At 35.1% G+C, this 72,089-nt stretch overlaps 5 protein-coding genes and 1 long non-coding RNA gene across 7 annotated transcripts; 4 read left to right on the top strand and 2 right to left on the bottom strand.

The window, feature by feature from the left end:
- Positions 1–14,839: 14,839 nt before the first annotated feature.
- On the top strand, positions 14,840–15,562 carry LOC105765319 (uncharacterized). The gene has a single exon (XM_012584340.1). The coding sequence runs from the start codon at positions 14,840–14,842 to the stop codon at positions 15,560–15,562; it is 723 nt and encodes a 240-aa protein (XP_012439794.1).
- A 17,074-nt stretch (positions 15,563–32,636) lies between these two features.
- On the bottom strand, positions 32,637–35,695 carry LOC128036100 (uncharacterized). The gene is made up of 2 exons (XR_008192994.1): positions 35,537–35,695; positions 32,637–33,672 (listed from the first exon to the last, which is right to left on the bottom strand). It is a non-coding gene; the product is annotated as an uncharacterized LOC128036100 (long non-coding RNA).
- A 41-nt stretch (positions 35,696–35,736) lies between these two features.
- Positions 35,737–41,462, top strand: LOC105767360 (uncharacterized). 2 transcript variants are annotated; one of them, XM_052626960.1, is made up of 2 exons: positions 35,737–36,487; positions 41,444–41,462. In XM_052626960.1, exon 1 carries the CDS (start codon positions 35,752–35,754, stop codon positions 36,478–36,480), a length of 729 nt encoding a protein of 242 aa, XP_052482920.1. In that variant the 5' UTR covers positions 35,737–35,751; the 3' UTR covers positions 36,481–36,487; positions 41,444–41,462. The 2 variants fall into 2 exon arrangements, with proteins under 2 accessions (XP_052482920.1, XP_012442325.2); XM_012586871.2 differs by lacking the exon at positions 41,444–41,462 and adding an exon at positions 36,634–37,023.
- An 8,345-nt stretch (positions 41,463–49,807) lies between these two features.
- On the top strand, positions 49,808–50,950 carry LOC105765325 (uncharacterized). The gene is made up of 4 exons (XM_012584353.1): positions 49,808–49,991; positions 50,106–50,215; positions 50,384–50,591; positions 50,670–50,950. The coding sequence occupies exons 1-4, from the start codon at positions 49,808–49,810 to the stop codon at positions 50,948–50,950; spliced, it is 783 nt and encodes a 260-aa protein (XP_012439807.1).
- A 346-nt stretch (positions 50,951–51,296) lies between these two features.
- LOC105767371 (pentatricopeptide repeat-containing protein At2g37320) lies at positions 51,297–53,206 on the top strand. Its single transcript, XM_012586882.2, has one exon. The coding sequence runs from the start codon at positions 51,541–51,543 to the stop codon at positions 53,104–53,106; it is 1,566 nt and encodes a 521-aa protein (XP_012442336.1). The 5' UTR covers positions 51,297–51,540; the 3' UTR covers positions 53,107–53,206.
- Positions 53,207–53,859: 653 nt separating this feature from the next.
- Positions 53,860–56,057, bottom strand: LOC105767381 (uncharacterized). Its single transcript, XM_012586893.2, has 5 exons — positions 55,727–56,057; positions 55,455–55,590; positions 55,214–55,298; positions 55,091–55,138; positions 53,860–54,320 (listed from the first exon to the last, which is right to left on the bottom strand). The coding sequence occupies exons 1-5, from the start codon at positions 55,905–55,907 to the stop codon at positions 54,081–54,083; spliced, it is 690 nt and encodes a 229-aa protein (XP_012442347.1). The 5' UTR covers positions 55,908–56,057; the 3' UTR covers positions 53,860–54,080.
- Positions 56,058–72,089: the final 16,032 nt, after the last annotated feature.

The following is a 72,089-nucleotide window of genomic DNA, read 5'->3' as shown; positions in this document are numbered from 1 at the left end:
GAAAAGCATAAAACATCTGAAAATGATAAGCAGAAGAATGTTGTGGTAGAACCAGATCAGGTTTCCAACAAAATGCCACAAAAAAACAATATCAGCAACCTAAAGAATGACCGCCTCTACCTTCTACTCATTGATTCCATAAATATAAACAAGATGCTCAGTTTAAAAAATTTTTGGAGGTTTTGAAGCAACTCCGTATTAATATACCGCTAGTCAAAGCTTTGATGCAAATGCCCAATTACGTGAAATTCATGAAGGATATACTGTCAAAAAGGCGTAGATTGGGAGAACTTGAAACTGTTGCTCTCATTGAAGGGTGCACAGCAGTGTTGATGAATAAAATACCTCCAAAGTTGAAGGACCCATGGAGTTTCACTATCCCATGTTCAATTGGAAATCATTATGTAGGAAAAGAATTATGTGATCTAGGCGCAAGTATATATATAATGGCTATGTCTATTTTCAAGAAGCTAGGAATTGGGAAAGTGAGACCTACCACAGTAACGTTTCAATTGGCTGACGATCTTGCATCCATTCGGAAGGTAAAATTGAAGATGTATTGGTAAAGGTGCATAAATTTATCTTTCCTATAGATTTTCTTATTTTAGAATGTGAAACTGACCATGATATACCAATTATTCTTGGAAGACCGTTTCTTGCTACTGGCAGAACCCTAATTGATGTATAGAAAGGCGAGCTAACCTTTAGAGTGAATGATCAGTAGGTTACTTTTAATTTGTTTAATGCGTTAAAATGCGTGGATTAGGATGAGGAATGTCACACCATTGGCTTGATATACGCAGCAGTGGACGAATTCACAAAATTTTTCTACGATAATTTTGACAGTAAAGAAGGAAGTTGTCAAGAAGGAAATTATCAAATGGCTTGATGCTGGCATTATTTACCCAATTTTTGACAGCTTATGGGTAAGTCATGTGCAATGTGTACCCAAGAAAAGGGGTGTCACGGTAGTAAATAATGACAAGAATGAGCTCATATCGACACATACTGTTACGGGATGGAAAGTGTGTATGGACTTGTAAGATCATCGGTAAACCCTATGGCACAGCGAAAAAAATAAATTCGACAATCACATCCATAGATCCATGTGCAAGGAACAAATCAGGGTGAAAAGGGTTTGAACGATTACCTTTAATCGTCTAAAAAACCATAGAAACAAATTACGCTACTGTATGTCAATTCCAAGCCGCTATGAAAAGTTTCGGCCTCTACGTAATCCACCCGGTGTGACAATGAACGGTAAGCACTCTCTAAAACTTTTTCAGAGAGAAAAATCTCTTGATGGCTGTTAGACCTCACATACTTTATTTTTCGGGTATATAGGGTTTTTAAGAAAAACCCTATATACCCTAATTCGAGAATAATTGATATTTTTTATATGAATCAAATCATAATAATTAACCGAATATGATAATTATAATTACCATAAGTATAATAATTTTGACCAAAAAAATTACAATTACAGATAATTATAATAATATTTGATCCTAAATTATAATTACAATAATTATAACAAGGATTTCAATAAATATTTTTTAGTTAAATTTTATACGAATCAAATTCATATATTAATTTAACCATATTTTTCATTATGCGTACAACATACTTGTATATATAATTCCTTCGATATTTAATTTCCTAATTGAATTAATTCTATAATAAATTTAATTCATGTGACAGCTAAACTCTATACCAACTATGTTTGGATTCCGTTCGTTTCAACCATAGGGTGTGACCCTGTAGGTTCTTGTAACATTAGCAGTAATACTAGAACGATTATAATATTACAAACAATGAGTCACATCTAGCAATGCATCGTTGCTACCTAAGTTACAAGAAGTCATGATTCGACTTAACTTCTCTCTGATTAACCCTTGATATATTAAAGCCTTTTGTTCTTTATATTTAGAATGGACACAAGTCATGGAATAGTCACACTTGCATAGCCCATCAAATGTTTCTTGATATCTTGAGTAGAATATGAAAAATAAATAAGTATGATATCTCATATCAACTTATTCGAGCATGACCATGCATTTCTAGTCTCACTCAATCAAGTGGCCTAGGATATTGCTCCCATTATGTAGGGGGAAAATTCTATATTGATAAACCATATCCCACTACAGAGATTGTGGCATATCCAACACCAGCCTTTATAAAACAACCAGTTATGGTGGATGTTTGACTGTTTCAAAATATACGACTCAGAATGTTAGGATAATGATGATATCAAATCTGAGGATTGTATACATAGTAATCACTATGAGTAATGCTGTGACTATTGCATAATAATCCAAGACACAAACTCATAGTGGGTCAGTCCAATATGTTGTTCTCTAGCACACATACTCATGTATTGATTTTGACATCTAATGTCAATGACAACACTTTTTCATCAATCAGCTACACATCAGTCTTAATGCATTATTGTTGTCCAAGCCCACAATAATACTCGACTAAGGACCTTTTAAGAATAATCATATTATTTTTAGGACATTATTATAAAATAGTTTATTTATATACACAGAAAACAAACTAAAGTAATAGTGGCTATGCCGTATATTAATAAATGAGGTAAAATAAGTATGTTATTACAATCATCTCATGAGTGGTCTTTGGGCATACTTTAACAGGATTACTGCAGGCTTAAAAAGGCAACTAGGACCGATCATTTTTCTTTGCCATTCATCGATCAAATGCTGGGTAGATTGGCTAGTAAGGCTTTTTATTGCTTCATAGATGATTATTCAGGATATAATCAGATTGCAATAGCATCTGAATATCAAGAGAAGACAACTTTCACATGTCCATATGGCACTTTTGCATTTAGGCGGATCTCGTTCGGGTTATGCAATGCCTCGACAACTTTCCAATACTACATGAAGCCATATTTTCAGACATGGTGGAAAATTTCCTTGAAGTTTTTATGGATGACTTCTCTGTGTTTGGAAATTAGTTTGAAGATTGTTTAAGAAATTTGGAGATGGTTTTATGTCGTTGTGAAGAAATGAATCTAGTATTAAACTGGGAGAAATGTCATTTCATGGTCTGTGAAGGCATTGTCTTGGGACATAAGGTGTCACAGTAAGGGATTGAAGTGGATAGGGCAAAGATAGAAGGGATCAAAAAATTGCCACCACCAACTAGTGTTAAGGGTATTAGAATTTTTTTACGACACGTAGAATTTTACAAAAGATTGATCCAAGATTTTTCAAAAATCTCTAAACCCTTGTGTACTTTACTTGAATAGAATAAACCTTTTAATTTTGATGATCAATGTTTGTAGGCTTTTGAGGAGCTCAAGAATCAACTTGTAGCAGCATCGATTGTGGTTGCTCTAGAATGGACATTACCCTTTGAACTCATGTGCGAAGTTAGTGATTATGCTGTGGGAGCAGTTTTGGGTCAAAGGAGAAATAAGGTACTACATGCAATATATTGTGCTAGTAGGACATTGATAGAGATGCAACTAAATTATACCACTATGGAGAAGGAATATACCTATGAATAACAAATAATTTTTTTTACTGGCACATTAATCATCATTATATGTGACCGATTGCTCTAATCAAAGAACCCATTTCGATATCTGCACAAACAATAAAAATTTAATAACCAACTAAACAAAAAAAACCATTTAAAAATAATTTATCATAACTCGTATTTTTCAACTGAAATTTAAGTATCTTTATTAAAAATGTATATAAATATAAAAGTTATATCTAAAATTAATAATAATCTAAAATATAAACATATATATTTTATAAAAATATTATAAAAAATAAAAACATACCTTAAAATTATAACAATTTTCTCCTAAAACTCCAGCATAAACAAACTTCCTCCCAAAATTCCAACACTAAACACATTAAAAAAAATTAAAACAACTTTTTAACCTTCAATGCTACTGACGGGGTAGGGGAGGACCAAACTCCCTTTATATATTGATTGAAAAAAAAGAATCTGAAAAAAAGGTGTTTTGGAAAAATACATATCAGTGCCTCCTGTAACACCCCAAACCCGACCCAGTCGTTTATGGTCGAATTCGGAAAGGTACATTGGCCACCAGAATGGCCCAAAAAAAACTTGCTTGATTTCAAACATACTTTTTTTAAACCATTTGCACAATTCATTCAAGACTAGTAAAATCGAAAGTTCAACTTTATTTTCTATCTCATTCCAAAAGCCATTTGTCCACGGAAATGGTCAAAATAAACTTTCAGAATTTTGAAAAAAGTATTTTAAAACTATTGGCTTATCATTTCAAAACAATGAAATAAAGCATTTATTTTGATTTCATAAAAAACGTGCAAATTTAGTGAATCGAAATAAATAATATCTCAATTGTAAACATTCAATCATTTACTCAAAACTATTTCGGATTTTCGGTCATACTTCTAAATCAATTGTAATTTTATTCAAAATTGGAGAACTTGGTTATTCATCAATATTTGAAATAAAAACATATTAACTTCATAAATCAAATGTCTTTAGAAACTCATTTGTAAACATTAATAATTTTCAAAACTAGGTCTAATTTTATTAAAACTCATTTTTCGAAATGTAGTAGAAAAATGTGTTATTAGCGATTCTATTTTAGAAACCAAGTTTCAAGCGAAATCTTATCAAATACTAATTTATGCAGTTTTTAAAACTTAATGTAATGCAAGCAATTTATGTAAATCAAAATGAAAAATCCTCAAAATAAAGTCCCATAAAGATATTAAAACAGAACCAAATCAAAGTCCATAAAAATCCATATTTTATTATAAAGTTCACTTCCAATAGCATCATCGAAAATTCGCATCTGAATCCTAATTACGAGGATTATCTGAAACATACACATAAAATGTGTCAGCTTAAAAGCCCAGTGTGAGATCACAAATATAATCACATACATATCAAAGTATCAATATCAACATATCAATCATCATAATAACCACAAGTTCTAACACTGATACTTATACATGAACATGTTGATGCATATTTTAAAATGATGCACATTTTATAAAATTTCCTATTCATCTCCACTACACACCAATTTCGAGTTCCCCAGAACCTGTCCATCCAATAACACACCATTTGTGTAGAAGCCACTACATAATTGCCGATAAACGGCCACATAACACATTGTGGACAAGCCACCACATAATTCCCAATAACAACCACATAACTTCTACCTTTCACAAAACCCACCCCATACATATCATATGACCATTTTCAAATTTAACACATATAATCACTTTTCGCATTTCTCACGTAATCATGCTCATAGTCGCATATTTCTCGATTTTACACATTTGCATGTAAACATGCTCACATTTTCATATATCACATAATATTAACTTTTTATTCACTTTAGCATGTTTTAATATATTTTCATATTAAATCATGGATCTCATTACACACATATATAACACATATTTAGATCATCACTTATCAATAAAGCCATGTATCACATAACATAAAGATGAGATTTGCACACATATCATCGTCATATACATCAACACATCACAAATCATAGTTTCAATGAACTAATAATTTTAGGAACACTTACTTGGAATTTCCCTATGATTAGCTTTTCAACTCTACTTTAAGTACTTAGTGTACTCCCAAATAATTATTTAATAGCATTTTAATAAAAATAAAAGTATCATATTATAATCAAATCAAAGATTTAGATCTCACACCTTATATCAAATATTCAATTGCCACAATTCTATTAGAAGAGGTTTCGCTTAGATCTAAACTCATATTTTAGTTATAGATCTATCGAATGTGTATTATTACTTAAAGATTAATAATTCTCACCAATTACTTACCCTTAAATTGAGAATTAGATTCGATGCCTTCGTTATCACACTAAGGATCTCTTGGATTGGATTTATTTAGTCCTTCAAAGAATATAGGAAAAATGTTTACACATGAAAAAAAAATGTGTCTTAACACCATTCGGCTATGAGGAAAAATAATAGCGAGGAAAGAATGTTCCCAACACCCTTCATGCACTTACACTACTCAACATTACTACGAGATCGTTGATAAGTCTTAACGAAAGAGCGGAGAGGTTTAATGATCTACAAAAATATATGATCGATGAGTCTTGGTCACAAGATAAATAAAATAGGATGATTGAATCCTTAGAATAGATGGGACAGATCGAAAGTGAAAGAAAAAGGAGAAATCCAAAACCCGTTGAAAAAAATGGAGTCAGCGATGGTGATGGTGGTTCGATAGTGGTTCAATGAGGTGAGAAAAAATATAAAAAGAGTGGGAGGTTTCGGTCACAATATTGAGAGAAAAGAGAAAAGAAAAAGAGTGGTGGAGGAAGGTTTTTTCGTGATAGTTTGCGGCAACTCACGATGGCAGTGAAAGGAAATGATTGAAAGAAAAGAGCAAGAGAAGATAACATTGGACGGTGGTGTAGAGGTGGTAAAACTATAGTTCACGGTGGAGGAATTTTAGATGGTGGTTGAAGGTGGTGGCTGTTCGTCAAAAAGGAGAGAAAATGAAAAATGAAGAAATAGAGAAAATGAAAATATGGGAGCAAATGAGTGGTATGGATGACAAGGAGGTGAGGTAAGCTTGTCAACTATGACCAGGATCATTGAACCACAACAAAAGACAATGTATGAAGTTTTGGTAAGAGAGGGAGACATTGAATGAAAAGGTGATCATGTTACCCCAACATATGGTAAGTTTGACTCATAAAGCAGGAAAGAAATCCTCTTACACATGGTAACAATGGGGTGGACGACAAGCACATTATGCACATGGAAATTGTGTTAAAAATTAAATAAAAAAAATAAAAATAAAGGGATTTGAACTTAGGACCTCTAGGATAGGTAAGGAGCACTTAACCACTTGACCACTTCACTTCCTTATTTTAATTCCTATCATATTTATTTAAAAACATGGTGTGACCTTTGCTAAGGTTTGAGACAAAATTACACCACATAAAAAATAGTGTGAGGGAAAGGATTCGAACACAAGTCATCATGGACAGCTCTACCACTACTTAACCATTATGCCTGATATTTATTAATATCAAAAGATTATCTAAAATAAATAATAAATAAAATTCGGGTGACCACTCTCTCATTTTATTAACCCAATTTTTACTAACCCAATTTTTAGGATGTGGCAACGCCTGACATAGTGGCGACACCAATTTAAAAAAAAACACATCATTGAGCCATGATTGCCTAAAATTGGAGGGTGGCGCCACCGATGTGTAAGGCGGCACCGGTGATACTATTTAAAACAACCCATTTTCATAAATAATTTGTCCCCAACCCATTTTCATAATTAATTAATTTTGTATATTATTTATATAAATAACCTCAAATGACTAGAATAAAAATTTTACCAAATTAAAATACACAAAAGCTGACTCAATCCATCCAATTGACATGTCTTCTCGTTTGTCTTTGTTTATTTAAAGAAAGTTTATTTTTAAAAATGTAAGCTTTTCATGCATTCGTTCCTTAGAAGACTTAAGACATCTATAAATTGGTTCTGTTTATTGCAAATTGTATGAGTTGTGGAGAGCCCCTAAGAAGGGTTGAATGAAGGTTAACTCAGATGATATCATGAAGAATTCCACAGATATATAAATAATTAGAAGAGTACTAAAAGATTCTAAAGCTAAATGAAATATTGGTTATGCCTAGAGATTAAATGTTACTTCAATATTTCAAGTAGAAGTTCGTACACTACTGAAAGGTTTTCAAGTAGCTTGAAATATGGGTTTCTGTCAAGTGGAGGTTGAATGGTAATGCAGTTCTAATAAAAATCTTGAGGGACAGATATGGATATGCTAGCAACATGATTGAAATACGATAGACTCAAGCTCTTTGTAACAGAGGATGGTAAGTGTATTTCCTCATGTTCGGAGGAATAATAATGAACGTGCAGATGCCATGGCCAATATTGGAAGAATAGTAGGTTCAATGATATGTCTGTTTGAGCAACCCCTATCAGTTATTGAAGGACTTCTACATCAAGACAAGGGTCTAAGGAATACAAATATGGGGGCCACTAATGTTGGCCATAGTTAGATTCCTTTGAATCTTCTTCTATTTACCAAAAAAGAAACATTTTTAGGGTTTTTAATGCTAATTCCAACATTACCAATTTCATTATTTGAATTTGGTTTCTCTTCTTGTAACATATCGAGCCTGGTTCTAGAAGTTTTGTCCATAAAAGTGAGGGTTCGCTAGTGCTTCAGAAAGCTAGGGAGTTTTCCAAAAAAATATCAGTTAGTAGTTTGCTTGTGTTTCAACATCGCAGTATACGCCAAAATAAGCGGTAAGGGGGTTCGCTAGATTCACTGCAAGTTGGGTTTGCTAGTTTGTTTGGTGAACCGAGGGTTCGCTAGTTGAGTTGCAAACTGGTGTTCACTAGTCAAAGTCGAGTCAGGCTCAAATTAGGAAATAATGATATGGTGTATGTAGGAATACTTTTTGTGCAAGTAACACCTTTCCTAAGTCAATTAGGGTATCCTAAAACTTACAGAACACTTAGGCTTATAAATATGACACTTATTCCATGAGAATTCTCTCATTGATATTCTGTTTTCAAGTCTCTATTCCAAATTGAGTTCGTAACAACCAAGGTCAGCCTCTGTCCTATTAGGGTTGATTGTCCAGAAAGCTAGGTTCGCTTGTATTTGTGAATTCTATAAGGTTTGTCTATTTAAGTAATCAGTGTGTTTATGTATATTGACAACCAGCCAAACCATTTACCAGCAAGGACAAAGGAAAAGCCAAACTTGTTTAGTTTTTCAGTCAAATCAGTGAGTGGCTAAGAACTGTCATGTGTGTGCAAACTGTTATGTTTTTCTAAAACTTAAGGTTTTTAAATTAAGATCTAAGAACAAATTATGTTTCCAAAAACTCTATTTTTAAATTTTGACACTCTGTTTTGAAGATAAGTTTTCAAGCCATGTTTTTAAAGTTATGTTTTAAAGATAAGTTTTACGCGTGCTCCTATGTAAGCCTATGTTTCAAGATATTTTTTATATACGATTTTATAAGTTATGTTTTTACGCACTTAGGTGAAAGCTCTCTGAACAAGTTTTTTTCAAGGAAGGTCCTTCTGGAGCTCTATGTGATAAGTTTCTGTGCGAGCTCCTTTGCGAGCTTATATGTTGGATATATTGGTATACCAAAGGATTGTGAATACTCACCTTTAAGTTCTGTGATTTTTGCCGTTGAGGCCATGAGACATGTAGAGAGATAAGGGAATGTTGAGTTGTGCTCCATTCAACGAGACATGTTGGTGTACAAGAGAGTGCATTACTTTGCACTACACTTATAGGACATGTTAAGGACTCTTTGAGTCATTCTAAGGTGTTATAAGGAGATCCACATATCCAACAGATTCTAATAAGTGTTTTAAGTGCGAGAACATATCTTATGTTTCTCAGTCATTCTAATAAGACAAGTATGTAGGTATGTTTCATACTATACAAGTTCTTTGTTTTTAAGCATACTCTATTGGTTCCTGATTATTCACTGAGTTCTCAATGAACTCACCCATTCCTCTCTTACTTCATAGGTAAGTAGGTCACGGATGGAAGTGGTCAAGCTGAAACCTGATCAGATATCAACAAACTTGGGAAAATAGGCAATGAGGTTTTATTTATATTAGTCTAGACTTATTACGATTTAATTCAGTTAATGGAACAATTTCTTTAAATTATTTAAGTTTATTTTGCTTTTATGAACCATGCCTTAGATTATTTAATTATCTTTTTATTATGAATAAAGCTGATGATTTTTATGTATTAGTGTTACATTATGTTACCTTAACATTTATCAAATTATGTGAGTCAGATTTATTGCATAGTACTATTTTATGCGACCCTTGCATGTTTGTGACCCAAAAAATTACATGTGTACCCCTGTTAGCGATAGCTAGCGAACCAACATATTTATGCGACCCATATTATTGTATGAACACATGTTTTATACTAAACTGTGAACTCATATGTTATTCTGTTAGGCGAACTTATGTTGTTTGATGTATGTAAGCCTAAGTCATGGTGCGAACCTTAATAATAGCTTTCATGTACTTGTATTTATTTTTGAAAGTGCATACCCTAAATACCTTGTTTGTATCTTGCATGTGAACCCATAATTCTTTATATTAGTTGACATGCTAACCATACCTATGTATGTTTATTAGGTCGCATGTTTTATACTTTATGAATGAATTATTTCTGCTGATGTGCTATAACTTAGCATAACATACGTTGTAAATAAGTGGTGTATTGGAGGTTAGGTTGGGAGTTAACAGAGAGTCACTTCGGTGGCTAATGTAGCTCACCAAATTTGGGTCGAACCTACTAGACTAGGTTGTTATATTGGTTGGTATCAGAGCCAGGTTAGTAGGCTAGGTAGGTAGGTTCATCAAGCTGAATATCCGATAAGCAAGTTTGCAAAAAGTTGTTAAGGCAAGTTCGCCAAGTTTGTGTGTATTAGAAGTGCTATGTATACTTGTGTGCTTGTTTGTTGGGTAGGACTGGGAACAGCATCACCTTGGTTCCACTGTATCTTTTGCAGGATTACGCCTCAGATCATCCCTCTACTGTTTGCTATACAAGTAAGTAAGTTATGTTTTTGCGAACTATGTTTGTGTGTATGTCTACCATGTGCGAACTATGTTTGCAAGTATGTTTATAAGTTTGGATACCCAGTTACATGTGTTTGATGTCTTACCTAATTTAGTATCTTGTATACATTTAAAGTAAGAAAGAATGCCTCCCCGTAGAGTGAATGCGAACCATGTGAATGGAGTTGCCAACCACTTTGAAAGTGATCGGGCTTCAGCTATGCAAGAGCAACCTCACAGGGAAAACATATTGGAAGAAGGCATGGAGCCCTTAGGGCAAGCCATGATTGGGGCTTTTCAGCGAGCTACTGGTGCCAACACTGTACCTGCGAATCGAGGACTGCCACTAGAGCATCTGTAAGCTCTAGGTGGTAGGGAATTCGGTGGTGTTCGAGGAGCTTGTCCTACCAAAGCTGAGTATTCTCTTGAGGGTATTGAGAAAATCCTTGAGCAGATGTCATGTTCTAATGATGAGAAGCTAGGATGCACTGTATCCTTGCTCATTGGTGAAGCCCATCATTGGTGAAATATATAAATCAAGGGGCTGTTGCAAACTGCTTGACATGGTAATTCTTCTTACGAACCTTTAAGAAGAAGTTTATGAGCGAGCAGTACATGGAGGCTCGCAAGCGTGAGTTCATCAACCTTGTGCAAGGTGAGTTGTCAGTGGCTGAATATAAGGAAAAATTCGTGAGGCTAAGACAGTATGCAGCTGAGATGATTTCACAGGAAAGGATGATAGCATGAGGATGTGCATCGACTATAGATAGTTGAATAAGTTAACTATAAAAAACAAGCATCCTTTGCCAAGAATCGACAATTTGTTTAATTAAATGTGAATTACCACTGTGTTTTCGAAGATAGATTTGCGATCTGGTTACTACCAACTCAAGGTGAAAGATTCTGATGTGTTGAAAACAACATTCAGAATGAGGAATGGGCATTATGAGTTTCTGGTGATGCCCTTTAGATTACCAAACGCACCTGCTGCTTTCGTGGACCTTTAGATTGCCCTACAAACAAACAAGAAAATTCATCCATCCCTCCACTTCCTCATCTTCTCTTCCTTTAATTTTACCCCTCCCTTTTTTGCCTCTAATCCTTAACGACCTAAAAGTCAGTGGTACTGGAAAATCCAATTTTGAGACTTCATTTCTGTAAATCGATATCGTAAATATTTGTGTTAAATATTTGCAGAGTTACATTGTAGGTGAATTGAATTTCAGTTAGATAATTTTGTTGATTTAGTGCTCAATTTAAGTACAGGGACTAAATCGCGTAAGTGGTAAAAGTGTGATTGTTATTAAATTAAAATTTAAATAAAGATGGATACAAAATTAAGTGATTTTAATGTTAATAAGCAAGGTTAATTTAGTAATTTAATAATTAAGTTAAGTAAAATAACATAAACAAAAGGTATCATCTTTTTAGTTCATCTCTCCACTGAATATAGGCTTAGAAGACACCATTGAAGAATGCTTGAAGGTTCAGCTATGTTCAAGTGTTGCATGTAAGTGATTTTTGATCCCGTTTTAATGATTTCTATGTTTTCAAAGTCGTTGAAGCTTAATCTAGCTAACCCGGAGGTCAATTTGCAAAATTGTTAAAGATTTAGGGTATTTCCATGAATGTTCTTTCATGATTCTTGAATTTTAATGAAAGAGTATGAGTCCTTGTGGTTAAATAAACAAGTTTTGTAAAGTGATTTTTGATGAAAATATCATTTAAGGACTTCTTTGTAAAAGTAGTAAAATTCCATGGTAAATTTGTGAAATGCTGAATTGTATGGGTTGATATAGGTTCCTAGTGAATTTGGCTAGCATGAAATGATGATGAAAATGCTTAGATTTCAATTAACGAGCTTAACGACTAAATTGTAAAAGGTTAAAATGTTAGGGGCAAAATAGTCATTTTGAAAAAATAGGAATATGGAATAAATTGAATAATATAAGAATTAAATGCATTGAATTTGTCTATTTAGATCAAGATAGACCACATACGGATCTAGATCGAGGAAAAGCTAAAGCCTTGGATTAGTTGATCTCGTTTCCACGTGTTTGTCATCGAGGTAAGTTCGTATGATTAAATATCGTTTTAATGTTATAATGAGTTATATGTTAATGTGTTATACCACGTAACCAAATGATATATATCCAATGATGTCACGACGGTTATCGAGCCCTATTTGAACCTTAGGAATTCATAGGATACAAATAACATGTAATTAGGGTTTTCATGTTTTGGGTACTGGTCTTGAATGTCCTACCGATGGCTGAGGTCTTGTATTTTTTGTAGATACTCCATAGGTCGTGTGAGTAGCATCGTGTAGCTTACATTCTGACCCACAGCTCATCTAAGCATACCCATTTCACAGCTCGTGTGAGCAATGATGTGAAGGAAATGTTACGGTTATATGTTTAGCACACTTCGTGTGAACTTTCCCGAGTATCCGATGATATTCTAAATGTTTCAACGGGCATGAAAAGGAAAGGAATGGTAAGTGTTCAAATGAATTAAATGATGTATTATGAAAAGGATTGAAATGGTCATCTTTAATGGAAGTATACTTATGTTCATGAAAATGATGAGTTTAAATGAAATATGTTCATGTATAATGACTTACCTTTTGTTAATTCAAGTGAATTATGTTTGAATGCACAAACATGTGTTGTTAATGGTGCTTAGGCTTGTGCCAAGCTTATGGTTGGATTATGTATAGCTTAATTCTAATGTTATGTATTGCAATGGTAAGTTATTTTTCATGTTTTACGAATTTACTAAGCATTATGTGCTTACGTAGTTTGCTTTCTTATGTTTTATAGATAATCGGAAGCTCGATCGGTTCGAAAGCTCGTCAAAGATCTATCACACTATCCAGCGATTATATCGGTAGTTTTTTATGTTTTGGCCAAGGTTATAATGGCATGTATAGGTGGACTTGTGTTTGATGTTTAGTTGAATGCTTAGATGTTGATTTTGGTATATATATATATATATATAAGTTGGTTGTTTTGGTACCATTTTGATGATGGTTATTGTGTCAATTTGGTACATATGATGCATGAATGGTAAGGCTCAAATGATAAGTTTATGTTGAAGTGATATAGGTCAAGTTATGATATGTTTTTAGATGGAAATGAACTAGATGTTTATGAATGAAATGTGGTCAAGTATATGTATATGTTTAGGTAAATTTGTATGTTTACATTTGAGGTGCCTTGTATGGCATATTGGTTGAATGGATTTGAACTTTTGAATTGGTCATTTCATGCATGTTTTGGTAAGGTTTTAATGCTTTGGTCATGTGCACGAAATACTTTTGGGTACATGTTTGATTTGGTGATGGAAATGGCTTGATTTTGGCCAATTTCATGTCCATATGGCCTGAGACATGGGCATGTGACTCAGTCGTGTGTGACACACGGCCATGTGCCCCCTGTAAGTTTTAATGCATGCAAGTCAGGTTGTTTCACGACATAGCACACGACCTAGCACATGGGTGTTTGTGGCTATTTTGAGAGTTACACGACCTAGCACACGGGCGTGTGGCTTGACCGTGTGACCCAACTTAGAGAGTTACATGGGTGAGGACACGGGCTGGGACACGACCGTGTGTCCCTATTTCAAAATTTACACGGCCATATGACCCCTGGAGTCCAAATTTTCTAACTTTTACTTAAACTTCCAAATGTTTCCAATTTAGTCTCGAATTGTTTCTAAAGTATTTTTTAGAGCCTCGTGGGCTCGATTTAAGGACAATATGTACATGATTTAATGTTTTATATTATGTTATGTCAATGTATGAAATGTATGATTTAATGTTCAAATTGTTCAGTAATGCTCTATAACCTTAATTTGGCGATAGATACAGGTTAGGGGTGTTACATTAAGTGGTATCAGGGCTACGATTTAGTCAGTTCTCAGACTAAAAGTAGCATGTACGAGTCTAGAAATACATGTCATTATATAGCTTGTGATAATGTGATAAATCCTGACTCGATTTGAACTATGTCTTCATATAGATTAAATGTCATCCAACTGAGCTGATTTAGATGAAGTAGAAAGTTACGCGCAAGCCTCTGTTCACGGAGTAGCGTCTATTGGAAATAGGCTCGTATCTGATGGCTAGAGAGGAGAGGCTAAGGCAGCCTTATTCTAAATGATGAATGAATGGTTCACTGAGTTCATACGAACTAACCCAATGGCTCAACGACTTTCACCCCCACTTGTACCCCAACCGGTCCCCATAGTTCCTCAAGGTTTGGAACTAGTACGAGTAAGCAAGCCTTCAGTTGATCAAATTCGTAAGTATGGGGCTGAAGAGTTTCGATGTATATCTGCAGATGATCCTGAAATAGTTGAATTCTGGTTGGAAAATACAATCAGAGTTTTTAATGAATTACCGTGTACACCGATGGAATGCTTGAAATGTGTTGTATCATTGTTGAAAGATTCGGCTTATCAGTGGTGGAATACCTTAGCGGTTGTGTCGAGAGAACGGGTAGACTGGGAATTCTTTCAGACTGAATTTCGAAAGAAATATGTGAGCCAGAGATTTCTTGATAAGAAACGTAAAGAGTTTCTTGAGCTAAAACAAGGCCAGATGACAGTATCTAAGTACGAGAGGGAATTTGTTCGACTTAGTAAGTATGCCCGAGAATTTATACTAATAGAGGTTTCTATGTGCCCTCAGTTTGAAGACGGGTTAAACGAAGGTATCACACTGTTAGTTGAGATCCTTGAATTAAAAAAATTTGTAGTTTTGGTTGACAGAGCGCACAAAGCTGAGGAGCTGAGTAAAAAAAAGAGAAAAGCAGATTCAAGTAAGAGATCAGCGGGAAAGTCATATAAATCGCCATCGAAGAAATCAAAAGAATATCATGGTTGTTCATCTACTTTAGTGGGTTACTCTAGTAAAGACTAAGGAAAATAACATTCAAGCTCAAAACCTCAGGCTACGTCTGTAGTGAGCATAGGTAGTTTTAGAAACAACAAGCTTAAATGTCAGCAATGTAATAGACGACACTTTAGTGAATGCAAATTGAAAGACGAGTCATGTTTCAAATGTGTTTCGTATAAACACTATCTTAGAGATTTCCCAGAAAGGTCAAATAAAGAAAAGGCTCTATAACATCCTTAACCCGTATTCGTCGCCCAAATAGGGTTACAGAGCATTATCGGAGTTTACATTTCAAAACTATCAAAAATGTAAAACATGTAGTTCACAACATCAATCATAGCAAAATCAATTAATAACATACATATTGTCCCTTATACGAGCCCTCGAGGCCCTATAAACACATTAGAAATGAATTGGGACTAAATCAGAAACATATGAAGCTTTTAGGAAAAAAATGGAAATTTTCAAACTGCAGGGGTCACACGACCGTATGGCCAGGCCGTGTGACTCACACAGCTGAGACACACGCCCATGTCTCAGGCTGTGTGGACATTCGAAGTAGGGACACACGGCCGTGCCCTAGCCCATGTCTGTGCTCTTGTATCTTTCTAACTTGGGTAACACGGCCAAGCCACACGACCGTGTGGTAGGCCATGTACTAAGCTGTGTAACTGCCTAACTTACAACCCCTTGAAAGCTACAGGGGACACACAACCGTATCGCATGGCCTTGTGTCACACACGGCTGAGACACACGCCTGTGTCCCTAGCAATGTGGACAAAAAAATAGGTCATTTCCAAGCCATTTTTCTCACCCAATCATGCACACACTACAACCAATTTTCCACATGTAAACAAGCATTCAAAATGCACAAAATAATGTATCCATAACCTAAACCAATAAGGTATATGTGCATACAACCGATATGCCCAAAAGGCACCTCAATCACAACAATTAAACATGTATAACCATATGCATAGTTTAGCCAAAATTTCAATCAACTTATAACTAAGTTTATGCAAAAACTTACCATTTTATTTACCTATCAAATTCACACCAAATGTACAAATTGGCCATTTGATATTTAGCACCATTAGCCATATATGCCCTCTACATTCCATATACCAAAATGACCATATTCAACCATGTTAAAGAATATTCCATTACACACATTTTAAATGTCATTTCAACTTCCGTCATTTAAGCATCATAAAGACTATAAAATCAACCATCATAAGGTCACATATATATACCAACATAACAACCATTTCAGTCAATCAAAATACCATAATTATAAGCCAAAACATAACGCCTATAACATCAACCAAAACACCTATACATGTGCATATTTAACCAATTATCACTTAACTTGTTTTCATGCCAAAACATAACATAATTTATACATAAAAACAATACCGATTTTGGTCATTTCAAAACATACACCAATTTGACCATATTAACCACAACCAACAAGAAATAAATAGTACCTTCAGTACCTCAAATCCAAGGCAACATTTCATGCCATAATCATCAACCAAAATGACACATATATATACGAAACTCATCAATTAAACATTAGACATAGTCCACCTATACATCCATTATAGCCTTAACCAAAACATCAAAATTTACTGATATAATAGTTGGATAGTGTGATGGATCTTCGACTAGCTTTCAACTCAATCGAGCTTCTAATAATCTGAAAAGTAAAGGAAAAATAACTACGTAAGTAATGAATGCTTAGTAAGCTCGTATAAACTTTAGTCATATCAATCCATTTCAAATATGAAATTTATATATATCAAGAATAATCCTATACCAATACTGCAAGATTCATGAAACCATATTTAACAACTCACAAAGTGAATAAATCCACAGCATTACATTTACATAACATCCCTAGCATAGTAGGATTTTATAAAACGTAAACCCTTTCAAATTTTCTTGTATTCATTTGCATTTCATTACTTTCCATTGCATTTACTATCTTTAGCTTAAATAACAACATCAATTCAACTCATCATTTCCTTTTCATCATTTTACACTTCAAGTATGAACTTACTATTTCATTACATTTCCACACCCGTTTCATATGCTTAACACACAAAACATAAGAATATCATCAACTATAGCCACACGCTAGTGCATTTAAACATAACTATTTTGAAATTAACCACATGATAAACCATTTCATAAGAAATTACATAATTTAAATCTTACCATTCTTTCATGAACACAAGCATATTTCCATTTGAGCACTTACCATTTCAATGCATACCTTATAAGTAAACATAATACAAACCAACCAATAGCTTGGCACATGCCTAAGCATCCAACAACCACACATGTTAGCATACTTGAACACATTTCACATGAATTCAACATGGATAACCATTATACTTGATATGATTCAATTGGATATAATATCCTTCATAACATAACACGCTTACCATGTATCTCATCATTTCAATATATTTCATGTATACATGTGTTTGCTCATATTGAACATTTACGGTTTCCTTTCCAATTCATGCCTGTTAAACTGAATAGAATATCGTTAGATATCCAGGATAGCTCACACAAAGTGTGCTAACTCATATAACCATAATCTATCAATTCATGTACATATATGCTCACACGAGCTGTAAATAAGTGTGCTCACACGAGCTGTGGGTCAGAACGTAGCTACACGATGCTGCTCACACAAGCTGTGGAGTATCCACAACACATGTTGAACCTCAGCCATCGGTAGGACATTCAAGACCAGCACTTGAATCATGTAAACCCTAATGACCTATCATTTGTATGCTACGAATTCCTAAGGCTCAAACGGGGCTCGATAGTCGTCTTACATCGTTGAATTTCTATCGTTTCTTGACATAATAAATTGCATAATAACATATATATTAATTCATGTAAAATAGAATAGCACATTAAACAATTAATTTAACTCACATTTAAGTGTTTATATTTCATACGAACTTACCTGGCTAAATTGCAGAAATGTCAAAGTACAGGGGCATTTTGGTAATTTTTCATTCTCCTCGATTTTCCACCCGATCTTGACCTAAATTAATAATTCCATTCAATATATCAATTTAGACAGTAAAACAATGTATTTTATGCAATTTAGTCTTTTTTACTTTTTAGAAAATTATCCCTAAAGTTTTACTTTTATTCAATTTAGTCCTTAAGCCTAAAACATGCAAATTAACCATTTTTTCCAAATTTAAGATTATTCAAATGCTCATGGCACCAAAAAAAGCCCACAGTTGTATTAATTTCACATCAAATCCTTGTACTTTTACTATTTTAACAATTTAGTCCCTAATTAGAAATTTCATCAAAAATCACTTAACAAAATACTTTTAATTATCAATAAACATTCCAAATTCATAATTTAACATAAAAAATCATAAGATTCATCAATGGAAACATTCAAAATCTTTAACAATTTCAAAATCGAAGGTACGGGCTATCTGGACCTAATTGCAACGATCTCAAAAACATAAAAATTACTATAAACAAGGTTAAAATGGACTTACATGCATCCTATGAAGCTTGGCCGAAGCTTTAAGGTCTATCAATGGCTTTCTTCTTCAATTTTGGCAAAACGATAAAAGGAAAAATATTATATCTTTAACTTTATTTTATTACTTTTTAATTTATTTTATTTAATTAATAAAACATACATATTTTCATAATAAGAAAAGCCAACCACCCACTCATATATAATATGGTACATTTATTATATTAGTCCATATACTTTCATTCATTAAGTCATTTAATCACTCAAATCAAATAGCAATCAAATTTTTCATCTTTTATGATCTAGTCCTTTTAATTAATTAGCTATCGAAATGTTAAAATTTTTCAAAAAAATTTAATACCACCTTAATGACACTCCATAAATATTTATAAAAATATTTACGGCTCAATTTATAGAAACAAGGTCCCGATACATCATTTTCTAAAACTACTTGACTTTAGGGTCATACCACTTGAACTTTATAACTCACTTATATAACATAAATTATCAAAAGAAAAACCTTTTTAAAACAATACTTGACTCGTAAATATTAAATAATAATATTTACGAACTTACTCGTCGAATTTGGTGGCCCCGAAACTACTGTTTCCAACACCACTAAAAAACGGGCTGTTACAGGCTCAAACTAATCAACCGAGTAATACAGCTACGAGAGGGAGATGTTATCATTGGAAATGTAGGAAATAGCTACAATGGTACGAAAGAATCTGTTATGAGATCTGAGGCATGGGCGCTGGCTAGAGCTTATGCGATCTGTGCTTGAGAGGAAGCTTCATTGCTAAATGTTATCACTAGTACATTTTATATCTTTGATACTGATGTCCTACTTTGAGTGACCCGGGGTCAACACATTCATATGTATGTACGACTTTAGTGTCAGATAGAAAATTGCCCTTCGAGTCTACTGAGTTTGTGGTTAAAGTAACGTACCCCTAGGCCAGTATGTGTTAGTTGATAATGTTTGTAAAAATTGTCCTTTGATGATTCGGGGTTGTAACTTTCTGGCTGATTCGATGTTACTACCCTTCGATGAGTTTCATGTGATTTTGGGTATTGATTGGTTAACTCTGCATGATGCTGTTGTGAATTGTAGACAAAAGCATATAGTATTAAAGTGTCAAAATGGTGAAAAGCTTCGAATTGAATCAGATAGAGTAGATGGTGCATCTAATGTTTTTTTGGTTATGTCGGCACAGAAATATGTTAGAAAAGGTTGTGAAGCGTATCTTGCTTATATATTTGATTCTAGAGTCTCTGAATTGAAGCTAGAATCGGTTCCAGTGGTATGTGAGAATACGGATGTGTTTTCAGAAGAATTACTAGGGTTACCGCCGATTAGAGAGGTTTAGTTTGCTATTGAGTTAATGTCGGGAACATCTCCGATATTGATAGCTCCGTACAGAATGACACCTACTGTGTTAGAAGAGTTGAAAGCACAGTTGCAAAAGTTGACAGATAAGGGTTTTGCTGGACCCAATTTTTCTCCTTGGAGCGCTCCTGTGTTATTTGTTAAGAAAAAAGACGGATCCATGCGAATATGTATCGATTACCGATAGCTCAATAAAGTCATGATCAAGAATAAGTATCCATTGCCACGTACTGATGATCTGTTTGATCAGTTGAAAGGTGCGACAGTATTCGCAGAGATTAATCTTCGTTCTGGTTATTACCAGTTACGAATTAAAGAATCAGATGTGCCGAAAACTGCATTCAAAGCCAGGTATGAACATAATGAGTTTCTTATGATGCCATTTCGTTTGACTAATGTACGTGCTGTATTTATGGACTTGATGGATAGAATATTCAGACTGTATTTAGACAAATTTATTGTTGTGTTCATTTATGATATTCTAATCTATTCATGAGATGAGACAGAGCATGCCCAACATTTGAGATTTGTTTTGTAATTTGTTCGCTAAGTTCAGCAAATGTGAGTTCTAGCTTCGAGAATCCAGATTTTGGGACATGTTGTATCGGCCGATGGCATTAGAGTTGATCCGAGCAAAATTTCAGCTCTGGTAGATTGGAAACCTCTGAGAAATGTATCTGAAGTCAGAAGTTTTCTGGGTTTAGCCGAATATTATAGAAGATTCGTCAAGGGATTCTTGATGATTGCTACATTGTTGATGAAATTGTTTTAAAAAGATGTTAAATTCGAATGGTCTGAGAAATGTCAACAAAGTTTTAATCAATTGAAAGCTTTATTAACCAAGGCACCTACGTTGGTTCAGCCAGAGTCTGGTAAAGAATTTTTTATTTACAGCAATGTTTCATTGAATGGTTTGGGATGTGTTTTGATGCAAGAAGGCAAAGTGATAGTGTATGCTTCTAGATAGTTGAAACCGTACGAAAAGAATTATCCGACTCATGATTTAGAGCTTGCAGCGATTGTATTTCCCTTGAAGATTTGGCAACACCATTTGTACGGAGAAAAATGTCATATCTTCACGGATCATAAAAGTTTGAAGTATTTGATGTCGCAAAAAAATTTGAATTTGAGACAGCATAAATGGCTCGAGTTACTGAAAGATTACGACTTGATCATTGACTATCATTCGGGGAAGGCTAATGTTGTCGCGAATGCTTTGAGTAGAAAAACTCTAATTGCTTTGCAAGCTTTGAACACACAGTTAACAATGATTGATGATGGTTCGATTTTGGCTAAATTAAAAGCTAGACTAACATTTCTGCAACAAACTACCGATGCTCAAAAATGTGATGATGTTTTGATAGCTAAATGGAAATAGGTTGAGACAACATCCGATTTACATTTTAATGCTGGTTTCAATGACAATTTATACTTCAAAGGTAGAATATCTCATTCAGAAGATCTTACAGGAAGCTCAAAGTAGTAGTTTGTCTATTCATCCTGGTAGCAATAAAATGTACGGTGATTTAAAACAGATGTACTGGTGGTTACGTATGAAACAAGAGATCCCAGAGTTCGTATCGAGATGTTTGGTTTGTCAGCAGGTTAAAGCTGAGCATGAGGTACCTTCAGGGTTACTACAACCAGTGATGGTTCTAGAGTGGAAATGGGAGTGTGTCACGATGAATTTTGTATCAGGGTTACCTTTGTCATCGAGAAAGAAAGATGTTGTGTGGATCATTGTTGATCATTTGACGAAGTCTGCACATTTCATTCAGTGCATACAGATTTTCACACGAGATATTGGTAGAGTTGAATGTTGCTGAGATCATTAGATTGCACGGTGTGCCACTTTCTATTATTTCTGATAGAGATCCACGGTTTACGTCTCGATTTTAGAGCAAGTTACACGAAGATCTAGGTGATCGATTGTATTTTAGTGCCGCATTTCATCTTCAAACTGACAGCCAGTCTAAGCGAGTAATTCAAATACTTAAGGATATGCTTCGATGTTGTGTTTTAGAGTTTGAAGGTAATTAGGAGAGACTTCTACCATTGGTTGAATTTGCATACAACAACAGTTATCAAGCGAGCATTAATATGGCACCATACAAAGCTTTGTATGGTCGAAAGTGTCGAACTCTGATATACTAGACTGAGCTCAATGAGAAAAATTTGTTCGGTGTTGATTTGATATGAGAAACCGAAGAAAAGGATATGTAACATCCCGATTTTGGGCCTAGTCGGAACAGTGGTTTCGGGACCACAAATCTGATGAGGAAAAATTTATTTTCACTATATTTTTATGGCCTAAAATTTCACAGAATGATTTTGTGAAAATTTCGTTCAAAAATTTCGACGTTTGGGCACTCAATTTAGTCAAAAGAACTAAAATGTAAAAAGTGCAAAAGTTGAATTCTACATGTTAGAGGTGTCCAATTATTATGAAATTTTAAATTAGAGGTCTTTCTATGGTAATTAGACCATTGGTTAAGTTATGGACAAAAATGGACATGAGATAAGTGAAATAGGAAATTTTTAAATTAAGGGATTTTGGTAATTTGGTAATTAAAATGAATTAAAAGGGAAAAAGATGGCAAATTATGCTCATCTTCTTCATTTGGCCGAAATTAGCAAGGAGGAAGCCATAGTTAGGGTTTTCAAGATTCCAAGCTCCATAGTAAGTGATTCCAAGCCCCATTTTTAATGTTTTTTATGTTTTTGGAGTCCCGGTAACTTGATTTAGCTTATTCTAGCAATAATTTAACCTAGGGTTCATATTTGGAAAAAATACCCATAGGTGAAATGTGTTTATTTTGATGTTTTATGGTAGAATGTGAATCTTGGAATTATGTTAAACAACTTTTGCTAAGCGATTTTAAGTGAAAACGAGTAAAATGACATAATCGGTAAAAATACCTAATGTTCATAAGTAAGTGTTAGAGTGGAAATTTGATGTTGCCATAGAAGGGAAAAATGTTCAGCATGTCATAAAACATAAGAATAAGGGATGAAGTTTAATTTCTGAGCTTTGGGGCAAAAGTGTAAATATGTAAAAGTTTAGGGGCAAAATCATAATTTTGCCAAAGTTAGAGTCGATGGCTGTTTTGATAAATGTGAGTATTAAATAAACTAAATTTTCTATTATAGATCAAGAAGAACAAAATTCAAAGTTAGACCGGGGAAAGAAAAAGGTTGAAGACTAAAGTGCTAGATTTGATCATATTTTGTACCGCGGTAAGTTTACGGTAAATAAATGAAATATTTCAATAATTATTATTAATGCTGTTATTTTCCTGCAATTATGTAATTACTTCATGAAATTATTTAATGTTGACTCAAGTATGAGATGACAGCGAATTAGTGATACAAGCCTCGTTGAAACATTAGGATTGTATTGGATACAAATTTCATGACATTTGGGTAAAGAGATCCCATGTAAGACAATGTCTGGGACATGGCATTGGTGTCATTGAGATTATGAGAGGTCCTATGTAAGACCAGGTCTAGGACATGGCGTTGGCACCGAGATGAGAGGTCCCCCATAAGACCATGTCTGGGACATGGCATGGGCACCGATATGAGAACTCCCATGTAAGACCATATCTGGGATATGGCATTGGCAGTACAAGAAACATCCCATGTAAGACCATGTCTGGGACATGGCTTTGCCATGTTATTATCAGAAAAGAGACTCAAGTATCCTTATTATTCCAATGTGGCTCAACGGGCTAGTAAACAAATTATGTTCCATGAAAGTTCAGGTAAAAGCATAAATAGCAAATTCAAGTGAGTGATAAGAGTTAAGAACATATTATGTTATCAATTGAGAACCAACATTTCAGCAAGAGAAGAGTAAGTTATAATCATGAGTTATCTAAGTAAACAAGTAAGTGAACGAGTAAGAGAATAAGTAAAGAGGAAATTAGAGATCATGACACTTGAGTATATTTATTTGTGTTAAATGTTGTTATTTATTTGCTTGTAAACTTACTAAGCTTTATGCTTACTTCCTTTATTTTCCTTCTTTCATAGTATTACAAGCAAAGTCGGGAATATTAAAGACGTCAGAGACTGCTCACATTATCAACAACAACAGCTCGGTATTTTATGATGATCAATGTTTGAGCTATGGCATGTATAGGGACTTAGTCATTTTGAATGTATGTCCTTATGATATTGCTAAAGTATGATGTGTAAATATGTGATAATGTTTAGCTATTAAAATGGCTAAGTAAGAATATGTTTGGTATTATGAATGCCTAGGTGATAGTTTATATCTAGAAATTATGAAAGAGTAAAAATTTGCAATGAAACAGTTTTGGGACAGCAGCAGTGACGTGACTTTGAAAAATCACCAAGGATAGTATAAAATGAATTATAGAGTAAATGATATTTAAAATTAAATCTATTGAGTCTTTTTCATAGAAAAATAACGATGTGGGTAAAGGAATTTTATATTCTGAGATATATGAATTTTAGTGAGACAGTGTAAGAGTTGTTGTTGGAGTCCCCTATTTTGACTTTAGAAAATAATTAAAAATTGTAAAAAAAATAATTATGAGTTATAATTTATATTTCTAGATTCCTAGTGAGTCTATTTTCTGTAGAAACAAGTGAGAACACCATATGAAAATCATACGATGAGGAAATTTATTTTTAGTGAATAAAGGTCAGAACCATCAGGCAGTGAAATAGGGGAGAATTTCATGAATAAAATATACTAATTGGCTAAACCAAAATTTCTGAAAATTTTATGGTAAGATAATATATGAGTCTAGTTTTAGGGAAAATTTACGGATCTAAATTTCAAGTTTCGTAACTCAAGTTATAATTAAATTAGTGACTGCTGCGCAGGTACACAGTATTATGGTGAACAGTGAAATAAATTTTAAAAGCAAACTTTTATGCTCCGAACTAATAAGTTAAGTCAAGTAATGCCCCATGCTCAACTCCGGAAACGGTCTCGGGTAAGGGATGTTACAGGATAGGCATTGAATTCCAAGTCGATGACAAAGTGTTTCTAAAAGTATCACCCTGGAAGAAATTTTTTTGAGTTGTCCGGAAATAAAAGCTTAGTCCGCGGTTTATTGTGTCGTATGAGATCATAAAGTGAATCAGGCTTGTAGCTTACAGATTGGCCTATAGAAAAGATACACAACGTATTTCATGTATTGATGTTACGATGGTAGCGATCAGATCCTTCACACATGATTTCACCTGTTGATGTCGAGATACAATTAGATATGACTTATAGTGAAGAACCGATTAGAATTCTAGCTTGATAGGTTAAAGAATTGAGAAATAAAAGTATAGCTTTAGTGAAAGTTCTCTTGCAGTGTCATAGAATAGAAGAGGCTACCAAGGAACTGGAAGAAGCTATGAAAGTGCAATACCTGAACCTCTTTTCTGGTAAGATTTTCGAGGACGAAAATTCCATTAGGGGGAGAGTTTTAACAGCCCGTTTTTAGTTAAATCAAAATAGTGGTTTTGGGACCACAAATCTGAAGATTAAATTTATATTTTATTATTTTTTTAATGTCTATAGAATATTAGAAAGGTCACATAAAATTTTTGTTAATAAATTTTGACGTTTGCATGTTTAATTATGTGAAAAGGACTAAATCATAAAAGGTGCAAAAGGGGAGTTCTAGTAGCTAAAGGTGTTACATAGCTATGAAAATTTAACATGAAAGGACTTAGATGGTAATTACACCATTTATAGTGTTAGTGGACAAAGATGGACACAAAATTAAGTGATTTTAATGTTAATAAGCAAGGTTAATTTAGTAATTTAATAATTAAGTAAAATAACATAAAAAAAAGGTGTCATCTTTTTAGTTCTTCTCTCTACCGAAATAGGCTAAGAAAACACCATTGAAGAATGCTTGAAGGTTCGACCATGTCCAAGTGTTGCATGTAAGTGATTTTTAATCTCGTTTTTAATGATTTCTATGTTTTTGAAGTCGTTGAAGCTTAATCTAGCTAACCTGGAGGTCAATTTGCAAAATTGTTAAAGATTTAGGGTTTTTACATGAATGTTCTTGTATGATTCTTAAAGTTTAATGAAAGATTATGAGTCCTTGTGGTTAAATAAACAAGTTTTGTAAAGTGATTTTTGATGAACATGTCATTTAGGGATTTATTTGTAAAAGTAGTAAAATTCCATAGTAAATTTGTGAAATGCTAAATGGATTGATATAGCTCCCTAGTGAATTCGGCTAGCATAAAATGATGATGAAAATGCTTAGATTTCAATTTATGAGCTTAAGGACTAAATTATAAAAAGTTAAAACGTTAAGGGCAAAATAATAATTTTGAAAAATATGAAATATAGACTAAATTGAATAATAGAATAATTAAATGGATTGAATTTGTCTATTTAGATCAAGGCAGACCACGTACGGATCTAGATCAAGGAAAAGCTGAAGCCTCGGATTAGTTGATCTCGTTTCTACGTCTTTGTCATCGAGGTAAGTTCGTAAGATTAAACATCATTTTAATGTTATAATGAGTTATATATTAATGTGTTAATTGCCACTTAACCAAATGATGTATATCCAATGATGTCATGACAGTTATCGAGCCCAATTTGAACCTTAGGAATTTGTAGGATACAAATGACATGTTATTAGGGTTTTCATGTTTCGGGTGCTGGTCTTGAATGTCCTACCGATGGCTGAGGTCCTCCATTTGTTGTGGATACTCCATAGCTCGTATGAGCAGCATCGTGTAGCTTACATTCTGAACCACAGCTCGTCTAAGCATACCCATTTCACAGCTCGTGTTAGCAATGATGTGAAGGAAAGGTTACGGTTATATGTTTAGCACACTTCGTGTGAACTTTCCCGACTATCCGATTATATTCTAAATGTTTCAACGGGCATGAAAAGGAAAGGAACGGTAAGTGTTTAAATGAATTAAATGATGTATTATGAAAAGGATTGAAATGGTCATCTTTAATGGAAGTATACTTATGTTCATGAAAATGATGAGTTTAAATGAAATATGTTCATGTATAATGACTTACCTTTTGTTAATTCAAGTGAATTATGTTTGAATGCACAAACATGTGTTGTTGATGGTGCTTAGGCTTGTGCCAAGCTTATGGTTGGATTATGTATAGCTTAATTCTAATGTTATGTATTGAAATGGTAAGTTATGTTTCATGTTTTACGAACTTACTAAGCATTATGTGCTTACGTAGTTTTCTTTCGTATGTTTTATAAATAACTGGAAGCTCGATCGGTTTGGAAGCTCGTTGAAGATCTATCACACTATCCAGCGAATATAGCTATAGTTTTTGATGTTTTGGCCAAGGTTATAATGGCACGTATAGGTGGACTTGTGTTTGATGTTTAGTTGAATGCCTAAAGGTTGATTTTGGTATATATATGAGTTGGTTGTTTTGGTACCATTTTGATGATGGTTAAATTGTGTCAATTTGGTACATATGATGCATGAATGGTAAGACTCAAATGATAAGTTTATGTTAAAGTGATATAGGTCAAGTTATGATATGTTTTCAGATGGAAATGAACTAGATGTTTATGAATGAAATGTGATCAAATATATGTATATGTTTAGGTAAATTTGTATGTTTGCATTTGAAGTGTCTTATATGGCATATTGGTTGAATGGATTTGAACTTTTGAATTGGTCATTTCATGCATGTTTTGGTAAGGTTTTAATGCTTTGGTCATGTACACAAAATACTTTTTGGTACATGCTTGATTTGGTGATGGAAATGGATTGATTTTGGCCAATTTCATGTCCACATGGCCTAAGACACGAGCGTGTGACTCAGCCATGTGTGACACACGGATAGGCGACATGGTCATGTGTCCCCTGTAGGTTTTAATGCATGCAAGTCAGGTTGTTTCACGGCCTAGAACACAGCCTGGCACACGGACGTGTGGCTTGGCCATGTAACCCAACTCAGAAAGTTAGATGGGTGAGGACACGGGCTGGGACATGACCGTGTGTCCCTATTTCAAAAGTTACACGGCCTAAGACATGGGCATGTGTCTCAGGCGTGTGAGTCACACGGCCGTGTGACTTCTGCAGTCCAAATTTCTAACTTTTTCTTAAACTTTCCTAATGTTTCCAATTTAGTCCTAGATTGTTTCTAAAGTACTTTTTTAGGGGCTCAGGGGCTCGATTGCGGGACAATATGTAAATGAATGAATGTTTTATATTATATTATGTCAATGTATGAAATGTATGATTTAATGTTCAAATTGCACGATAATGCTCTGTAACCCTATTCTAGCGACGGATACGGATAGGTGAGCACCGCGTCTTGAAGGCGCATGTCCATGTTTAAGATATCATTTGGACAAACATATTTTGTCATACTTGGATGCCATCAGATTCGGAAGAAGGGCATTGATCCGGATGTTTAAGTTGAGGGCCAACTTAATATCCGACTTGGTTGAGTAGTGGTGCCCGGAGACCCGCACATTTCATTTGCCGTGTAGGTAATGCACCACTACCCTGAAAGATGTTGCATTGCAACTTGGGCTTCCAATTGACGGTGATGCGATCACGAGTTCAAGTAAAGTGTTCGAACCTGTGACACTCTATTATCAATTGCTTGGGTGCTCGCCCAGTGATGGTAAAGCTAGGTTTTCAAGTTTGAAGTTGTCATAGTTAAAGGAAAATTTTGAAATCTTATCGAGTAGTGCCACTGAGTGGGAGAAGATTTGCGTTACTTGGGCATATATACTATAGTTGATAGGGGGTACTTATGCCAAACGCAAATAATAATAAACCCCACATTATGTACTTACCTCTATTGTCTGATTTGCAAGTTGCCCGTTCGTACAATTGAGGCTTAACAGTATTAGCAATGTTGTATCATGAGCTTTGTCGGGCGACAAAGTATAATATACAAGATATAGGTAAGTGCCTAATACTATTACAGTCTTGGGCACTGTACAGGATGCCATTTCATCCTCCTCCCACAACGTCGAGCAATTTTTGCACTAATCGTTTGTTTCATATCATCGATTTTTACATTCTTATTAAACCTCATTCATATTTGCTAGTGAGATTCAAATATACAACCAACAACTGTTCGTAAAATTATCCCCTCGAAATGAACATATACTAAGAACTGATTATTCACCTTCAATATTAAATCAGAAATAAATTAAAAATATAAAATTAGATTTTATTCAAAAAAATTAAATCCTCTTGAAAAAATATAATTACATACAAAACAAACTAACCTTATAAACTTGAACTTTATTTTTGAAGTCTAAAACACAAATCTTTCCTTTTTTTTTTCTGTTTTCTCCCTTTCTACTAAACATATTTTTTTTCTTCTCTTCAATAAAAAGCGAAAACTTCAATTCAAACAAAAAAACTTAAACAAAAACACAAAATTTAACAGGAATAGATTTTTGGCTGAGGGTCAGGAATATATAATAGGTGGTGGCGCCTGACACATCGATAGCACCACTAATATTTTTTTCGGTTCCTGCTTTTTTCCTTGACAACCTTTGATTTCTTTTTAAAATGTACCGATGTCACCTGGCACACCGATGACACCCATTAAATTTTTTTTTGAAATTATCAGCAGTGTTGCCAACACACCGACGACACACATTAAAATAATTTTTTTTCGTCTCAGCTTTTTTCTTTTCTTTCTAACTACGATTTTTTTTTTAAATTTCACCAATGCCGCCTGGCATACCAACGACACAACGACATAATAGTGAAAAATATCAGCAGTGTTGCCAACACACCGACGACACACATTAAAAATTTTTATTTTTTTGTTTTTTTCACTATTATACCTATATTTTCACGGGTATTTTGGAAAAATACATACTAGTGCCGCTTGACACAATGGCGGCATCCAAAAAATTCTTCTTTTTTAAAGAAACACATGATTGAGCCATGATTGCGGCATCATCGACAAATATTGTTAAAAATAACTCATTTTTATAAATAATTTATCTCCAACTCATTCTTGTAAATAATTATTTTTTATATTAATTATATAAAAAAGTCTCATTTGGGTATGAAACTAGATTAGTTTGGTAGGGATTATTATAGATTTGGATTAGTTTGTTTTATAGTAAATTTAGAGTTTGATAGTTTGAAGTTACTTGTTTTGGTTCTTTTATAATTGAGTCATTTCAAGTTTGAGTTAATTTAGAATTTGATTTGATGTGAGTTTGAATTGGATGAGTCCAAATTATTAAATTTTTAATCTAAATTGAATTAAATCAAATTTAATTTTAAGTTAATCAAATCAATTTTTTAAGTCTACAATTTATATTTCTTCAAACTCCATCTATTTAAAGATGGACCCATAAAGCAAACTTCTAAATGAGTCGCAATGGGCCCCAATGGGCCCAAATTCAGCCCTTTCCCCCACTCTAAATAGGGTAAACTACACTTATGGTCACTTTTGTTTACCTTAGGTTACATTTCAGTCACTTATGTTTGAAATGTTACGTTTTAGTCACTTACGTTATCGTGTTGTAACATTTTAGTCTTTCGCCGTTAATTGTCGTTAATGGTGTAATGGTAGTGATGTGCACGTTAAATCATCATTTCAAACAAAAACTTTAGGTTAAATTATACAATTGGTTCCCATAATTTTTCGTTTTGAGCAATTTAATTCTTTTATGTTCTTTTAACTTTCTTTCTTTTTTTTTCTTTTTTTTCCATTCTCTTCTGCTTCTCCCTCTGTTTTTCTACATTATTTATTTCTTTTAACATACCAGGAAGTCGAATTGGTAGTGAAGAAAGAAGCATGGTATGGGTTTATGGGTTTTGGTTATAGGGTTTTGGTTATAGGCAAATGATGACAGTCGACTTCCTATTTCTTTTTTCATTGCCAATTCGACTTTCTAATATGTTAAAAGAAATGGGAAAGGTATGAAAACAGAGGGAGAAACAAAAGAGAATGGAAAAAAATGAAAGTTTAAAGAACATAAAAGAAAAAAATTAAATTACTTAAAACGAAAAAAATAGGGGGATCAATTGTATAATTTAACCTAAAATTTTGTTTGAAATGATGATTTAACGTGCCATGTCAGCTTACCGTTACACCATTAACAACGATTAATGGCTCAGTGACTAAAATGTTACAACATGATAACGTAAATGACTAAAACGTAACATTTCAAACATAAGTGACTAAAACGTAACCTAAGGTAAACAAAAGTGACCATGGGTGTAGTTTACCCCTCTAAATAACATAGATTGTTCAAAATGGCGTCGTCTTCCTCGCGCCGAATGTAACACATATAAACACGCTTCTTCGTCTTCCCTCCTTCCCCCTTCTCTTATCTTTTTCCAAAGGGCTCTCAAGGTTGCTTCAAATGAAACCCTGATTTTCCTTTTGTTTCTTGAGAAAATAGATTGAGGTAAAACTTTTCAACTGCTTTAACTTTGATCATTATTTTCAGTTCCTAATGACACTCACTACTTTTAAGAACTGTCCGAAATATGAACATATACATATATATTTCCCAATGCCTAAAAATAAACCAACTCTTGAAAACAAGAAAGGAAAATTGTTTATTCAAGATTCTTCTTCTCACTTAAATAATCTTTCTCATTTGTTTCTTCATTATAATATATTGGAAGCTTCATCTTATTATCAAGTTGTCTATAGTAACAATGGATTAAGATGTAGTTATGTAAAGCTAGATTTAAGAAAAGGGTATTCTTAGTTTTGTGTTGGATTTTATATTTGGTCTGTATTTCTTATTATTATCTTAGAAACTGAACAGATCATGTTATTTTTTCCAAAGGTGCAATTGTATCTTGTTTTTCATTTTGATATCCTTAATTCTCTTTTAGTGATTGTATACTGTTGGATATCTATGTTAGATGTTGATGATAGTAAAGAAAATGATCGAAGTTGATAGTAAATGAATCAGAAATGCTGGCCTTGAACACCAAAAAGCACAGAAAATAAGTTCCTTTGAGTGATTTGAAAGACATTGGATCAAAAGTAACATCAAAAAGAAAGTTGGGAGTTCAATCATCTTCTTTTCAAAGTATGAAGTACCCTGAAATAGATGGTTCGATGAGAGGGCTTTCTTATAAGGAAAATGTAGCTTAGTTTGGCAATTTTTCAAGGGCATCTAATTCTGGAACAATGGGCACAAGTACCGGCGAGGGTAGCGCTGAAATCACAGAACGAAGAAAGCTTATCCAGAGAGATATTGATGCAGCTATAATTCTGATACAGTTGTCAAATGATAAATTTTGTTTGCTTGAGACTAAGTTGCAATCACAATCAAGATATGGTGCCTGTCACAGTAAGGGAGACCAAGACGGAACGGAAGTCGGTGGTGATTCTACGAGGCCATCGTTGGAATCTATAAACTATGACGTTGTTGGCGAATTCGGGATGAACAGATCGAGCTTATTGAAGCTGAAAAAAGACGGCAGAACGAGCATACATGGGTAGGCAAGTTGAAGTTGATTACCATTGCATCAATGATGAAAAGGTGCTTGAATAAAATGAACTGCCCATTTCTTCTTTGAAGAGAAAGAAACTGTATAAATCTTCCTTGGAGAAATGTGGTTTAAAGAAAGTGAAACCTGAGCTTGGTTCCACTTCCGTATCTAAGGTTGCAAGCAGTACAGTTCAAGAAACGAAAAGTCTGACCTCTGAACCATTTCAGAAGCTGCAGTTCGGTTTGAATTGCCCTACTGCTCACCCAGGGTTCTCGTTCTCCATCATACATTTCCTTTCCGCCATTCTTACCGCAATGATTACACTGTATGCAAAAGTTGATCCTTCAGCATCAAGCAACAACCCTGCTGAAAGCAATCCTAAAAGAATTAGTGGATATCACTTTCTCACCATGTCTGAAATTGTGGAGCAAATCAGATCAAATCCCGGGGATCCTTGTACTCTCAAAGTGCAGGAGTCACTTCAAGAGTTGGTTCGAGATGCTCTTTTAATACTTTCTTTAACAACAGCACCTCTTGGATCAAAGGCATGGGAGGTTCTCACTATCTATTCCAAGTGTAACAAGAGTTGGGCCTGGATCGGACCGTCAGCTATTAAGCCACACAACTATACAAACGAAGCTGTATTGTTAGAAGCTTGGGGTCTTCCAAGGAGGAAAGTTCAAAAATTGGTCCATTGCTTTGTCGATTGGTTGAAAAAAGCTCAAGACAGTCTTCTGAAGATTGGAGACCTGCCTGCACCACCTTTGACATTGATGCATCAAACTGTCAATGTAAAGGAAAGATTATGAGAAACCTGACCTCGGAAAAACATAGCTACTATCAGTCTATGCCCTGAAGAGATAAGGGAATATTTCCGCTAGGAAGAAGCTGTTAGATACTTGGTTCCTGAGAGGGCCTTTTCGTACACAGCATTAGATGGCAAAAAATCCACAGTTGTTCCACTGAGTAGTAGCAAGCCATCATTGAAATGCAGAGAACATTTTATGCTTAAAGCTGATAGGCCACCAAATATCATAGTTCTCTCTCTCGTGAGGGATGCAGCTGCCCTATTGCGGGATCGTATGGGCATTGGAGCTGATTTTTGCGTCCTCATAAGAGACTCGCAGTACATCGTGGAAGAAATCCCCGATGAGCAACTCAATCAGATCATCAGCGGTGCCTTGGATTGATTACACTACCAACATGATCCATGTGTGTGATTCAATGCAGAGAAGAAGTTATGGTTCTATTTACATAGAGATAGAGAAGAAGATGATTTCAAGTATGATGCTCCTTTATCGACAAGGAAACGAAGGAGGCATCGGTGAGTCCCATGAATCTATGTTGCGTATTGTTTAAGCTTGTTCCACCTTAGATAGCCAGCTCCAATGAAGCTAAATACAATTCCTTTTGTAATCTAAATTATGATTTTGAATAGGCCAAGTTGACAAAGATGAACATCTAAAAACAAAGCGTTTGGGCGATACTGGTATTGGATTATGAATCCTATTTATATTTTCTTCAGTCAATGCAGTGATTTATTTAGAGATAATTCAACATTTACTTCTTTGAATTTCATGAATTTTTTTTTATCTTTATATATATATTGTGTATATTAGTTTTGGGATTTGATAACTCTTCTCAATATGGTCTCGGCTTGGATTCCATTAGGGCGTGATAATGTGATACTTATCTTAAATAAATTTATAAAGAACTTTTAAAATATTTTCAGGTGATAATGTGAAACTTTGTAATAACATGAGAAAAAAAATGTATTTATTAGATATGTATTACAATAGCTTGACATAAAATAAAGAACAATTATTGTAAATTTAAACTTGATAAGAGAATTGAGTGAAAGAATATGCAATCGGGTGAAACTTTGGGAGGAGAGTCCGGAGTGGCAAGGGCTACAAAGAAAGTACATCGGCGGGAGGATGATCCTCCGGATGTGGGTGATATGGAAGTAGATGAAGGGAGAGCAAAAGTGGTTTCTTTTAAAGATAAATTACTTGGTTGGGTATCGAATGATAATCAGGAGGAGGACTTTGATGAGGACAAGTTTGAACTAATAGAAGGGGATGTAATAACTGGGCTTGCGGATGGAATTCCAAATGTCAAATTCTCTGAGAGAGTGCACACGTGGAATCAAAGGAGTATGGCCAAAACAGTGATTATAAAACTTCTTGGGTGGAAAATCGGATTCAACAATTTGGTTTCCAAGCTTAATAGTATGTGGAAGCTGAATTGCTCATTTCAACTGATGGACTTAGAGAACGCTTACTACTTCATTAAATTTCAAGCAAAGAAGGATTATGACAAAGTGCTGATTGATTGTCCTTGGACGATCTATGGGCAGTATTTAACAGTACAACCATGGGCATCGTCTTTCAATACTTCTGCGAGTTATCCAAAACACTTAGTGGTTGGATTCGGCTCCTGGGTTTCTCGGGTTCTTATTACAAAAAATGTCTCTTGGAGGCGGTGGGAAGCTCGATAGGTCAAGTGATCAAGGTGGACAATCAAATGGAAAATAGAATGCGAGGCCAATTTGCTAGAATGGCGGTGAGGGTTGATCTAAATAGACCGTTAATTTCTAAAATTTGAGTGGAAGAGAGATTACAAAGGGTAGAGTTTGAAGGCTTACCAAATGTTTGTTTTGGTTGTGGCTACTACGGCCACCAAAAGAAGGTGTCTCCTAAACTGCGGAAGGAAAACCCACCGAAGGAGCAAGAGCATGAGGCTACTGTTCTTAAATCGCTAGCGACGATAGAGCTGAACCGTAGGGCGGAAACAGAGGAATTTGGGTCTTGGATGGTTGTTTCGCGTCAATCAAGGTGTCCTGGAAGAAGGAATGCCAAAATGGAGACTAATCAACAAAAAATGAATAATGGATCAAGATTTTCCTTGATTGCTGATTTGAATGAGGAATCAGGGGATGGTACAGCTGGAAATATGGATGGGAAGTCATCAAGTACAATAAATGCTATTATGCCCAGGTTAGGCTTTTCCTTGGGTGAAGCTAGTGGGCTATCTTTGAGTAGGTCCAAAAACAAAAGGAAAGAATTGCAAGGATCTGGGCTAAGGAAGAAAGGATTGAATGGGGTTAAGTTTGGATCTAGTGGGCCACAACATAAAAGTGATCAAGTTAAACAATCACGTGAGGAAACTAGTCTTCACAAAATTGGGACAATGGTCGCTTTTCAGGCATTAGGTGAAAACAAGAAAATTGCAGAAGAAAAGGGGAATCACAGGGTGGTTGTGGTGGAGGAGAATTGGGACCCAAATATTATGGTGGTTGAGGGTGAGAGCACGTCGAATAAGTCGAGTTTGAAGTTTTTGGAAGGTGGACCATCTTCCTCTGTCCCGCCGGAATCGTCTACTGTGAAATGGGCTAGGTTCAGGGACCAAAACCATCATGGGTTGCGAAACAAGAAGAAGGTTGATGCTATGATGCCGGTGGTGGATCTAGTGGAGAACATCTCTGAGCAGATTGGTTCTGCGATAAGGAATATTGAAGTGCCAAGAGAATATGGGATGGAGCTATTGGAAGTAGAAGACGCGGAGGGGAACTTCCAGGCTAAATGTTAAATTCGAGGTTGGATTTTCTTTTCTATCTAATTTACATGTTTATGCTTTCGAATTTCTTAGTCTGAAATTGTTAAGGATACGCACACCCTCGATTTAATCGTATTCTGAAAGAATATGTTTGTGAATTTGCTGTGGATGTGGTTGTACTGTTAGAAACCAGGATAAGTGGGGTTCGAGCAGATTCAATTATCTTGAATTTGGGTTTTAAACTCTCTCATAGAGTGGAGGCACGATGTTTTGCTGGTGGTATTTGGGTGTTATGGAATGAATCCGTTTCGATAGATATCTAGGTAAGCCATTACCAATTCATTCAAATGTCACTCTTTATGGTTCAAAAGGCCAAAACATTTAATTGGACAGTTGTATATGGGAGTCCAGATGTGAGGAAACATGAAATTTCATGGAATGCTCTAAGTAAGATAGCAAGGGTTATGAAGGAACCTTGGATGCTAGTGTAAAACCCCTAACTCGTATCTGTCGCCAGATTTGGGTTACGAGACATTACCGGGCAAAATACAATTCAGAACAGTTTCTCGTTTTAAATTTTGCACAAATTACATTGACTCAAAAGAAAAATAAACTAAGATAAATTTTAAACTCAAGCAATAAATAGCAACCCAATCATATAAATCACATTCGCCCGTATAGTTCACTTAACCAAATAAAATAATAATAATCATACTTTATTACTTACCACACATATTCAAACTTTACTTTAAAATTTCAGCCATATCAATATCATCTAAATGATTACATGTTCAAATAAACTACTGTACAACAAAGCTAAATTTCATGTAATTTATACCTATTAATATTCGCACCACATAAACCTAACTTTAGTGGCATTTGTATATTTAAGACATATCTCAGCATAATAAATTACATTTCATACATCGAAAAATATATCACTATATTTATTTCATAAGTTGAATATCAAGTATAACATTTCATACTTACGCACAAGCACCTAATAAAACCAATCGAACCATAATACAATAAAATGATGTAATCACATATGCAACTTTAGTAATATTAATGCATGACCGAATATACTAATAATGCATATATATATATGTATAATGCGCATAGGTATAAGAATACTAACATCAACTTGATATCTCTAACTATTCATTAAAAGCTAACCAACATGTCTAAACCATAACCTTCTTTTTACCATTTGAATTCTTACCAAAACAATCAACCAAAACAATTATGATACATGTCCATTTCTTACCATTTAACAACTGCACTTATACAACTAAACATCCAAGCATAATATATGTATATACTTATCACCACCAACCGAAACAAATTTAACCAAACCTCAAAAAAAATCATATCATATATATCACCACATCACAAGCATATAAACCATGAAATATACTTCTAATATAAACCTTAATCACGACCAAACCCACATGTATTAACATCTTGATCAAGCCATTTTCGCATGGCCTCATATATATACAACTCAAAATCAAACATAATATAACAAGCCTATACATGCCATATATTTAAGGTTTCACACTTATAAAATACCAAAATATCGATCGGTAGTGTGACAGATTTCCTTGACTACCCCCGAGCTTGTAACTAGCTTCCAAAATCTAAAAAACATCCATCGAACATAGATGCAGTAAGCTTGAATAGCTTAGTAATTCATAAGCAAAGAAATCATCAAATAAACATTAGAAATATAATTTCAACTTAGTCGAATATAACTATCTCATGTACACACAAATCACCCTTTTGTCAAGCATAATTATATCATCATCTCAATTACTATACTTACCTTATTTTCATGAACATTTAATTTCTCACATACCTGAACCATATATCTCAATTTCACATTCGATCTTGACTCGACATTGCCCGTTGAACTATTCAAAACTGATAAGGATACTTTGATTGTTTGGTAAGCTCGTACAATACCAACGTCCCAGACTAGGTCTTACATGTAATCAAATACCGATGCCACTGTCCCAGACAGGGTCTTACACGAAATCATATACGATACCAATGTCCCAGACATGGTCTTACGCTTAAATCTCAAATCGATATCAATGTCCCAGGCGTGGTCTTACACGAAATCACATATCAGAATCTTATAGTTCGTACAAGCTTTCAAATGTCATAATTCAATCGTATCAAACTCGTAAAGAATTCTCATATGCATAAAATAATTCGGCATTTACACATATATCCATTAAAATTCAATTCAGCATTTATAATACATATACATTTAATTTAACGACATTTATTTACTTATGAACTTACCTCGGATGAAGACGAACGAACTGGGACGGCTATTCGACAACTTTTGACTTCCCCCGATCCAAATTCGATTTTTTTCTCTCTTGATCTAAATTAATTTAACTTTGACTTGTTTAATGAAATATTCACTCAAATTCATTCAAAAATACATAATTTGGGCATTTTGCACTTTAGTCCCTAACATTTCTTATTTTCTCAATTTAGTCCCTACTTCAAAATATCACAAAATATTCAAAATTTCAACATCTTATAGTTAGGCCGAATTTTACTAAGGTTCATAGCAGCCCATTTCTTTCATTTATTTCACATTTAGACCCCTCAATTTACAAAATTCACAATTTAATCCCAAATAAGCATTTTTACTAAAAATCACTTAATTAAACATGATAATCTAACAACATATATTTATTTTCCATCATCAAACAACAAAAACAACAAGCTCTCTTCAATGGCACATCACAAAATACACAACCAATTCAAAAATTCAAGCATGGGCCAGCCAAAACACAAAGCAACCATCTCAAAAACGTAAAAATTATCAAAAACCGAACAAAGAACATACCTAATTTAAAGCTCCAAAGTGCCGAAGATAAAACTAAAAAAGGGGTTTCTTTTTCTCTTCAAGATTCAGCAAGAACAAAGCTAAAATGCATGGCCATTTTGTTTTTATTTTATTTAATACATAATAATACAACAATTGCCATTTTAACCTTAGCTAATTCATTTAAAACTCCACTACCATATGTCCATAAAAGCCCCCTCATACTTTCATTGGTATAATATCAACATAATGACCCCACATTAGAAAAGCCATAACAATAAAGCACTTTAACAAATAACTAGCCACTTTTGCATTTTACGCGATTAAGTCATTTTTCACAAATCGGCACACAAACAATAAAATTAATTCACGAAAATTTCACACATGTCAATTCACATACTATACGCACGAAAAATAATATTAAAATATTTTTCCGACTCAAATTTGTGTTCCCGAAACCACTGTCCGACTAGGGTCTAAACCGGGCTGTTACAACTCTCCTCCCGTAGGGATTTTCGTCTCCGAAAATCTTACCGTTAAACAAATTCAGATATTGTTGTCTCATAGCGTCTTCAGGCTCCCACGTAGCCTTTTCAACACTGTGTCAATGCCATAATACTTTTACTAACGGAATTTTCTTGTTTCGCAGTTCTTTAATCTCGCGATCTAAAATCTAAATCGGTTCTTCTTTATATGTCATATCGAACTGAATTTCTATCTCTGACGGAGAAATTACGTGCGAGGGATCAGATCTGTATTGTCTAAGCACCGATACGTGAAAAACGTTATGAATCTTTTCTAACTCAGATGGCAACATCAATCTGTAAGCAATTGGCCTAATACGCTTAATAATCTCATACGACCCAATAAATCTTAGACTCAATTTGCCTTTATGACCGAAACAGAGTATTTTCTTCCACAGTGATACTTTCAAAAACACTTTATCCCCGATCTGATACTCAATATCCTTCCATTTCAAGTCTGCATACGATTTTTGACGATCCGATGTTGCTTTTAGACTATCACGAATTACTTTCACTTTCTATTCAATCTCTTTGATCAAATCGACCCCGTGTATCTTATTTTCACTAAGCTCCGTCCAATACAAAGGTGTTCTACATTTGTGACTGTACAAAGCCTCGTAAGGTGCCATTTTGATACTCGATTGAAAGCTATTATTCTATGCAAATTCAATCAGTGGCAAGTATCATTCCCACGTACCTTCGAACTCAAGAATGCAACATCTCAACATATCCTCGAGTATCTGAATAATCTGCTCGGATTGACCATCCGTCTGAGGGTGAAAAGCATTGCTAAAGTGTAGCTTCGTATCTAACGCATCTTGCAGTTTCTTTTGAAATCGCGATGTGAGCCTCGGATCTCTCTCCGAAACAATAGAAATAGGTACTCCATGCAATCTAACAACCTGAGAGATGTACAACTCAGCAAGCTTATCAAGTGAAAAATCAATGTGTACCGGAATAAAATGGGCCGACTTTGTTAGTCTATCAACCACTACCCAGACTGCATCTTTCTTACTCGGTGACAAAGGCAAACCCGATACAAAATCTATCGTGATTCTGTCCCATTTCCACTCTGGAATCATAATCGGCTGTAGTAACCCGGATGGTACCTAATGTTCGGCTTTGACTTGCTGACAAATTAGATATTTTGAAACAAATTCTGAGATATCCCGTTTCATACCAGGCCACCAGTAAAGTTGTTCCAGATCGTTATACATTTTTGTACTTCTTGGATGTACTGATAGTCTACTACTGTGAGCTTCGTTCAAAATCATCTGAATCAACTCTGGATTTCTCGAAACACAAATCCGATTTCTGAACCTCAAACAACCCTCAACATCAATTTGAAACTCTAAATCAATATTCACATCACATTGAGCTCGTTTTGCTAATATCTCCTTATCAACCTTCTGAGCATCATAAATCTGCTGTAAGAATAAATGTCTCGTTTTCAATTTGGCTAGAACCGAACCATCATCAGACATAGACAACTGAACATTCATAACACATAACGTAAATAATGATTTCCGACTCAAAGCATCAGCAACAACATTTTTTTTCCTAGATGATAATCAATAACAAGCTCATAGTCTTTTAACAGTTCTAACCATCTTCCCTGTCGCAGGTTCAAATCTTTCTGAGTCATCAGGTATTTCAAGCTTTTGTGACCAGAATAGACATGAGATTTCTCACCGAACAGATAGTGGCGCCAAATCTTCAATGCAAATACAATAGCTGTCAATTCCAGATCGTGTGTCAGATAGTTCTTTTCGTGCGGCTTTAACTGTCTCGAGGCATAAGCTATCACTTTACCTTTTTGCATCAGAACACAGCCCAAACCATGTAAAGATGCATCACTAAATATTAGGAATTCTTTACCCGATTCTGGTTGAACTAATACCGAAGCTTCAGTCAACAAAGCTTTCAATTGATTAAAACTTTTCTGACACTTTTCTGACCACTGAAATTTAACATATTTCTGAAGTAGTCTAGCCATCGGGGTTGCAATCATAGAGAAACCTTTTACAAACCGTCTATAATAAACGGCAAGTCCCAAAAAACTTCAAACTTCGAAAATATTTCTCTGAGGCTTCCAATCTAAAATGGCCGAAATTTTACTCGGATCAACCTGAATACCCGACGCTGATACAACATGTCCTAGAAAACTGACTTCTCGTAACCAGAACTTGCATTTACTGAACTTTGCATATAACTGCTTGTCACGTAAAGTCTGTAACACTAGTCTCAGATGTTCGGCATGCTCAGATTCATTGCGAGAATATATCAAGATGTCATCTATAAACACAACCACAAATCGATCCAAATACTGTCTGAAGATCCGATTCATTAAATCCATAAAAGCAGCAAGTGCATTAGTAAGTCTGAAAGGCATAACTAAAAACTCATAATGTTCGTACCTTGTTTGGAAAGTAGTTTTCGGCACATCGGCGTCTCTAACTCGCAACTGATAGTAACCCGATCTTAGATCTATCTTCGAAAACACAGTAGCACCTTTCAACTGATCAAACAAATCGTCAATTCTAGGCAGAGGATATTTGTTCTTTATAGTCACTTTGTTCAACTAACGATAATCAATGCACATTCTCGTTGTACCATCTTTCTTTCTCACGAACAGAACCAGAGCACCCCAAGGTGAGAAACTAGGTCTAGCAAACCCTCTATCTGTTAATTCTTGCAACTGAGACTTTAATTCTTTCAATTCGGTCGGAGCCATTCTGTACGGAGCTATCGAAATCGGAGTTGTCCTAGGCACTAATTCAATACCAAATTCAACCTTTCAGATCGACGGTAAACCTAGTAACTCTTCAGGGAACTCACAAACAACAGGCACTGATTCTAATTTCTTATCTGTTACTTTCGAATCAATTTCATAGGCCAAGTAGGCTTCGCATCCCTTTTTCATATAATTCAGAGCTTTCATTGTAGATATCACAGCTGACAACCCGTTCAGATCACTGGACTCAATTCGGATTATCTTGTCATTCTTGCATCTCAAATCAATAGTTTTCCATTTGCAATTCACAATAGCATCGTGCAAAGTTAGCCAATCTAAACCCAGAATTATATCAAATTCATCGAATAGTAACAACATTAAATCAGCCGGAAAACATAAATCTTGAATCATCAATGGACAATTCTTACATACTTTATCAACCAAGACACACCGGCCTAAGGGGTTCGATACTTTAATCACAAACTCAGTAGACTCTACAGGCAAAGTCTTACTGGATACTAAAGTCTTACATACATAAGAATGAGTCAATCCAGGATCAATCAATGCAACAACAGTAGTATCATAAAAAATGAAAGTACCGGTAATGACATCTGGAGATGACGCTTCTTCGCGAGCGCGAATAGCGTATGCTCGAGCAGGTGCCTTGGCTTCGGACCTCACAGCTGTATCTTTGGTTGTTCTCTGGCTTCCACTCACCATCCAGGCATCTCTAGGTGGTCTCCCTTTAGCTACAATATTACTCGGTCTCATATTTTGTATTGTATTCTGTTTAGCCATCTCAGGACAATCACAGATAAAATGATCTAATGATCCACATCTAAAGTAAGATCGATCATTCAATCTACAACTTCTCAGATGTCTTTTACCATAATGCTTGCACTCAGGTCAATCGGAGTGAACATTTCCAACACTTGCAACTAAAGTAGCAGAGCTTTAAAGCTCAAATGTGATCTAGCACAATCTCTGTTCAAATGTCCCACATTAGCCTTTGAACGGCTATAATCATCTCAAAATTTCTTTGATGCAAACTGAAATGATTTACTCAAGGACCTCTTTCTTGCATCTCTAACTTTTGATTCAGTTTTTCTCTTCTCTTTACCGAGTTCTTTGGCTTTACATCTCGACCAACGAGCACAACAAACTCTTTGATCTCTAAAATCCCGACTAATAGACGGATATCTTCATTTAAACCATCTTCGAATCTTTTGCATATTATTTCTTCTGTGGATACACATTCTCGTGCATATCGGCTCAGTCGAACAAATTTTCGCTCGCATTTCGTTGCGGACATACAACCCTATTTAAGCTCGAGAAACTCTTTTCGCTTTTGATCAATAAATCTCTGACTGATGTATTTTTTCGGAATTCAAATTGAAAGAAATCCCAGGTAATTCGTTCTTTCAGAACAACAGAAATTAGAGTTTTCCACCATTGATAGGCTGTATCTCTCAGCAAAGAAACGACACATTTAACACATTCGTCGGGAGTACAAGAAATTTTATCGAATACTCTGATGGTATTCTCGAGCCAAAATTCAGCTCTCTCAGCATCATCATCATTGGTGGCCCTGAACTCTTTGGCCTCATATTTTCAGATTTTATCGACAGGAGGCTTATTTTTCGAAATCGGATTCATAACGAGAGGTACAATAGAAGTCTGAAGGGGATTAGGCGGGGGTGGAGATTGTTGAGCAGTCGGATTCGTTCGTACGAACTCTGTAAACCACTCGTTCATCATTTGGAAGAAGGCTTGCTTAGCCTCTCCCTCTTGGTTACTCGCAGAAGGTCTAGAATCAGACTGCAATGCCCCTTGAGTGGGAGCGGGTGCATTACTTTCCACATCATCTGCTATGGCTCTATTGGGATCCATTTACTATATGAAAACACATTGCAAATGTCAGAAATCATCATACTATCGCAGTATAATAATATGGCATGTATAGATAGACTCACACATGCTACGCTAGAACTAGAATCGACTAAATCGTAGCTCTGATACCAATCAAATGTAACACCCCTAACCCGTATCCAACACAAGATTTGGGTTACGATGCATTACCAGACAAAACACAATTCATAATAGTTTCTCGTTTTAAATTTTGCACAATTACATTAACTCAAAAGAAAAATAAACTAAGATAAATTTTAAACTCAAGCAGTAAATAGCAACCCAATCATATAAATCACATTTGCCCGTATAGTTCACTTAACCAAATAAAATAATAATAATCATGCTTTATTACTTACCACACATATTCAAACTTTACTTTAAAATTTCAGTCATATCAATATCATCTAAATGATTACATGTCCGAATAAACTAATGTACAACAAAGCTAAATTTCATGTAATTCATACAGATTAATATTCGCACCACATAAACCTAACTTTAGTGGCATTTGTATATTTAAGACATATCTCAAGATAATAAATTACATTTCATACATCGAAAAATATATCACTATATTTATTTCATAAGTTGAATATCAAGTATAACATTTCATACTTCGCACAAGCACCTAATAAAACCAATCGAACCATAATACAATAAAATGATGTAATCACATATGCAACTTTAGTAATATTAATGCATGATGAATATACTAATGATGCATATATATATGTATAATGCACATAGGTATAAGAATACTAACATCAACTTGATATTTCTAACTATTCATTAAAAGCTAACCAACATGTCTAAACCATAACCCTCTTTTACCTTTTGAATTCTTACCAAAACAATTAACCAAAACAATTATGATACATGTCCATTTCTTACCATTTAACAACCGCTTATACAACTAAACATCCATGCATAATATATGTATATACTTATCACCACCAACCGAAACAAATTTAACCAAACCTTAAAAAAAATCATACCATTACCGTATTATATATCACTACATCACAAGCATATAAACCATGAAATATACTTATAATACAAACCTTAATCACGACCAAACGCACACGTATTAACATCTTGATCAAGCCATTTTCGCATGGCCTCATAAATATACAACTCAAAATCAAACATAATATAACAAGCCTATACATGCCATATATTTAAGGTTTCACACTTATAAAATACCAAAATATTGATCGGTTGTGTGACAGATTTTCTTGACGACCCTCGAGCTCGTAACTAGCTTCCAAAATCTAAAAAACATCCATCGAACATAGATGCAGTAAGCTTAAATAGCTTAGTAAGTCATAAGCAACGAAATCATCAAATAAACATTAGCAATATAATTTCAACTTAGCCGAATATAACTATCTCATCATGTACACACAAATCTCCCTTTTGTCAAGCATAATTATATCATCATCTCAATTACTATACTTACCTTATTTTCATGAACATTTAATTTCTCACATACTTGAACCATTTATCTCAATATCACATTCGATCTTGACTCGGCATTGCCTGTTGAACTATTCAAAATTGATAAGGATACTCTGATTGTTTGATAAGCTCGTACAATGCCAACGTCCTAGACGAGGTCTTACATGTAATCAAATATCGATGCCAATATCCCAAACAGGGTCTTACACGAAATCATATACGATGCCAATGTCCCAGACATGGTCTTACACGTAAATCTCAAATCGATGCCAACATCCCAGACGTGGTCTTACACGGAATCACATATCAGAATCCTATAGCTCGTACAGGCTTTCAAATGTCATAATTCAATCGTATCAAACTCGTAAAAATTCTCATATGCATAAAATAATTTGACATTTGCACATATATCCATTAAAATTCAATTCAGCATTTATAATACATATACATTTAATTTAATGACATTTATTTACTTATGAACTTACCTCGGATGAAGACGAACGGACTAGAACGGCTATTCGACAACTTTTGACTTCCCCCGATCCAAATCCGATTTCTTTCTCTCTTGATCTAAATTAATTTAAATTTGACTTGTTTAATGACATATTCACTCAAATTCATTCAAAAATACATAATTTGGGCATTTTGCACTTTAGCCCCTAACATTTCTTATTTTCTCAATTTAGTCCCTATTTTAAAATATCACAAAATATTCAAAATTTCAACATCCTATAGTTAGGCCGAATTTTACTAAGGTTCATAGCAGCCCATTTCTTTCATTTATTTCACATTTAGACCCCTCAATTTACAAAATTCACAATTTAATCCCAAATAAGCATTTTTACTAAAAACCACTTAATTAAACATGATAATCTAATAACATATATTTATTTTCCATCATCAAACAACAAAAACAACAAGCTCTCTTCAATGGCACATCACAAAATACACAACCAATTCAAAAATTCAAGCATGGGCTAGCCAAAACACAAAGCAACGATATCAAAAACGTAAAAATTATCAAAAATCGAACAAAGAACATACCTAATTTAAAGCTCCAAAGTGCCGAACATAAAACTAAAAAAATGGCTTCTTTTTCTCTTCAAGATTCGGCAAGAACAAAGCTAAAATGCATGGCCATTTTGTTTTTATTTTATTTAATACAAATACAACAATTACCATTTTAACCTTAGCTAATTCATTTAAAACTCCACTACCATATGTCAATAAAAGCCCACTCATACTTTCATTCGTATAATATCAACATAAGGACCTCACATTAGAAAAGCCATAACAATAAAACACTTTAACAAATAACTAACCACTTTTGCATTTTACGCGATTAAGTTATTTTTCACAAATCGGCACACAAACGATAAAATTAATTCACGAAAATTTCGCACATGTCAATTCACATACTATAAGGACGGAAAATAATATAAAAATATTTTTCTGACTCAAATTTGTAGTCTCAAAATCACTATCCGACTAGGGTCTAAACCGGGCTGTTAGGGAGATTGGAATGCTATTTTGGAGACAAGGGTGCAGGAGATTCATAGCTTTTTTTTCTGATCACAATTTGATTTATTTAGGTTACTCTGGCCACAAATTCACTTGGAACAAGGGTACAACTTTTGAAAGCCTAGATCGTGGAATTGGAAATATGGAATGGGTTAATGAATTTCCAAATTATGCAATTCGGCATCTCCATAGATTAAAATCAGACCATCGACCTTTACTTATTACGTTTGATGGGATAGAAAAGAAAAAAGGTTTGCATCCGTTTCGTTTTTCTGATGGTTGTTTATCTCATAAAACATTTCCTGAATTGGTTAAAGGAAACTGGAATTTTAATGGGGATATTATGGAGACTGTCAATAATTTTGTGGGTGCAGCAAAGGAATGGAATATTAACACTTTTGGTAGTCTTTTCAAAGGAAGTAATGGCTAGGATTAAAGGGGTGCAATGTATATTGGAAGATAAACCAACGAGGAACTATTATAGAAGCAGAAGTCACGTTGTGATTGTCTAATTAGTGGGGATAGGATTACTAAATATTTTCATAGACGGACGCTAAATAGGAGGAGAAATAATAGGATTGAGGCTCTGAAACTAAGTAATCGGTCGTGGAGTTTTGACAATGATGTTCTGAAAGAAGAAGCTATTAATTTCTTAAAAAATCTCTATACTATAGAATGATCAATTAGCGGGAGATTGATGTGCACGAATTACTTTCCCCAACTAAATGATGGTGAAATACATAACCTTTGTATGGAAGTGACAGATTTGGAAGTAAAGGCAGCTTTGGATAGTATGGCACCATTGAAGGCACCAGGAATTGATGGGTTGCATGCAAAGTTTTTTCAAAGCCAATGGAATATTGTTGGCCCCTCAATGTGTCGTGTAGTAAAAGATGCGTTTGCGGGTCGACCTTTGAATCCAAGTCTGAATACAACCCTGCTACTGTTACTACCAAAGGTGAATAACCCGGAGGCTTTTTCTCAATTCAGACCAATCAGCCTCTGTTTAATGTTACATAAGATCATTTCGAAGACTTTAGTCAACAGGCTACAAATGATCATGATAAAGCTTACGTCTCCAAACCAAGTCAGTTTTGTGTCGGGTCGCTCAATTATGGACAACATTATAATCGCTCAGGAGGCTATATATACGATGCGCACTTCGAAAGATAGGACTGGTTGGATGGCAATCAAAATAAACTTAGAGAAAGCCTATGACCGAATCTGATGGGATTTCTTGAAGGATACTCTTGAGACTGTTGGGTTACCATCAATAATTTGTAATTTAGTTATGAATTGTGTAACGACATCTTCAATGCAGGTATTGTGGAATGGAGAGGTTGCTCCTGAATTCATACTAACTCGAGGGGTGCGACAAGGTGATCCAATATCTCCATACTTGTTCATTTTGTGCATGGAGAGACTGGGTCACTGTATTCAACAAGCAGTTGAAGAAGGATTATGAAAATCTATGCAGTTTTCTGTAGATGGACATGGGTTATCTAATTTGTTTTTTGCGGATGATCTTGTGCTCTTTTGTAAAGAAAAGCTTGAATAGGCTAGAATTGTCAAGGAAATACTAACGCAATTCAATTATTTCTCAGGGCATAAAGTCAATAATCAAAAGTCTCAAATTTATTTCTCAGCCATGGTGGATAATTCAGTAGCAAATGAGATAAGCAAATACTTAGGAGTGACAAGAACGGATGATCTCGGCAAGCATCTAGGCGTTTCTCTACTACACTCATGAGTTACGAAAGGTACTTATGCATTTTTGATTGAGAAACTGAGGAAGCGGCTTTTTTGATAGGAAGGGAAACTTCTGTCATTAGCAGGTAGGGTTACCTTAGCAAAATCAGTATTGCAATCAGTTCCCAATTATTTTATACAATCGGCTCTTATCCCATTGGGTGTTTGCGAGGAGGTTGAAAAGCTTATTCGTCAATTTATTTGAGGGTCGAGTAATATTTCTCGGAAAGCAGCACTAGTTGGTTGGGAAAAATGTTGTCTACCACTAGACCGAGGGGGATTGGGACTAAAGCGAATTCAGTATCAAAATAAGGCATTCCTTCTTAAACTTAGTTGCAATTTTCTGTTACAGAAAGATGCCTTGTGGGTCAGGATACTTAAGTTAAAATATAAAATTGATGAGGATTGTCCACAGAACATTGAAAGAAGATGTTGTAGTTTTACTTGGAAATCTATTTCGAGTGTTTGGGCTGATCTTCGGAGTAGCCTTTTTTGGCGTGTAGGAGATGGTAGGAGAGTAAGGTTTTGGATTGATCATTGGATGAAAGAGTTGGGACCTTTATCCAACTATTGCACTAATGCAAGACCTATTTTTAAGATTCCACAGTATATGCAATGGTAACATTAGAAAGGGAATGGAATTTGGAGTATTTTGAAAGGGATCTACCAAGGGAAGTTCTCTTGTATATTACAGGTATTCATCCCCCAAAAGATGATGCAGGGGAAGACCAAATAGCGTGGAGGTTAACGGATAATGGCAAATGCACAGTAGCTAGTGGATACAATGAATTCGCACATGGTGATTGGCCCGTACGAAATCGAAAATGGAAGTTAATATGGAAATTAAATGTTCTTCAGAGGGTTCGACGGTTCCTTTGGCTTCTATTACACAATCGATTCCTATCCAATTCAGAACAGTGTAGAAGGGGAATGGCTGATTGCCATTTTTGCGATTTATGTGGGAGTGGGGTTGAAACACCTTTGCATGCGGTGAGAGATTGCTTGGTAGCTCGAAATGTCTGGGTAAAATTTGTACCGTTAGACAAGTTGGATATTTTCTTTTCATTAAATTTGGAAGAATGGTTGATAACAAATCTTTTAGATTTTAATGAGGCTATTGTCCAAGGTGTCTGTTGGAATATTTTCTTTGGGATTATAACTTGGAGAATATGGAAATGACGAAACAACTAGCTTTTCAATGGAGAATTTGGTGAGGCTTCGATTGAGGTTGCTGGAATTATTGCCTTTGCGAAATCAGTCATGTTGACAAACAATAGGAGAAATCAGCAAAATGATCCAGCAATGTCTTTTGCTAGTTGGCAGCCGCCACCTAGCGACTGGTGCAAGTTGAATACGGATGGATCAAGGTACTTGATTACTAGTCAAGCCTCTGCTAGGGGTTTGTTTCGGGATCAATAAGGTAAATGGGTTACTAGTTATAGTAGGAATATAGGTGTTTGTTTTGTACTTGACGTAGAATTATGGGCAATCATGGATGGATTGGATATAGCTTGGAAAAGAGGCGTAAAGCAATTCTTGGTGGAAAGTGATTGTTTGATTGCGGTCAATATGCTTAATGGTCAGATAAAGGATACAGAAGGGAGTCTAGCACGAATCGTCAGAGAGCTGTTAGCAAGGAATTGGCATGTGAAGGTAATGTTTACTCCACGCACAACGAATATGGCTGCAGATTCCATGGCAGCATTAACAAGAAATGTTCCTCTTGGTTTGAGAATTTATGATGTTCCCCCAAGATGACCGAGATAGAGATTCTACAAGACAGTATTGGTATCAGATCTAATTCCTGTTATGGCTAAATGTATTTAGTTTCTTTATCTACCCAAAAAAAAAAACTTGATATTTAAAAAATAAAAACGGTTGTAAAAATAATATATTTTAAAATAAGCAAAATATTTTCCTCCACTTCTTCCAAAATAAACCATGTAAAAAACTAAAAATTAATTTATTCTAACTCAAAAAAAAAAAAAAAAAACTCCATAGCATAAATATGTTACTTTTATCCCTTATTTATTATCAAATAGAATTTAGATTTTCGATGGAATTTCCAAGATCGAAACTGAATTGTAAGGTTCAAACAAATACTAGATACAAGGCTCATCATCTCTCTGACCCTTAAAACTGACGTTTAAGTAACGCTGAAATCCATATTCTTCAACTTTCCATTAACCGTTATGTGGTTTATGGATGAGCATTCTTGGAGTAGTCGGTTCATAATATTGTCAGCTGAGTTAAAAATCCGCAAACTAATAATAAAACCACTAACGCCCCTGTCTTCTCCCCAGACGTGAGTTGTTGAAAAGTCCAAACGTTCATGGGCTCTTTTAGCCATGAATATACTTTTCTTCAAATCAATTATCCGAAGGAACTCTTGGTTCACTTTGAAGTCTGTCGTCTTCTTTCTTTCTCAATCCAGTCCATTCTCTTCTTACAAACTAAAACTGAATCCTCCAAGCAACAAACTAAACAGAGCATTGAGAATCAAGGACATTTTTATATCCTCGAAATCAACCCATTTCACTTCCCGCCAAAACCATCTTCGTCTCATCCAAGATTTTTTAGAAACTGACTCAGATCAATTTACTGCCCAAAATTGCTTCAACAATTTGGGTTTTTCAGATTCCTCAACAGAAAATCTCCCAGTTTTCTTCAATGATATTCTAGAGCCTCCTTGTACAAATAAAAAGAATTCCAAATTTAATCCAATTGTGTTGTCAAATGCTTTAAGTTCATGCGCGTCAAAACATAACCTTTGCGGTGGAATTCAGTATCATTGCTTAGCAATAAAAACTGGGGTTTTCAGCAACGTTTACGTAGGAAGTTCTTTGGTTGCTTTCTATGGAAAATCCGGGGAGTTGGAGAAGGCTTATAAGGCGTTCGAAGAAATGCCCGTGAAAAATGTAGTTTCATGGACTACAATTATTGCTGGATTCGCACAAGGATGGCAAATTGATATGTGCTTGGAGCTATATAATATGATGAAGAATTTGACTTTAAAACCAAATGATTTCACGTTGACAAGTCTTTTGAGTGCTTGTACGGGTAGTGGAGCTCTGGGGCAAGGGAGAAGTGCTCATTGTCAAGTCATTCAAATGGGTTTTGATTCCTATATTTATATTTGCAATGCTCTTATTTCTATGTATTGTAAATGTGGGAGTGTTGAAGATGCAATATTTTTATTCGAGAAGATGGCTGGTAATAAAGATATTGTGTCTTGGAATTCAATGATCGCAGGGTATGCCCAACATGGTTTTGCAATGGAAGCTGTTGAACTTTATGGAAAGATGAAAGATGAGAAAATAAAGCTGGATGCTATCACATTTCTTGGAGTGCTCTCTTCTTGCCGTCATGCCGGTCTTGTCGAACAAGGGTGTGCTTGTTTTGATTCAATGATTATACACGGTGTCAAGCCCGCAGAGGATCATTATTCATGTGTTGTGGATCTTCTCGGCCGAGCTGGATTATTACAAGAGGCTCTAGATTTTATTCTAAAGATGCCTATTCGTCCCAATGCTGTTGTATGGGGTTCTTTGCTTTCTTCTTGCAGGCTTCATGGGAACATTTGGATTGGGATAAAGGCCGCCGAGAGCAGGCTATTATTAGAACCCGAGTGTGCAGCAACCCATGTTCAGTTGGCAAGTTTATATGCTAGCGCAAAGTGGTGGGATGAGGCGGCTAGAGTGCGTAAAGTGATGAAAGATAGGGGACTCAAAACGAATCCTGGGTATAGCTGGATTGAAATTAAGAATGAACTTTATAGGTTTAGAGCAGAAGATAAATCGAATACTAATGCGAAGGGGATTCTTGGTGTTTTGAGTTGCTTGGTAGACCATATGAAAATGTTAGGTTACGTGCCAGAAATGCCCGAGGAAGATATTGATGATACTTTCTTTTGAAAGCTTTTTAAGTTCTTTATTGGAACCAGATACAGTTATAAAGATCATTCCATTATGGTCTTTCTGGCTTTTCACTACATAAGATTACCGTGTTATTTAATTTGTTTTTATTTAATTTGTTGCTATGGGATTACTCTATTTGATACAAAATATAATTAGCTCATTGTTGCCTAGCCTTTTGGAGATGTAAGAAAACATCGAGGTTGGCTAAGGTATGTGGATACAAGAAAATTCAAGGTCTTTCTCAAGTAAATCGAATTTAACCCAACTTAGTACCTAAAATCACCCCATCCGATCAAATGATGCAAATCCATAAAACCAAACTCGAGATGATCTAACTCAAAAAATTTTATTGAAAAGACCGAATAACCTAAAACTTGAAATAGCCTATTCTCAAAATGATACCAACTCGAAATTGATCTGAGCCTTAAATGACTCCAAATTTTTAAAACCCGAAATCCAATCAGAAACAAACCCAACCTGCCCAAATGATAAGTCTAAAATCTAGAGTTCACATCTAACTGAAATGAATAAATCACTGGCAGCCAGGATATATCCGAGCAACTGGAATGGTTTATCTGGCTACCACGGGTTCGAATCTTCCTCTCAAATTTACCACCAACCTAACAACCATCTTTGTGAGTAGGATATGGATAAAAATAGTTAACATGGCTATTACAATAAGGTGATGATATCATATGAAAGAATCCCCCATCAAGAAACAAGAAAGAAAGGTAGTAAGAATCACCAAAATGAGATAAGTGCAATCTTTCATTATATCCTACCAATATGATTTCGATAACCAACAAATAAAAGTCCAGCACTGAGAGTACTTATCCAAACAAATGAATAAACAAGTCCAATGCGTGCACAAAACACCAAACAGGCAAAAATTTCACATAGTTCAATTTGGACCAGGAAGCCTACTGTTGTGGTGGTCAATCTTTAGGCAATACCCTAAAAGACTGAAGTTTTTAATAAAGAACTCGGACAGAGATTTGATTATTGAGACAGATTTTTCTGTTTTTGCTAATGCATGCGTTCATTGCTTGGATATGAGAGGGGAATTGCACAGTTGTTAATCTGACAAGGTTGGTGAATCCAGGTCTCGTAAATGTAACCGTCTGGATTGAGGACGAGTCATACTCACAACCAGAAAGGAAACGCTCAACATCCTCTAAAGCCGCACTTCGGGGAAGCCCTTGCAGTACCACCTGAAAATTTTAGTCAAACTCATGTAAGATTATAGCCTTCATGTGTAGGCTAAAAGTTTTTATAAATGCCATAAAAAGGTTTTAAGATGAAAACCGATTGGACACTGTTTATACCCAATGATGCAAAATTAAGGAAAGGCTCTTAATTGATTAAGGTAGAAGCTCTCCTTTAAATCATAATCAACTTAGACCCTTAAAAAGAAGACAGGTCAAAATAAAAATTTAAACCTTAAGGTCCAACAAAGCAAATTTCATTATAAAAAGACAAATCCTGCATGTCACTACTAGTTGTGAATACTGTAAAGATTATTTTGGCCAGCAAGAATGCCGCAATTTTTTCAGAACCAAAAAGTCTATTCATTACCACAACTATACTAATTTCATTTATATAATAGTTTCATCTTGTAATCCTGTGACTAAGCTCAATTACCAAAACTGACTATGCATATAGTTGATGAATAACCTAATAACAGAGTTTCTCAAAATGTCAAAAACCCAATAACTGAACAATACCAGAGTTTCAATTTGTCCAGCAAGAAAGCTGAAAGTTTTTCAAAGAGTCCAAAAATCTATTCATAACTACACAACTATACTATATCATGTATATAATAGTTTGATGCTGTAAGTAATCCTATGACTAAGCTCAGTTACTGAGACTTACAATGCCTATAGCTAATAAATAACATATAATAACACAGTTTCTCAAAATGTCAAAAAACCAACCAACTGAACAATAACAAGTACTATAAAACCATGAATCTTTGACTTACAGTTTTCCCATTGTATGGCATAACTATATCCCAATCGGAAGTATCAACCTGTTATATAAATAATGCACAATAAACATCAGCAATCAGACCTTGTAAGATCATTGACAATCAAATTTAACTTACCCTATCCAAACGGTATAGCCGACCAAACCTCCTAATTGTCCTTCCTGCATTGCTAAATGCAGAAGGTGACGGGAACCGCAACATCCTAATTGCAAACAAACAAAACTCAGACATTAACTTAAACCAAAAAAAAAAACCACTCGTTTCAAAAATCTAAAGAAAATCCAATTTCCAAAATATGTACTCAGGATAAATTGTATATTTGAAAGAAAAAAGTAAATAAATAAACCAAAAAGTTTACATCGCAACAGGGAAAAGGCTGCGGCTGTAGCTGACTTTAATGTCATCAGGCGTTAGATTACACCCTTCAAGCAAGCTGATTATATCGCTCTTCATTGTATACTTTGTGATTCCAAAGAGTTTCCCATAAACAAAACCTAAATAAGTTTCAAAAGGTTTAACCATTTCAGGGGGAAAAAGGGGGATTGCAGATAAACCTAAACCCTAAAGCATTGAAGCCTCAGTTGAGAGGCTTGAGAAAAAAACGAAAAAAGAGGTGTACTAGGGATTAACCTTTGCTAGCTGAATCCAGAAATTGATTGACGGAGGCGTCGGGTAGCGGCTGTTGTTGCTGTTGATCCGGTTCGGTGGAGAACCGTTTTGGCGGTTCGCGAAGGAATGAAGGTAAGACGTGGGTCGGCTTGACCGTTCGAACCGAAACGTGCAATTTGATTGCGTTTCGGAGGATATTCATTTTCCTTTGAAGGAGAGATTTGGGCAAAATATCAGTGTGCAACAAAATGATTGATGAAAACACCCAACAGTGGCTGAGAGTGGGAGGGTGACTAGAAAAGGAAGACAGCTAAAGGTTGAGGCCAATACGCCGCCGTTTCGAACCGGAAACTTCAAATTCTCCCTAACATTTCTTTCAGTTTCAGTTTTATATATGGGCTCTCGGGGTTAATTAGAAGAAAAGGTTGATTTTAAAATTTAATTATTTAATTAAGTTTTTTTTTCAAATTTAGGGAATCAATTTATGAAAATAGATTGATTTTGAAGAGAAAAATAGAAAACACGTTCTGTTGGACTTGTTTTCAATTGATGTGGCAATTAAGGGGCTGAAAGCGTGCATTTAGATTGTTTTCGTCCAATAGTAACTTTTTTGCAAAGGTCAAAAAAGTCCAACGGTTCAACAATTTTGTTTTTTCAAACGATTGATTTTTTTTAATGACTAGTTTATTTGCTATATACACTCAACTCATTTTTATCTTTTGCATTTAAATTCTATTCTAACAATTCTTTTAATCATATTCATCTATTATCTCAATTATCTCAACTATTTTATTCTCAATTTTTCATTCAATTTCTCTCAAATTTTGTTGTCTTAATTTTATATTTAGTAAGTTCTTTAATTTTATTTGATTTTTATAATTTTAAAAATGTCAACGCCTTTTATTCGTTTGGATAACAAATACATTTCTAGCATCCAATTGGAAATGGTAAGAAAATAATATTTTTATTTTTATTTTAATTAATATAATTATTAAGTTGTTAACATTATTAGTTTTATTAATTTTTTATGTTTATATAATCAGACCGAAGACCGGATTATTGAGATTTATAAGTGCGAGGGCAACGTGTGTTATTGAACAACACTTGCAAGAGGTGAGATTATTGCACATGTCTCATATGCTTGGGGGACTAAATTGGATCTCGTACTTATCATCACTTTGGTTGAAAGATGGAGACTCGAGACACAGACATTCCATTTTTCGTGCAGTGAGTGTACAATTACACTCAAGGATTTAGCATTACATCTGGGTTTACCGATTGAATGAGGCAGTTGTTATAGGGGTAGTGGGTGTTGACAATTAGAGCGCAATTTGCGAGCAACTATTAGGTAAGGTGCCGAACAAGTTTAGTGGTAGCTAGATAGAGATGAAATGGTTAGAAGACAACTTCTCACATATCGAAAACTCCACTAGTTTCATTGAAAGACAACAATACGCAAGAGCAATCATCTTGAGGTTTATCAAGGATCCTCTAATGTTAGATAAATCTTGAAATCTGGTACATTTAAGGTGGCTCCTACAACTAGTCAACTTAAAAGAAGCGGGGCAACTTAGTTGGGGATCAATTGTGTTGGAGACATTGTATCGAGAGATGTATCGGGGGGCAAAATACCATTAAAGGCCCTTTTTTTTAAATTTACCGAAATGGGCCCGGTATTTTATTATTTACAGGAATGGGCCCTTTTCCCCGAAAACGCGTCACCGTCAGCACGATGTCAGGGGACGTGTCAGCGAAACGCGTCCCTAGGGGCACGCTTTGCTTACGTGGACATAAAGCGTGTTGACGAGGACGCGCTTTGCTGCCACGTAGGCAAAGCGCGCCCCAGGGGACGCGTTTTGTTGCCACGTAGTGCGCCCCTAGGGACGCGTTTTCCACGCGCGTGAACAATGCAATGGTCATTTTTTTGACCGTTGCCCCCCGAACGGTAAAAAAAAACCTATAAAACCCCCTACCCTTTTTTTTCACAAACTAATCCTCTCTCAATTATTTTCTCAATTTTCTCTCAAATTACTCTCAATTTGCTCTCAATTTCCTTTCAAATTTCTCTCAAATCCATATTTAATTTTATTTTGCTCTCAATTCCCTCTTAAATTTCTCTTAAATCCCTATTTTTAATTATTTTAAAAAAATTAATTTTTTAATTCTTTTAAAATCGTAAAAAATTGTACGAATTTAGCAATGGCCGGAGAATTGATTCGTCTTGATAACCAGCACATATCCGTCGAACAAATGAAAATGGTAAGTGTTAAATTTAGTTTTCAAATATTATTTAAGATTTTTTATTTATGCAATTTTAGATAATTATTATTTTATTATTTGTTATAAAAGTCTGTAGATCGGGTATTGGAATGCTATATCCGGAATATGCATGGTCCTCCATCACCGTTGGTAGAGAATTACCTGTGGGAAGCGGGTTTTTGGCACGTGGCGATGGTAGGCTGGGGATGCAAGTTGGACCTGAAACTTATTAGTGCATTGATCGAGAAGTGGAGACCCGAGACGCACACATTCCATCTTCCATGTGGAGAGTGCACTATCACTTTGGAAGATGTATATCTGTAATTGGGATTGCCGGTGGACGGGTACCCAATCACCGGGTCTGTTCAATCTGGCGATTGGGGAGCAGTGTGCTACGAGCTTTTGGGCACTATTCCGGAGAAAATTAACGGAGGTCAGATCGAGATGGGCTGGCTACGAGACACATTTCCAGAGCCGGATGATGATTCAACTGAAGTAGAAAGAATTCGATATGCTCGGGCATACATTCTTCAGATAATTGGAGGTTATCTGATGCCGAACTTGTCACGGAACCTCATACATCTAAGATGGCTGCTGAAACTAGTTGATTTTAGAGCAGCTAGTGAATTGAGTTGGGGGTCTGCCGTCTTGGCAACACTATATCGGGAGATGTGCGGGGCGACGCGACCGAGTAAAGCAAAAATCAGAGGTTGCCTGTTACTACTGCAGTCATGGGCACGATTTCGCTTTCTATTTCTACGTCCTCGAGTGGACCACCCATATAGATTCCCACTCATAACGAGGTAAATTTTATATTAGATTTTTTTATAATTATTATGTAGATTTTTAAAAATAATAGTATGCTAAATTTTTTTTAATTAGGTGGAACCATCCGGCAAGTTATGCTCGATTACCTACCTCTCTTGAAGATATATAGCTTCTATTAGACCAACAATCGGAAGCACATGTAAGTATTAAATAAAATTTATATTTCCATCATGAGCTAGTCGATTAGTATTTAGTATTTAGTATTTGGTATTTAGTATCATGTTCATATAGTTTCAATGGACACCATACGGGGATTCGACAATTCGGGCAGTAATTCCGGATGAGTTCTTACAAAATCCAAATGCTTGGCACTCGAAAGTTGTGTTGATCAGCTACGCGACTGTGGAGATGCACTAGTCAGACAGAGTGTTACGACAATTTGGATGTAGACAACCGATTCCCATGGCACCTGAGGTATTTGATGATCACCACAAAATCGACCTACGGCAACTGCATATAGATTGGCCGAGATTCTGGTTCCACTACATCGAAATGTGGGAAGATCGGTATGAGTATATACCTACTATGGAACTGATCATCGTTCCAGAGTTAGCGTGCATACCGTAATACATGTCATGGTTTAGGATCCATGGCAAGCCGTATTTACTGTCGACAGATGAGAGGCAGCGGCAATTGAGTGTCCAAAGGGAACGACGTGGGCCTTTAAATCCAAGATGAAGGGACGACGACCCAGGCCCATCAACAAGGCCCAGAAATTCGCCCGGGCCATCATCATCACCTATAACTTCATCAGGCCCAGCACCGACATAGTCACCCGACCCAGCAGTTCAACCGACGATACCTACGGCACAACCTTTTCAGATGATGTCAGGTGCGTATCCTAGCCTCTTAATGTATCCTAACCCTTATATGTTTCTTTTTTCGAGTCCCATGGCAGGTTAGAGTCAATGGCCCGGTTCATCTCCATTTTCTGTTATGCCGAGTGAACCACCGATGTATAGGCCAGCGTCGCACGAGGGATTGCAAGAGGGGCCGTCGGGGAGCTCTTCTTTTTACCAATCCCCATCACCGTATGGGTTTCAAACACCGTCGCCATTGGTGATGCAAACACCTCCACATTCACTATTCTATCAAGGTGGCTCATCGTCCCAGACAACCGGAGGAACCAGAATCCTCACCGGAGCAATGACAACCCCCGCCGGAAGCTGGACAAAGGAGGGCGTGTACCCTATTTGGCTACGAATATTGGCAATTAACACCGACATTGAAGTCCTAGGATCTACTTTGACTGTGGGCAGTATCAAGCTAGATAACTTAGCTGAATCCATCTTGGGATGATCTTGTGAAACACCTATAAATGGAGTACATTAAATAATGCAACATTACATAATAACAGTATTATTCAGAAACCGTCAATACTGTACCTGCAGCACATGTATGTGGACCTTTGTACTTTTTTATCTGCCACAACCCTTCTTTTTCCTTAATGAGGCGTAGATTTTCCATGAACATGTGTCGTCTTGCACGACACACTTCGCCTCAAACTTATCAGATTTGGATTTAACGATGTGGTAGTTAACGCCGTTTTTGATGCTATGTTGTTTCAAAGCACCAATAAAACTATCCTTGTTGGAAACCTGATTACCAACTTCAAATTCACCTAAATCTAGCCCCAAACTTGTACGATCACGCAACCAGTGTGGTAGATCTGGAAACTCTAACGCATCATCTGCAGACAGATCGACATTATGCATGTGGGCTGGAGGTGAGTATGCTCTGAATCGTGGATTTTCTTCTTTATCTGAACTTCTTTTAGTATCTTCAGGTTCTGTTGGAATAGGCTCCGGTTCAGAAAATAAGCCAACTTCTGCACCATCGGGCCCGGGCTCTCGAGGTGGATCCACATCGGAGTCATCTTCTAACCCCCATCATCTGCAGCATACGAGGTCCCCTTACCGGTGGACGTCGTAGGGAGTACATCATCCCTTCTTCTAGGCATTTCATAACGTCCCCAATTGGATGTTGATTGCCAACCACTAGAATTGATGTCGTTCCCCAGTACGTATTTCCAACATCAAACATCGAGCCACCGATGTACATGTCCTATCCACTGACAGAGTGTCTTGCAGGGGATGTGCATTCCACACCGCTACCAAACATGGGCTATTCCGTGTTTTGTAACCCGCTAACCGAGTGTCGACCAGGGGTCATGTATACATCTCAAACACCGGTCTCAAGTACATCATTTGGCGATGTAAATTGTACATATAACTCAATATAAGGTGCTCCACTAGCAAGATGAGTCTGCACCATTGCCTCCAAGCTACGAGCACCTTTTATGTCGAACGAATCATATGTCACCGGATCAACAGAAGAACAAAATCGATACGTAATAGACAGACCTTTCATTGGCGTCGTTTCGAAAATTTTACGCCTAATTATTTTACGAAGTTCTGTCAAATCTATGTTCTGGTTAAAAAACCAATCGCATCGTATTCTCTAAAAAAAAACAACACCGTTCTCCGTGTGGCAAGCCTCACCATCATAGTAAATAATAGCACTAATACGTTCACTCATATTTAATTTCTAACCTTCTTAGCCTCTCTAAATTTTTTTGCTCTGTAACTTATACAATCTGAGAACATTTTTTGCCTCATTTATAGCCTCACCCCAAACATGCTACTGTAGCAAAAGCGCGTCCACGAGGGCGCGATTTCATAAATTCTTCTGATAAAGCATCCTACTTGAAGCGTTTTTTATACTATTCACTTAGAAACGTCAACTCGAAATTATTTTTCAGAACCTACTGTAGCAAAAGCACGTCCACGTGGGCTCGATTTCAGAAATTATTCTGATAAAGCATCCTGCTTGAAGCATTTTTTATACTATTCGCTCAGAAACGTCAACTCGAAATTATTTTTTAAGGACCAACTGTAGCAAAAGTGCGTCCACGTGGGCGCGATTTTAGAAATTCTTCTGATAAAGCATCCTGCTTGAAGCGTTTTTTATACTATTCACTCAGAAACGTCAACTCGAAATTATTTTTTCAGGACCAACTGTAGCAAAAACGCATCCACGTGGGCACGATTTAAGAAATTCTTCTAATAAAGCATCATGCTTTGATTTTATCTTAAAAACCCATAAACATGAAACCTAATATAATTTTTAAAAAATTATAATTATTTTAATTAAGAAACCCTAAACCCTAAACCCTAATCCCTTATTTGTTTAATTATTTCTCTAAAACCCTAAAAACCTTAAACCTTAACCCTAAAAACCCAAAACCTAACGTGGAGAAACGACAGAAACGCATCCCGAGGGGCGCGTTACGTGGCAACAAAACGCGTCCCCGGGGGCACGTTTTGCCTACGTGGCAGCAAAGCGCGTCGTTCTCGTCAGCCCGCTTTGTGTCCACACAAGCAAAGCGCGCCCCCAGGGACACATTTTGCTGACATGTCCCCTGACATCGCGCTGACGGGGATGCATTTTCGGGGAAAAAGGGCCCATTCTGGTAAATAATAAAATACCGGGCCCATTTCGATAAATTTTAAAAAAAGGGCTTTTTTTGGTATTTTACCCTGTATCGGGCAACAAAAGCACAAAAGATTAAAATCAGTGGTTTCATACTCCTTCTTAGTCATAGGCATGGTACTGCCTAAAGTTTTTATGTCCTCAAGTAAATGCCTCGTATGAATTCCCACTTGTAATAAGGTAAATTTCATTTAATAATATAGTTGTCTTAATATTTTTTTCATTATTATATTTTTGAAATAACATATTATTTGAATAGGTGGAATAATTATGCGATTCATATGGGTATATCAGACGAACTCGAAGATATCCAACTATTGTTAGATTAACGATCAGAAGCCGATGTTAGTTTTTTAAATTTTCAATTATATAATATTTACGTAAGGATTTGAAATTTAATATTGGTACGTAATAAAAGTTATAATTCCGTATTGTAGTTTGAATGGATGTCATACTCTAATATGAGAATTCAAGAATGCATCCTAGTTGAATTTTTGGCGAATTGCAATATCTGGCATGTCAAAGTGCCATTGATAGTTTTTGCAACGGTTGAGATGCATGAATTTGATCGAGTGATGTGCCAATTCAAGTTTATGCAAAGTATTCCTCCGTCACCCTAAGAGCTCAATGAACTTCACAAGATCAACTTGCAGGGGAGAACCGATGAAGATTGACCTAAATTTCATGCTAAATATATCTACATTTGGGAACATAGGTACGATTTCATACCTATGCGTGAACTAATTCTCCAACCGAATTTGGTGACCTTTCCGAATTACATGACATGATTTAGACTTCACGGTAAGTCATATCTACTATCAGAGGAGGAAAGGAGTAGGCAATGTCGTCATAGAAGGCCAAGACGACCCCACATAAGGCCACGATCGGGAGTATACACGTTGATGGAATCATCATAAACTCTAACCACACATGAAGCACCGATGGGTGCACCACCTCAATGTCAGTATGATTCATTTTTTTATGGTGCTTTTACTAATCCCATTTTTTTTACACAAGGACCACATTATGCACTATCATACCATCCATCCCAGGACCATATTACATGCAACTATCGACAACAACACTAATGTATCCGCCATTGCCTAGAATTCAAACATTCTATCCAAATCGGGTTATTCGACACCATACACTTATCCACCGATAGTGTTGCAAACACACCCAGCACATTGTTCTTTAGAGGTGGTTCATCCGTAACCACCTATTAATACCATGGATGATATACGATGGGAACCTAGGATGCAAAATGCACTCTAGCATGGAGGAATGATATAAAGATCAAGATCAAGATGGAAGTGAAGGTCAAGATGGAGATAGAGAAGATGAGGAGTCGGAACTCCAAGTACGACGAAATCCTCCTCGTAATCGACACCCATCAGGTTGTGGCACACATTTAGGTTGACGACGCCGATGAATTTTTTATTTTAAAATTTTATCATGTAATCATCATTTAGTTTATTAACTTTTAATTTGTATTGTATTAAAATTCTTCATCCATAATATACTTATTCCAATTTTATAAAAAAAATTATTGTATTTTACATCAAATAATATAATTATTTACAATCTACAAAAAAAATTTAAAAATTGTTTGTTTTATATTCTATTGTATTTTATATCAATAATTTATACTTATTTACAATCTATGAAAACAATTAAAGTTTTGTTTGTATTGTATTCTATCGTATGCCTTTTCAATAATATACTTATTTACAATCAACGAAAAAATGAAAAAACTGTTTATATTGTATTCTCTTGTACTTTACATCAATAATATATACTTATTTACAATTTACCAAAAAATGAGAAGTAATGGAAAAATGAACAAATTGTTTGTTTGTTTGTTTATAAAAAATGAATAAATGTTTTAATTAGGTATTCTCCTCAAATTTGGCCCCAAGTGTGGACATATTGGCTTACTAGCCGTGGGTTCTTACAATAACTACATAACCTTGATTAGTCTGTCCTCTCTCGAATATATATATTGACACATATACGAGTAGAATTTGGTTGATCTTTTGACTTGCGATGCAACATAATATTCGGTACCAACTCGAATGGAGCGCTCGAGATAGGTAACCACATACTTTCATTTGGGACCCGTGGGAATTTAGATTTTCATACTTTATATATGCATTTTAGTTTGTAAACTTTGTCAACCTAGCTCATGCAATCTAGAGATGCCGAGACACATGCAGCAATTGCATGTGCATATGGAAAACGAAGTGCTTGAAATCTCCCACAATCGTAGGTCCTTCATCCTAGGTATATATGGTACAATCCCCCGATAATACCTTCTTCGGGTCTATGGAACTCTATAACCTAAAACATTTGATTTGGATGCGAATGACACTACAAACATAAAATTCGTTCTATCTGTATTTTCTCTAATATCTTTCATCACCTCCTTGCATCAAATGTGACCGCATTTTATCTAACATATTTTTTTGCTCGCTTTAGAAATAAGGTTGGTAAGCGAAAATATGTTTCTTTGACCACTGTTGTTATCGACAAATGACATTTTCCCTTTAATACAAAATTTATGCATTCTACTAGGTTTGTTATCATGTGCTCATATCATAGACCTCCAGCATATGATTGAGCCCACTTCTCCTTAGGTATCCCATCGAGGTATTTTACACTTGGCTTTGTTCATAGCTCGCAAGCTCTCCAACATTTCATGGAATCAATGTTGGATGCACTCGTACCCTGTTGAAGAAAATAAAGAGTAGATCCATGAATGCAAACAGTATATATGTTAAAGAATAATATAGAAAATAATGGCTACTACGTACCAATGTTAATAACATGTTGTTGCTCAGTATCTTTATGATATCGGCCCATGTAATTTGACCCTATATGACGTATAAAATACCTATGGTGTGCACTATCCCAAAGGCTTCCATGTCGAAGAATTACAGTCTGTATCTCGAGTCCCCTATAAAAAATGATGCATTTATCGGGTTGTGACACAATATGCTTTCTCAAGTTATTCAAGAAGAAATCCCATGCATCAGTAGTTTCTCCTTCAACAATTGCAAAAGCTATTGGTAAGATTTTTTTTATTACCATCCTGGGCAACAACCAACAACAAGCGATGCTCATATCTCCCATACATAAATGTGTCGTCATTTTGGACTAATGACTTACTGATCTGCCACAAACTGTAGTGGCAATTTAAGTACTTATCGACATTTAACGAGCTTATTTTCTAGTCATTTTAATGTCTTTTATTGCATTTTCACATTTCTTAGTTTAGATTCAAACTATTGCAAAATAAGCATTTTTACACATAATTTTGAGTTAGTTGACCTATTGGGCCAATACCTATTTTAAGGTAGTTTTAATGATTTAATTGAGTGTGTAAGACACCTATTTTTAGGCCAAAAAGCATCAAGAATGACAGTTGAGTCGCGACACAGTAAAGGCAGCAGAAGAATTTATATTCGAAGTTGCGTGTCACTACAGGCACTAGCCTGTGTTGCGACACAGGTCTGATGAAGGGTCAAAATTAATTAAGGGTGTTTTCATTCACACAATCCATATTTAACCTAATTAAGGCTTGTTATTGACCTAAACTCTACCTCTAAATAGGAGGCTTATGCTCAACTAGAAGGGTCGTTGTTTTGGAGGCCACAAATTAGGTTTTAGCAGTAGATTTAGTTTTAATTAGATTTTGAATTAGTTTTTATTTTATTTTCAAAACAATTTATTTTCTTGTTCTTCTACTTGGATTTGATTTGTGTCCAAGACTTTGTTTTTAAGTATTTGTCTATTTTTATTTCACTTCTTGCTTGTCAAAAATGATCTCTTGTTAGCAATTAAAGGATTTCGTGGACCCGAATGCATTCAACTTATCAAATAGAGAAGTTTCTATCTTTCTCTCGTTTTAATTTATTTGTGTGCTTGTGCATGATTGAATTAATTTTAAAGAATATGTAAATTGTGTTCATGAGTGGCTAGATCCTTAAGGAGATAATGAGCAGATGTAGGAGTACTTAACGAATGAATTAGGGTTTTTCTATAGAGTTAGTTGAAATAAATTCATGTGTGTTTAAACCCTAGGATTGACGACCCTAAGAAGTAATCTAGGATAAACGAGGTCGAGAGATAAGTTTACCAAGCAAATCATGGATTTATCCCGATTAGAAAAGTGAGGTCGTGAGATAAGTGTGTGCTGGTCGATTACCTGATTAGTATAGGCCAAGAGGTAATACTGGTTAATTAATAACTAATTCCCTAATAAAATTAGAATTCTAAAGTTAATTGCAACCACTGAAGCGAGTTAACCTTCTGCATGTTATTTGAGAGATTTTTTATTGTTAAATTTGTTTTAGTAGTTTAGTTTTTATTTTACAATCTTAAGTTTTGTAATATGATTTTTAGTGATTACTGCTTAGACCTACTAGTGTAGACAATATGTTTAGATTTAATTCAACCTCCTTTGGGTAAAATCCTTGGAATACTTACTAGTGTTTCATTGTAACACTAAACTATATTACAATTTGACCTGTTCGCTTGTAGATACCGCACTTATTTTTTATATTTTTATTTGCATGATTTTTACTCTAAACGTTCGCATGTTTGGAGGTAGTCACTTACAGTACTGGAATGTTGCTATACATGGCTTGAATGTCCAAAAAAATACGATGGAAAACTCTTTTCCCTTAGACCATTTGATTCCCATAAGATGCAAGTTTCGTTTGAAGATTGATGACGGTACTTGGTGTTGGAAAAAATCCAATTTGAAAATGATTTTCTTGCATAGCAGGAAATTAAAATTTTGAAAACCAACTCTGTTTGTGATATTTGTAGCAATAAACCTTAACCAAATTCGTACCTGTGTTTTTGATAAGAGGATCCTTGATGTTTTCCAACTTTCAACCAAACGATCTTCTTTGCTATTCTCGTTCCATGAAATTCTTCGAGTGTGGGCTAGAACCAATTGAACTAAAACACATGACTAGAAACAGTTTTCTTTTTGGGGTGAAAACTGAAATTCTTTCTTCTTTAAAAGAAATCAGTAAAATTGTTATTCTGAAAAAAATATATTTAAAATTTGAGAATAAATTCTCTCTATTTTTTGGTAGAATAACAATATTTCAAAAGTTGTGTTAATAGTTCTACCGGTGCCATCTATTTATAGGAAGAGAAGGTAGAACCCTTGTAAAGTTGTAAAGGTTTATTTTAAATAGAAAAACAACATCCTACTTAGAGTAGGAGAGGGGTGAATGACTCACCATTGTATTTCTACTAGGGTTGCAGTCCCCCATCATGTTATATGAGGGGTTTTAGGGCTCTCTCACATCGGGTCCAATTATGAGTACTTCTTGGGCCTTTTTGACTAAGTACTTTGTAATATGATCCAACCCAATTCGGTTTTTCTATTTCCCAAAATAAACTTTAATATCTACTTATTGAATAATTTTCTCACTCCAATTTTACCCTACTAAAATTTTGATAAATTTACCCTTGGTAAAATTTTAACAATTTTACCCCCAATAAAATTTCGAGAAAATTCATTCAATATGTCACAACTCAACATGTTCAGTATGACTGAATGATTTATTTTCCTTTTTTGTCTTCAAAACAATCCAAAAACATAAACTCATTCTTCCATCATTTTTTAAGTAATCCTATATAGGATTGCAAATTTCCATTTTCATTTTTGGAAACTTACATTCATTTCCAAATGATTCCATTTTTCCATTTTGAAGAAAACCATAATCATTCCTAAATGTTTCCTAATTATCTTTTTCTATTCATTCCATTCATTTCTATTCAAACACGTAATTCATTTATGGTTTCAATGAGCTAATGGAAGGACCAACTGGACATATGAAGTTGAGGCTCAAATGATTTATAATTAAGTTCTGGTTTTAGCCTATTAATTATAAACTCATTTAGTCACGAAGTCATTTCACTATAGTATCATGACTGAGCTTTCCCCAACGACATACCATTCGAAAGTAACTACATAGTGCTTGTCCAATGACCTTGTCATTAGTGTGTTACCCTCATAGGATATCCTTGATATTTTTGGTTAATATTCGTTCTCCCAATATGATCCCATTTTATCTCATCGTAACCATTACAACTTCCTTCATGAAAAGTCAATCACTATCAAATAGTGATCAAGTCATCCATCACAAAGACGAATGACTTGTGGCCATGTTTACTTTTCATCAACCATGTAATACCAATAAGAGAATATCATTTAACCATGTTTTGGGCTATGAATTCCACTATTGTGAATGACACTACATATTAAAGAAGTCGTACACCCAAAGCACCAGCTTTCAGTTCTTTATCTATTTGCACTCAGGCTTTTACTTACATCAAAGTATACGAGTCACGCATACATAGTTCGCCATCCACTCAGAATTTAGGTATGTCACATTATGAACGTCACAAGTGAATAAATCCATAAATGAATTCAGGATCTATTTTGCTTGGGTCCTGTCCGATGTACTGTCAGTCGAGTAAGTCACATCTATGTCTCTATCTTCTAGGAGTCATTTGCTCTGATGCCCAAGATAAGGCATCTCCCTAATTGGTCTTGATAGATGACATATTAGTTTTTCAATCGGTTTGCTCATTTTCAAATAGACTAAGGACATGTTTAGGTTCGTCAACTAATACAAGTTATCTTTCCGTACTACGATCTGACCACATAAAACCACCTAGTATTAGTTAAACATTAGACAACCAGTGAGCAACATTTGCTTCCATTTTGCTTTGCGTGCAAAAACCACATAAGGACAATTATACAAAGTATATTAATTTAATCAATGAATTTCTTTTATTAACTAATTTGTTTGAAAAAATTACAAGTTTACAAATGAATATAATGATTTGTGGAAATGGTGTCAGGTACTAAATCAGTACGTCCTAGGTGTTGGATATGGTGCCCTAAGTGTATTATCTTCATCAATGTACAATTTTATTTTTTTTCAAACAGATTGGTTGTCTAAAAATTGTGTTATAGGCATGTTTAGATAGTACTCTGGAGTAAGAAAGATCTGGGTGAACTCTGTGTTAAGTAATAGGCGTAGTCTACCTCATACAAAGGTAGTGGTAAAATCAGTGGTTAAGGACTATGTAAAGATAAGATTTTAAAAAAGGGACATAGAAAGTGATGGGATTGTAAGTATAATACGCTCAAAGGAAAGAAACGGTCATTTGAGTTTGGACCTCAAATCTAGTGCCTTGTATAGTGAAGACTTAATTAATATGAAAGAAAGATAAGTCCTTAAAGATATTGAGAGGAAGCCAAATGTCTAAAATAGAAATGAGTAATTACAGTCTGTTAGAGGAAATCTTAGTGAAGTAAGCACCAGAAGAAATAAAAAAAAGGTCAAAGGACACATGAAAGACATACGAAGAATCTATCACGCTTTGATATAATGAAACAGGTATTTAAGAATTATCTCGCTAAGTTCTTATGAACTTCCTAAAGTTATTTCCTGTTTCAGGTTGTAAGTGAGTATGCGCAGAAGGACGATGCTAAGGCTATGCTAAGGAGAGGCAAATCGGGCTATTATGTATACAGAGGAAGTTAAGTGGAATGCTTAATTTTGAGCATAAGTTTATTAAGTAGCATTCCAATATGTATACAATGGGCTAAGAGATAAAATAGAAATCGATGAAATTTTATTATCATGAATTGTATATGTAATCCATACAATGTAAACACCCAATACTCGGATCCAGTTCATCGGGTTAACACTATTATAGGGAAAGAGTTTAAGCTACATCTATTATAGAGCTTAACACCCAATACTCGGATCTGGTTCATCGGGTTGGGTGGAGGGCATTACAGGTATATTCATTTGTAAACTTATAATTTTTTTGACTAGATTAGTTAATGAAACAAATCCATTGATATACTTTTGATAAATGTCCTCATATGGGTTTTGCACACAAGGCAAAATGGAAGCAAATGTTTTTCATTTGTTGTCTAATGTTTAATTGATACTAAGCGGTATTATGTGGTTGGATTGTAATACAGAAAACAACTTATACTAGTGGACAAGCCTAAACATGTCATTAGTCTAATTTGGAATGAGCAAACCAATTGAAAGACTAATATGTTCTTTATCGAGTCCAATTGAGGAGATGTCTTGTCTTAGGCATCGAAGTAGATAACTCCTAGAAGATAGAGACATAGATGTGATTGACTTGACTGATAGTGCATCGAACTAAGCCAAAGAATAATAAATCTTGAATATGTTTATTGGTTTATTCACTTGTGGCATTCATAGTGTGGCATACCTAAATCCTAAGTGGATGGCGGACTATGTATCGTGACTTGTACACTTTGATGTAAGTAAAAGCTTGAGTTTGAATAAGTAAGGAACCAAAAACTGGTCTATTGGGTGTATGATTTCTAAAGTATATAGCGTCATTCATAATAGTGGAATTCATAGCTCGAGACATGGGTAAATGATATCCTCTCATTGGCATTACATGGTTGATGAAAAGTAAATGTGGCCACGGGCCATTCGTCTTCGTAATGAATGACTCGATTACTATTTAATAGTAATTGACTTTTCATGAAGGAAGATGTAATGGTTATCATGAGATAAATTAAAATCTTATTGGGAGAACGAATATTATCCCAAAGAGAATAAGGATATCCTGTGAGGGTAACACACTTATTATAAGGTCATTGGACAAGCATTAATCAAGTTGCTTTCGTAGTGGTATGTCATTGGGGAGAGCTCATTCATGATACTATAGTGGAATGAATTTGTGAATAAATAAATTTATAATTAATAGGTGAAAATCTGGAAATTAATTATAAATCATTTGAGCCTCAATTGCATATGTCCAAACGGTCCCTCCACTAGTTCATTGAAACCATAAATGAATTGCATGATTAATCAAATGAACAAAATGAATAAAAATGATGAAGTTAGAGAAATGAGAAATATTCAAAAATAAATTTAGTTTTCTCACTAAGTATAGAAATGACCGAGAATTAATTTATGGTTTTTGAATTATTAATTAATTAATTAATTAATTGAAGTTTAAAAATAGATTTAAATTAATTGGTCATTATGAAATTTGTTGAAAGTAGAAAAAATAAATATATTTTCACATAGATTCTTTTAGGGTAAAGTTGTCATGGTTTTAACAGAATTAGAATTGGGTTCAGAAACTTATTTAATTGAGAGATGAATTATTTTAAATTAATTTAGCAAATAATATTTAATCTGGGAAATAGAAAAAACATGTACAGTTAGGAATAAATTATAATGTGATGGGTTGAAGTCCAGGAAGCACATATAATTTGACACAGTGCAGGAAAGGCCCAACTCCCCTTATATGGAATACATGGGACGACAAACCCTAGTATTCCTATCTAGGGTTGTCGCCCCTCTCCCTAAATAATAGCGAGTTGGAGATTCTACCTTCATTTAAATAGCCACAAAGGCTTCCTTTGTATTCGCCACAAGGGCTTTCCTTTACAGAATTGCCACCAAGGCATCCTGTTCTTAGGTTATGCCATGAAGGCATTCCTTTTCAAATATAGCCATGAAGACTTCCTTTACAGAGATTGCCACAAAGGCTGTCCTTTAAGAGGTTCAACATAAAGGCTTACTATTGCATGTAAATATGGTATATGAATTGTGCAAGTATACACATCGAATAAAGTAATAAATTTATAAGTAAGATCATCTCCACAGGGGCTGAAATAGGTGTAGAAATGATCAAGTTATGATAATGATTAATGTTATGGCAAAATCGAGTTAAGTACGCAGTAATAAATTAAAATAATAAG

This window comes from Gossypium raimondii, chromosome 13, assembly GCF_025698545.1.
Source record: "Gossypium raimondii isolate GPD5lz chromosome 13, ASM2569854v1, whole genome shotgun sequence".
Taxonomy (NCBI): domain Eukaryota; kingdom Viridiplantae; phylum Streptophyta; class Magnoliopsida; order Malvales; family Malvaceae; genus Gossypium; species Gossypium raimondii.
Note: the sequence above shows the minus strand (reverse complement) of the source record. Positions and strands in the feature narration are given on the sequence as shown.

Excerpts from the sequence above, each read along its gene's own strand:
- LOC105767371 (XM_012586882.2), top strand. The coding sequence starts at position 51,541 with ATGAATATACTTTTCTTCAAATCAATTATCCGAAGGAACTCTTGGTTC.
- LOC105765325 (XM_012584353.1), top strand. The coding sequence starts at position 49,808 with ATGGTAACATTAGAAAGGGAATGGAATTTGGAGTATTTTGAAAGGGAT. Across the intron at positions 49,992-50,105 it reads ATACAATGAATTCGCACATG|AACAGTGTAGAAGGGGAATG; the intron begins GTGATTGGCCCG and ends TATCCAATTCAG. Across the intron at positions 50,216-50,383 it reads TGGTAGCTCGAAATGTCTGG|CTTTTCAATGGAGAATTTGG; the intron begins GTAAAATTTGTA and ends CGAAACAACTAG.
- LOC105767360 (XM_052626960.1), top strand. The coding sequence starts at position 35,752 with ATGGAGACTAATCAACAAAAAATGAATAATGGATCAAGATTTTCCTTG.
- LOC105767381 (XM_012586893.2), bottom strand. The coding sequence starts at position 55,907 with ATGAATATCCTCCGAAACGCAATCAAATTGCACGTTTCGGTTCGAACG. Across the intron at positions 55,591-55,726 it reads TCTGGATTCAGCTAGCAAAG|GTTTTGTTTATGGGAAACTC; the intron begins GTTAATCCCTAG and ends AAACTTATTTAG. Across the intron at positions 55,139-55,213 it reads GGCTATACCGTTTGGATAGG|GTTGATACTTCCGATTGGGA; the intron begins GTAAGTTAAATT and ends TTTATATAACAG.
- LOC105765319 (XM_012584340.1), top strand. The coding sequence starts at position 14,840 with ATGGCTCAACGACTTTCACCCCCACTTGTACCCCAACCGGTCCCCATA.